The 65,758-nt window shown below is 46.5% G+C and overlaps 3 protein-coding genes and 1 pseudogene across 8 annotated transcripts; all 4 read right to left on the reverse strand.

The window, feature by feature from the left end:
• Positions 1 to 476: 476 nt before the first annotated feature.
• On the reverse strand, positions 477 to 15,787 carry PARP2 (poly(ADP-ribose) polymerase 2). Of its 4 annotated transcripts, none has more exons than XM_053360601.1 (19): positions 15,663 to 15,787; positions 13,785 to 13,993; positions 13,086 to 13,207; positions 12,084 to 12,296; positions 10,720 to 10,851; positions 10,296 to 10,366; positions 9,111 to 9,161; positions 8,425 to 8,521; positions 7,822 to 7,897; positions 7,621 to 7,723; positions 7,359 to 7,528; positions 6,602 to 6,730; positions 5,534 to 5,597; positions 4,880 to 5,014; positions 4,616 to 4,749; positions 3,903 to 4,002; positions 3,702 to 3,800; positions 2,119 to 2,243; positions 477 to 1,759 (listed from the first exon to the last, which is right to left on the reverse strand). In XM_053360601.1, the coding sequence occupies exons 2-19, from the start codon at positions 13,934 to 13,936 to the stop codon at positions 1,600 to 1,602; spliced, it is 2,133 nt and encodes a 710-aa protein (XP_053216576.1). In that variant the 5' UTR covers positions 13,937 to 13,993; positions 15,663 to 15,787; the 3' UTR covers positions 477 to 1,599. The 4 variants fall into 4 exon arrangements, with proteins under 4 accessions (XP_053216576.1, XP_053216577.1, XP_053216579.1 ...); XM_053360602.1 differs by lacking the exon at positions 15,663 to 15,787 and adding an exon at positions 15,136 to 15,375; XM_053360604.1 differs by lacking the exon at positions 4,880 to 5,014.
• Positions 15,788 to 17,027: 1,240 nt separating this feature from the next.
• On the reverse strand, positions 17,028 to 20,467 carry LOC128400279 (perforin-1-like; annotated as a pseudogene).
• Positions 20,468 to 30,054: 9,587 nt separating this feature from the next.
• LOC128400073 (perforin-1-like) lies at positions 30,055 to 35,131 on the reverse strand. Of its 3 annotated transcripts, none has more exons than XM_053362054.1 (3): positions 34,989 to 35,131; positions 32,655 to 33,272; positions 30,055 to 31,691 (listed from the first exon to the last, which is right to left on the reverse strand). In XM_053362054.1, exons 2-3 carry the CDS (start codon positions 33,248 to 33,250, stop codon positions 30,596 to 30,598), a joined length of 1,692 nt encoding a protein of 563 aa, XP_053218029.1. In that variant the 5' UTR covers positions 33,251 to 33,272; positions 34,989 to 35,131; the 3' UTR covers positions 30,055 to 30,595. The 3 variants fall into 3 exon arrangements, with proteins under 3 accessions (XP_053218029.1, XP_053218028.1, XP_053218027.1); XM_053362053.1 differs by lacking the exon at positions 34,989 to 35,131 and adding an exon at positions 34,546 to 34,698; XM_053362052.1 differs by lacking the exon at positions 34,989 to 35,131 and adding an exon at positions 34,362 to 34,463.
• A 4,461-nt stretch (positions 35,132 to 39,592) lies between these two features.
• Positions 39,593 to 43,380, reverse strand: LOC128399993 (perforin-1-like). The gene is made up of 2 exons (XM_053361909.1): positions 42,792 to 43,380; positions 39,593 to 41,463 (listed from the first exon to the last, which is right to left on the reverse strand). The coding sequence occupies exons 1-2, from the start codon at positions 43,352 to 43,354 to the stop codon at positions 40,368 to 40,370; spliced, it is 1,659 nt and encodes a 552-aa protein (XP_053217884.1). The 5' UTR covers positions 43,355 to 43,380; the 3' UTR covers positions 39,593 to 40,367.
• Between the last annotated feature and the right edge of the window lie 22,378 nt (positions 43,381 to 65,758).

Raw genomic sequence — 65,758 nt, forward strand, 5'->3', positions numbered from 1 at the left:
CATGGGCCAGTTTCACAGCTCCAGCCTTGGATCGATGCAGACTCCTCCCTTTTTCTCTACGCGGGTGACACTCTGGGCAACGTTTACTCCTTAGAGTGGGGCTCCGTCTCTGCTTGAGGGATGCGTCTTCCTGAGGGGAGCTCCTGCCAGCAGCCTCTTAAGCCTGGCACTTCTCCTTTCCAGACATGAATGCAGCTGTTTCGCTGCTACCTCCTCAGCCTTGCCCCAACCCTCAGCAGCTGGAATCTGCAGGTCCCGCATGGCTTCTGTAGGCCACAAAGATCAGATAACTGTGTGAGGAACCACCTTAGAAACCTGGCTGGAGTCTGGGTTTGAAGCCAGTCAAGCTTTGTAGCTCCCTTCTACCTAACCACAGAGTTGAAAAACAAGGGCTAAATCTATTGTGTGTACAGATTTCCCCTGCACCCCCTTTGCCTTCAAAATACTGTGATGACAAATTTGCAACCACTGATGCCTTCTGTATAGTGTTTTTATTTTGCTAATGCGCCTTCCCTTATTTTACAAGTCAATTAAGAAATAAAATGGAGCAATGTCAACCATTTTTGTGTTCCTCTGTGCTAAAGAACCTGTACTTAGTAAACAGTGAGGAGCAGCAGGGCTGAGAAATGGCAACGAGGGCTGGCGCTGCGCTTTGAAGCCCGGATATTGGGCCTTCAAGGCGCAGCAGAGGGGCATCTTTGAAAGTCCCTGTGCTTTGTGGCAAGACTTCAGAAGCTCCTTTTGGCTTGGCCAGGTTTTTTTTTTTTACTTGTCCCCCTGTGACATCCTATGCAGTTGATAAAAGCGTTTGTGTGACCAAAATTGCCTTTTGGGTGATAAGAGAGACCTCCTGGGCTGAAACTCTGCTTTAAGGCATGGAATAGGGAAGCTTTCTGAGACAAGAGGCCCCCATTCTTTCATTGCATGCCTTCCTGGGAGGAGGAAGAGAACATGCCAGTAGAGACTGAGACCACCACTCCACAACCAGTCTCTCACACCTTTCTTCACTATTGAAGAAGGGGGAATGGACATATAGCAAGAAGGGGAGTCCTGTACCCCCCTGACACTCAGCAAAGGAGGCACCTGTGCCTTTGCAATCCACTGTTTCAAGGGCCTTGAGGCATCACCTTCCTTCACCCTCTCCTTGTCTTGCTTTAAGGTGATTCCAGAGCACTTGGCAAGCATCAGAAGAGGCGTGTTACTACTGACCGATCTGCAGAAACAGCAGTTGTGGGCTTAGAAGGGTGAGGAAACGGGTGACGCACCTTAAACCCAAGGGTGGGAAGGGCTTTTGAAACGACTTGAGAAAGGCTTTGCAGGCCTACAGTCCACTGCTGCTCCAAGGCCTTAGTTGTTCCACAGTTTTCCTGACACAACAACATAGCCTGCTTACTACAAAAGGGGTGCCTTTGTCAACTCCCTTAACAAGGCCAGTGTATTAAATCAAGTTTTAATCAACTGCACTCTAGGAATAAAATTCTATGGAAGGAGGTCAAGTTCTCAAGTCTCTCAGCTTGAAGGCACTTGAGACGTCAGCTTGGAAAAAATGAGGCCTGTGGTTTTTCTGTTGCCATCCTCTTCTGCGTCGCCTGCTGAACTTCACCAGAGCTGGGTGAAATTGAAGCGCACCTTGAGGAGGTACTTCATGCGCACCTGCCGTGGGTCGTAGACAATGAACTCGTTGTAGTTCAGGGTGTAGCCGTTGGGGTTCACCACCCCGGTTTCTGCAGCAGGACCCAGGGGGACCAGAGCCCCATGGCTGCCAGGGAAGGAAAAAGAGAACACAGTGTTTAGAAATTCATGTTGCACACAAGCACCCATGTTCCTTGCCTGCGCCAGGAGTGTTTTTAATCAGAGATCTAGTTACAGGTAGGTAGCCATGTTGGTCTGCTGTAGTCGAAACAAAATAAAAAAATTCCTTCCGGTAGCACCTTAGAGACCAACTAAGTTTGTTATTGGTATGAGCTTTTGTGTGCAAACTTAGTTGGTCTCTAAGGTGCCACCGGAAGGAATTTTTTTATTTATTCAGAGATGCATGGAAACGCCCTGGTCCACAAATCTCTCTGCTGCCTTTGAATTTTCAGCCAGATAGGATTCCTCCCCCCACCCCAAACTCACAGTGTCGTGCTGTTGGCCGGGGACGGCGCCATCTTGCCAAGCCCTTTGGTGCAATGTTTGCTGGTCAGCAGTTTCTCCGCTTCGGGGTTTGCCTCCAACAGTTCGTTGCATTCGCCCAGAGCTACCTGCAGAGGAGGGAGAGCAGAACTTCAGCCCCAGCTCATGCATACATCACTTGAATATTTAAAACACTGTAGCTGAACTCCTGTAAATGGCCTCTAATCTGAGAAGCGAGCAGAGGAAGGAGGAATATGTGGCCGTGATGGGTTGTGGGGATACTGGTTTTACAAGGTTAAGCCCCAGGTCTGGCCCAGGCACATCTCCCCCTTTCCCTTGCACTTTTAAAAAGTTAAAATGTTTGGTGTGTTTTTTTAATGTAATATGCTCATTTGTCCTGTAAGCAATGTATGGGGTAGTGCCATCTCAGATCTCAGCTCACTGCCATCTTGTTTTAAGTTTTAATATTAGTTATCAATTCTTGCATTTGGATCCCAAAGAGCTCAGAGTGGGGGACATTGTTTTCCTTCATCTCACTTACTCCCCACAACAACCCTGTGAGGCAGGTTAGGCCGAGAGGCAGTGCCTTGGCCCAAGTGGGGATTTGAACCCTGGTCTCTCCCAGGTCCTAGTCAGATGCTCTAACCACTATGGATAATTTGTACTGAACCAGCAGTTCTTGCCAGTAAGTTAAAGGCTAGACAGAGGGTTCAATCCATCCACCGTCTACAGAGCCCATAACACCCCGCTGTCACTCCTCAACTCAGCAACAAGTCCTGCCAGCCAAAGTCTCTCTTCCCCTCCGAAAGTCAGCCTAAACTGGGCCTATACTCTGCAGGTCTGCCCCACCCCGAGTCTTTTATGTACTTATTTACACTCCAGGGAAGGCTAGAGCTGGGAGTAAGCAGTTGTTTTGGACTACAGTTCCCTTTATTTCCCCCCTTTTCTTTTAACATATTTTTATTAATTTTTACATAATATGTTGTATGTTTTTTGGAAACTTTTTCTTATCTTATACAATGTTTTGGACTTCCACCACATCTGAAGATTTTTCAGTCTTTATCACTTAATCTGCATTTCATTAGTTTCACTATTACTTTTAATAGTCCTTCACTAATAATTCTCTTCATGCTTTTCTCTGCAATATTTCGCATAGACCTCCCTACAAAACTTTTTGTAGTCCTACTAGCGTAATGTGCTGATTACAATTGCTTTTCAAATAATTCACATATTTACTCCAGTCCTCTGAGAATCTCTGATCCTGCAGGTTTCGAATCCTTCCTGTCATTTTATCTAATTCTGCATAGTCCGTTAATTTCGTCTGCCCTTCATTCCCTTTTTGTGTGTGCATATAAATTGTGATTTTTTTTATTACTTAGTTTTGATACTGCTTAGTATTAAAAGACCTCTAAGCAGTGCGCACACACACAAAAAAACCCCTGAAGAAACAACAGACAACTTAAAATGAAATATTACAAAAACACACAGTTACATATAAAACCCGGAGCTGATGGGAATTGTAGTCTACGTGTGCAGGCGCTCTTTGCCCCATGCCCCCTCCCCCCAAAATGGGATGCAGATCTCACCTCCGACAGCAACAACAGGCCGACGTCTTTCTCGCGGGTGGCAAAGCAGTAGTTGGCACTCTTGGAGGACATGTCGGCAAAGTAGATCCCTTTCCCAAACTGGAAGGGAGCGAAAGGAAGGTCAGTAAGTCAGCCCTGCCATGAGGTGAGCCAGGAGCAACAGGCCAAGAGCTCAGCAGAGGACAAAATGGGGAGACTCACCATGTAGCCAGTGACGGGGGCTTCCGGGGGGGCCACCCGCAACCCGTGACTCAATATCCCTGCCCAGTTGCCCAGGCGCGATCCGTGCCACAGCAGTGTCCTGAGAAAGGGGAAGAAGCCCAGAAGAGAGACAAATCACAATGGGGATCTCTAGGCTGAGAGCCAGCATGGTGCCTCAACTTGTAGTCCAGCAACATCTGGGGACCCACAGGTTGAGAAAGGCTGGATTAGAGGTTACAGTGCTGGGCTAGGATTTCAGGGGGGTTGGACTAGATGAGCCTTGGGAATCCCCTTCCAACTCTACAATTCTAGAATGATATGACTCATGAGAGCCAGGTTCAAATCCCCACTCGAGTCATGAAGCTCACTGCAAGACCTTGGGCCAGTTGCTCACTTTCGGGCTAACATACCTCGCAGGGTTGTTGTTGTGAGAAGAGAATAATAGGGCTGTAGAGTTGGAAGGGACCTTGAGGGTCATTTAAGTCCAATCCCCTGCAATGCAGGAATACGCAGCTGTCCCATACGGGGATCAAACCTGCAACCTTGGGGTTAGAAACACCATGCTCTAACTGACTGAGCTATCCAGGACGGATATGTAGGCCACACTTTTGAGCTTCTTGGGGGAAAGGTGGCCTATATAAATGCAATAAATAAATAAAAACAGGCTCAAGTGGGGTGTCTCTCTCTCCCCCCACCCCACTCCTTCCACTCACCGGTTGGGGAGGTCAGAGCGGAAGGTCGAGTCTGGATCGGAGCCCTCCTTGTTCAGCACAAAGGCCTCCAGCAGCGTCATGGTGTAATCTTGGTGCGTGGGAGCGTGAGTGGACAACAGGTAGCGCTCTAAGACCTGGGAAGGAGGAGGGAACTATCAGAGGAGAAGCAACAACTCCCCAAATATTTTTATTTTTTTAAAGCATGGGCAGAGTTTTCCTGGGACTCTCCCCCGCCCCCCGGCCCAGTCCCCTTCCCCCACATACTGGGAAGTCAGGGCTATCTCTCTCCAAAGGTCGAATCTCACAGCTGAGGCCGCGATAGTTCCGGTCCAGCGGGTGCTCCTTGTCCAGCTGCTCTGACCGCACCAGTTTAATGGCAGCACGGATCTCGCCAAGAGCCTTAAGGGGCAAAAGGAAAGCAGGCAGGAGTGGCAGGAGCATTTTCACAGGACAGCAGGACCACCAGCACTACCCAAATTTATCCATCCATGGTGGGCATCTTCTGTCTGTTGATTGATTGATTGATTGATTGATTGGGATAGTCTCAACCAGTTCCTTCTCCCACCCCCCATCTGGAATGAGGGGAGTTAGGAGCCTTGAGGACCAGTCACTTATTGCTCCAAATTTGCATGGGGCAGAAATTCAATTTCCTTTAAAAAGATATATTTACAATTTTATTGAGATTATTAGTAAATTAAATAAGAATGAAGAACAAAGAAAGAATATGTTATGTCATAGCCTTAATTATATCTTATGGGTTATTTTGTTATTGCTGTTCTTCTTTGCTTTAAAAGAAATTTTTAAAAAAAATGAAATTCCCTTTCCTAGCATGATCTTGGCATTCTGCTGGCCAGATACTCGGGACATCCCATTCACTCCCCCCACTCCAGTTGTGTGTTCGCATTCGAGCGCTCTTACCTCCAGCAGCTGGGCCTTCTCCTGCAGCTCCTCTTCTGTGCTGATCAGTGGAGGGGTCCTCAGTCTGCAAGAGGGGATCGGGGTGGGGGCACAGACTTCAGGAAAGGTTGCAGAAACGACGGGGAGGGGTATATACATGCATTGGGTTTTGCACTCCATAAACACTGTTCTGCACTTGCAAAGAACGAGTCCTTTCATGTGGCAGCAACTGCTCTCTGCAACTCCCCTGTTATGAAATATTAGGCAGGTACCTTCACTGTTGATGTTTTCAACAGCTGCTACAAACTTTAAGGAATGCCTATCCACGTTGGGAATTTTACCATATATAGGTAAAGGCAAAGGGACCCCTGACCATTAGGTCCAGTCGTGACCAACTCTGGGGTTGCGGCGCTCATCTCGCTTTACTGGCCGAGGGAGACGGCGTACAGCTTCCGGGTCATGTGGCCAGCATGAGTAAGCCGCTTCTGGCGAACCAGAGCAGCACACAGAAACCCCGTTTACCTTCCCGCTGGAGCGGTACCTATTTATCTACTTGCACTTCATGCTTTCCAACTGCTAGGTTGGCAGGAGCAGGGACCGAGCAACGGGAGCTCACCCTGTCACGGGGATTCAAACCGCCGACCTTCTGATTGGCAAGTCCTAGGCTCTGCGGTTTAACCGACAGCACCACCCGCATCCCTTGGTTTATATACTTGGTTTAAAACTGTTGAGTTTATCTATATTTTGGTACACGTTATTCTAGTTTCTAATGCTTGATTTGATCAATATTTTCTTATGTGCCTATGTAAAGCATGTAGAAGATTGTTGTTGACAACATAAAAAGAGCCTGGTGGATGAGGTGATTGGTCCTTCTGCATCCACACCGTGGCAGGAAGGTGTGTGTGGGGGGAGGCATATATTGCTTGATCACGAATGTCTTGGGAAATGGGCTGAGAAGCACCAAATATTTGTGGGAGGAGATGCACAACGCTGTACGGAGTTTTGAGTATAGGGAGACAACAGAGTCCCATCCCTGAGCCACTGGGAGCCCAAGGTAAGGAGGGTTACCCCTGGCCCATTAGCACTAACCCGAAATCATGGGGAATCCGTGTGTAGAATTCATTGCAGGCCTCCACCAGGGCATGGCCAGTCTGCTTCCGCTTGAGACACGCCTCTACCTTTTGCAGCGATTGGTACCCTGCGCTGATCTGTTCAGCTGTCAGCTTTCCTGGAGGGGACATGGGAGAGAGAGGAACTCAGCCCAAGGTGTTTCTGTCTGCCCCCCCAAAGTCACTGGGCTTTATGCTTAACTTGCCCAAGCATGCAGCCCATTTGAAATGAAATGGAAAGCAACAATTCTCCCAATGGTGTAGAGCACTGCAATTAAAACAGCAGCAGCAACAACTACTAGGGGCTCCCACCCCTGCACATGCCACTCACCTACATGACCCCTTTGCCCAAACCACAACTATTCACCACTCTCTTTACACTTTGCCGCTGCCACTATTGTGGGGGAAGGAGAAAGAAAGGGCAAAAGTCTACTGGCGGCCATAAGAACTGCAGCGTGATGACATCCTTAGGGTTTTATTATATAGTATAAGACATTTGTTTCCAGATTTCACTCCAAACGTAAGGACACAAGAAGAGCCTGCTGGATCAGGCCAATAGCCCATCCAATACACAGTAGTCAACCAGATGCCTATGGGAAACCTGCAAGCTGGATTTGAGCACAATAACCCTCTCCCCTCTTGTGGTTTCCAGATTTCTGTATTAAAAGATTTCCTCTTTGCCGCTCTTCTCTCTTTAGAGCTCCTGAACTAAGTTAGATATAAAAGTGACAAGTTAGGGCCACTTGCCTAGAGGAGCCTTCTTGGTGTCATACTTCATCTCCACCACCATTTCCTCCATGGTGCGGATGCTACAAATCAGCTCCACCAAGGCCTGAACTCGTGGGTCCAGCTGTGACACAGGCTTGGGGCACACGGCTGTCTTCTGCGAGGCAGCTTTCTCCTCATTCTGGAAAGAATGTAAAGCAAAAGATTATGAGGCAGAGCGTCCTTCAGCCACAAGACCTCCCCTCCCTGCTCTTTCCCTCCCTGTAGTCTCACTGCATCATTGGCTTCATAGTCCAGGTGGAGAATATCATATTTGCCCGGAACCTTCTGGAAGCTGCAACGCTTGGTCCACTCATTCTTGGTTTTGTCCAAAAACCTAAAAGAGGTAGAGGAAAGAAGACGCGAGACCAGTTCAAGGAGGGCAGGCATTGGATGGGATGGGGGAATACCTCCAAAATTCCCAACGTGACTCACTTTTTGGTGAAGATATCTTTGGCTTTAGCTAAATCTCCAGCACAACTCACAAGCGAGTGCTGACCCGGCTTACCAACTGAGAAGGAAAGAGACAAAGAGAGAATGGGGGAAGGCTAAGGGAAAAAAAGCATTGCAGAGTGTGGGACAGTGGAAGAGACGACGTGTTGCTTTCTGGAGCTCAGAAGAAAGTCCAAGAGCTGTGGCTCCAAGGGGTGGTTTCTACAGAGCCACAACCACATACTTTGGAATGGGGGAAGCAGGTAAGAACTGCTTTGCTATATGGCCTGCTTTTGCTATACAGGGCCAATCCAATGCTCTGTCTCCATCAGTGGTCAACCAGATTGCTGGGGCAAAGCTCACAAACAAGACTTGAAAGTGAGATTTCCCATCTTGTTGCAACCCATCATAAGCAACCAGAGGTTTAACTTTGAGCAGACCCTTTGAAATCAATGCAAGTAAGCGAGCCATGTCTATTGGCTTCCATGGGGCTGCTCTGAGTATGACTAACTTTGGATACAACTCCAAAAGTTATACAGCCTCTAGGGGCTCCATCCTCAGCGACTGTGTCATACGATCGCCCCCAAGTTCCCTGTCCCAACTCACCACGCCCCCAACGCATCCAGACGCTGTAGTTCCTGGCTCTGTCATCCTCCAACAACTGGATTAGGTAGTATTTGTTGTTGTTGAACTGGAGGTTTGTCTGGGAGGAACCAAGGAGAAGGAAGACGGTGAGAGCAGATCAGTGGCAGCAGCACCACATTTCTTGAATATCCCACCCTGGAAAAGTTCATCTGGTGCATATGTTATAGTCATGCCTAGCCCTGACCTGGCACGGGGTCCTTGGAGGACAAACCAGATACTCCACAGATTGAGGAACTTGAGGAGCAAGCAGGGTCCCCTAGAACCACAGCTGAAGGACCCTCAGTTGGGAATCTGCTGAAGAACACTTGTGGCTGTCAGAGGAAGAGGTGGAGCCACTTCCTGGTCTCAAATAACTCCAGAGCCCCCAAAGCTCCGGATCTGGGCTGTTATGCAATTTGAGAAAAGTGTCTCCTCATGAGCAAGTGGTGCCCTCCCTTCCCAAGCAAAGTATATATACCTCCCCTCCCCGCAACTGTTTAATCTTCACACCAACCCTGCAATGGTAGGTTAGGCAGAGAGACTGGCTCAAGGTTTATGGGATTTGAACACGAGTCCCCCCGTTTGCTTCCATCACCCTGCGCTATACAGGCATCAAGTTTAACTATCCATTAAAATACAGGCGAAAAGTAGCCTACAAGCCCACTCACCTGATTCAACATCACATCATAAACGTCGTCTCCCTCACAATAAACATGGGCCTTGTTTGGGAAGGAAGAGCAGCAGAAAAGAGAGAAGAAAAAAGATGGTTATTTTCAGAGTGAAATGATTAGAAAATAGCGTAAGGAGGGGTGGCTAACCTTTAATTTTTTTATTTTTTTTTAGCCCAGCAGCATGGAGTTACCGAGCTAGATTGACCAGCCAACTGTTGTGGCCCAACATGCCTGTTCTTAAGTCCTTGGTAAGCTTTGACTTCAGAATGGAGGTACTTGTCGTCGTCCCCCACCACGACCTTGTTGTTGGGCTCCAACTGCCAACAGTCCTGGGGCAATCTGAGGGAATTTGTAGACTGGAACATCTGAAAGGCCATAGGGAAGGCCTATCCCTGTTACTCAAAGAGTATTACAATACAGTGGTATCTTGGTTCTCATACATCTTGGAACCCGAACACTGCAAACCCAGAAGTAAGTGTTCTGGTTTGGGAACTTTTTCCAGAAGCTCAACCTGCTCTGTTTGAGTGTCATGCTTCTGTTTTGAGTGTTACACTGAGGTCTGTCTGTTTTTGCTATTTATTTTGCCTTTTGGTGGCTCTTTTTGGTTTGTTTGGTTTGGTTTGTTATTCTGACTGTGTAGAACCCAGTTCAGCTACACAGGTTGTACAATGACAATAAAGGTATTATTATTATTATTATTATTATTATTATTATTATTACTACTACTACTACTATTACTGATTGATTGATTGCGTGACTGCAGTACATTGTTTATTGCTTTCATTTTAGGGATCGATGGTCTTGTTAGACAGCAAAATTGATGTTAAATTGCTGTTTTAGGGGTTGTTTTTAAAAGTCTGGAACACAGTAATCCATTTTGCATTACTTTCTATGGGAAAGTGTGCCTTGGTTTTGGACCACTTTGGTTTTGGAACGGACTTCTGGAATGGAGTAAGTTTGAGAACCAAGCTACCGCTGTAAATTAAAAACCACCTCCCTTCTGTTTTTGAACGTGCGTTTTATATGTTTTCAGTCAGGAGGGGCTGCTATTATGAGGCTTAGCCAAGGTGGCGCTCGCCTCCAAATCCCTTCCGCCACAGACTGACAGGCCGAGGGTCAGGAATGGTAGTCTCAGCAAACTAGAGGCCAATGGTTTTCCATTCATGCCAGTAGGTGCCTTACATTGCCCAGCTTGGCAGAGCATTCTGGATCCACGGGTGCTTTCCCCTTCACTATCAGCGTCCTCACGGCCTCTGCGGGGGGAAAGGAGGAGGTGGGTTGGAGCACAGATGTGCTGATTAAATTCACCCTGATCCCTCACAAACTTGGCATCTACGACGCTACTAGCTAGCCTCTTAAGAACCTCGGCATTTCTTTAAAAATACACACGGTTCTAGTTCCTGAGAGTGTTAATCCTGAGCTTCTTAAAAGCAGGCAGTACGTTCCGGCAATAAACACAGCCAGCAGCCTCCTGGGAGAGGTGCTTCAGTTCATGCTATAAATCACCACCTGCTTATATCCCCAAGGTCTGAGCTGCTAGGCTCAAGTTGTTGGGGGATTTGGCTGACAGGCCGATCCACTAAGACCTGTTTCATTTGGCTGTTACCCTTGTTATCTGCGTCTCCTTGAGATGCTGCGGTATCCCCTCCGCCCCGGGCCTTCTTAGCAGGAACGGGGCTTTCAGTCCCTGAGAGGCTGTTGCTTGGCTGGGATCCTCCATCCTCAGTCTCTGCAGCATCTGAAAGAGAGAGAAAAGCCCAGGGTGGAGCAAGCCTGCTGGTGTAAGAGAGATTTTGGGAGGCTATGAACTGGTTCTACCTTGGCATAAATATATCCCCATCTATATATCTCCCAGGGACGTGGGTGGTGCTGTGGGTTAAACCACAGAGCCTAGGACTTGCCGATCAGAAGGCATTTTTATGAAGTTTCCAAAAATATTTCAAAACATTTATCATCATATACATTTTTAAACAAAGTTTCCTCTTGACTTCCCACCCCTCCTTTCCTCATTATTGATTTTTTTAAACTTCTTTTTATTAGCTGTTTTATAACACATACCGTATTTTTCGCCCTATAGGACGCACTTTCCCCCTCCAAAAATGAAGGGGAAATGTGTGTGCGTCCTATGGGGCGAATGCAGGCTTTCGCTGAAGTCTGGAGAGTGAGAGGGGTCAGTGTGCACCGACCCCTCTCGCTCTCCAGGCTTCAGGAAGCTATTGGCAAGCCTTGGGAGTTCCCACTGGGCTGCAGCCTGAAACCCAGGGAGCATAGCGCAGCGCGCCCTGGGCTTCAGGCAGCTCTCTGCAAGCCTGGGGAGCCCGGCAGGAGTTCCTGCCGGGCTCCCTAGGCTTGGGGATAGCAGCCTGTTCTGGGGGCTGGGGTCGGGAGAAACTTGGGCTTCCCCCGCCCCAGCCCCGCGCCTGGAGGGGAAATAATTTTTTTTCTTTATTCCCCCCCCCAAAAAAAACTAGGTGTGCCCTATGGGCCGGTACGCCCTATAGGGCAAAAAATACGGTATATTATTGTTGTCTAAACCCTGCTACCATTAATTCTTTCAGTAATCCACTGCTTATTTTTCAAATCCTGCCGGCGACTTCATATATGGGTGATAATTTGATGGATAATCCATCAGTTGTTTCCATTCTTCTTTAAACACTTTGTCCACATGTCCTCTTGATTCCGCTGTTAATTTTGCCACTTCAGCCCCGCCCCCTCTCCATTCTGCACCCAGGCAATGAAAAGGCATTATTGGGAGGGAAGGAAACATTTTGGCCTGGCAAAAACATTCAAGGCGGGTGCAAAGCAGGGCTGTGGCACAGGAAGAGTCCTAGGGGCATGCTAGCTAGGTCCACAGGCCTGAGATTCCCAACCTTTCTTGCTGGCCTTTCTTGCAACGCTGCTCTGAATCCTCAATGAGGACTGGAAGAATGCAAAGTAGTATCACTAACGTAAAACCCAACATCCTTGTACCTGACTCCCTGCGTTCCATCAGACGTTCAAACCCGGTCCGGCTGTTGGTCTGCACCATGCGGGCTGTGTCCAGCTTGTAGCGTGTCCGCCCAACTATCACTTCCACTGTGGGTTCTCCGTGGCCGTTCCTGGCTGCCTGCAGGGCCAGGCAGGTGTCCACAGGGTAAGGAAGCCACTCGCCTTCTTTGTCTCCTTGCCAGCACCAAACAAAATCTGGACCAGCACGGTGGCAGGGAGAGAGCAGGAGGAGAGAAGATATCTCAGTCAAAACCTGGTGAAGCAAATCCTAAGGGACTAGGAGGCATTTTCTAGCAATCCTTCAGTGGGGAGAAATGGGCAAATGAACATGAACTCTTGCCTTCAGGGCAAAGGGCACAATAGGGGTGGTTACATGGCCAGGAATGATGGACATTGTAGTCCAACACGGTCTGGAGGGCCACACATTCCCCATCCCTGCGCTAAGGGCCAAAACCTGCAGTGATGTCCCCTCACTGCCCAACAAGGCTTTGCCACCCAACATGGGCTGCATTTAACCTGCTGGCACACCCCTGTCTGCACTGAGCAGCAAACCTGTCTTGCATTTGGAGTGCGACGCTGTAGGTGGTACTGCAGCCAGGGAAAGCACCATGAAAAGCACTTTGCATTTTATTCCAGGACCTCATGGTGGAATCCATGGAGGTTCCCAGGCTGTCTTTCATCCATGCGCCGACCAGACAGACCGACCTGCTCAGCTTCCTCATGGCAGTTGCATCACTGCACGACTTCAGACCAGACCCCTGGAAGCTTTCAGCGTTTAAACTGCAAATGGGCTTCATAGCAAACCCCTTTGAAGGCGCTCACTGTGGCCCTTCTGAAGTTTTGCCTGATGTCATAAGGACATCAGGCGACTGAGAGGTTTGTGGTCTTGCTCATCTGTCAAAGTTGGCCCATGGGAAAGGAAAGACTCTTGGTCCGCTGGCGGGATCCACTAAGAAAATGCAAGAAAATTAAAAGTTTGCTCACAAGAATCCTGATCCCGCACAGCTGCAGCCACACGCGATTCCAGCCCCGTCTGTTTATTCTGTTGCAGCATCTTGCGCAGGTCCACACAGGACTCCCCGATGTCCGCAGAGAGCTTCCCGGCTCTGTAGGAAATGCAGAAGCCTCCAATGTCATCGCCCTGACTCAATTCGGCCTGCCTCCTCCAGGTGTGGGGGTCAACAATGGGAGCACCAATGTGGTGAAGGGGCCTGGCTCAGAGGGAGAGCATCTGCTCCACATGCTGAGAGTCCCAGATTCAATTCCTGGCATCTCCAAATAGAGATTTTTTGGGGGAAGGGGGACCCTTTCTGCCAGTCAATGAAAACAACACTGACTTAGATGGACCAATGGTCTGGCTTGGTATAAGGGAACTTCCCCGGTGAGGAATGATGGGAGTTGTCATCTAGTATCCAGAGCAGCCTTTCTCAACCACTGCCCCCTCCCAAATGTTGTAGGACTACAACTCCCATCATCCCTTGCTACTGGTCAGGGATGATGGGAGTTGTAGTCCAGCAGCATCTGGAGACCCAAGGTTGAGAAAGGTTGATCTGGAGTGCCACAATCCCCAGCATTACCAGATAGGGTTGGGGACCCTCAACCCCTGGAGAGATGCTGCCAGCCAATGTCTAGTGACCCAGTGATCCGACTCCCACAATTAAGCAGCTTCCTGCGCTAACTCACTGGGCTGCCTGGCTCAGGATCTCGCTCTGCTCAGGCAAGAACTGCTGCCACCTGTCGCCAGGGGTCTCCCACTCCCAGCGCAGCTCCGGCTCAGCCCCAGCAGTGCTGGGCTCCCCGTTCTGGCGCTCGGGGGCCTTGCGCTTCCGTCTCATCCCTGCAGCAGCGTCAGAGCATGCAAAGAAGGCTGAGTCGACACCTCACACAATCACCTAAACAAGGAAGGCAAAGTGTCACTGGGGATCATTGCAGATGACCTCTGCAGCAAGAAGCTGAGTTGGTTAGCGTGTGGTGCTGATAGCACCAAGGTTGCAGGTTTGATTCCTATATGAGACAGTTGCATTGCAGGGGTTGGGACTAGATGATCCTCAGGCTACCTTCCAACTTTACAAGTCTATGATTTACTTTACAAGTCTATGATTCTTCAAGCACAGGCTTCAGAACTACATGCCTCACTATGGCAAATACTTAATAAGAGTTTTGTGGCACCTTATATAGGTATAGACCAAAAAAATTATTGCAGCAGAAGCCATTGAGAGCCCACTTGGTCATATGTATGGAAAGTTGTAGCACCACTTCCTGCTTTTGGGGGGGGGGGCAGAGGGCGTTCAGGCCAGGCACAGCCAATGGGGCTGTTCTGTCTGAGTGGGCACATCTTTGTGCCACGGACTGCCTTTCTGCCAAGGCTTCCCAGGCAGGATGCAATTTTAAAATACTAAATCAAATGATGCAAAGTCCTCTCAGGTTGATGGCAGAAGCTCCCTGGCCTGGGCTTCCCCCCTCAGGTTTTAAGGAACCCCGGGGGAGCAGGGGGAGCTGCCCCAACAGATCTCTTAAGCCACTGGCAGTTCTGTCAGGAGCCGGTAGTATTTACTCCCTGGCTGTACTGGGTCAGGCCCTCCTTCTGCCTTCCCTTAGACCTTTATGAAGCCACAACAGGGAAGCCTGTGGCTGGTCCCCTCTCTCTGGGTCCATTCCCACCAGGGAGAGGACAAGGAAGAGGAGCAGAAAATTGGCAGGGGGACCCTTCCTGGGCTTGGCAGATGCCCAACAAGGCTGGCACCCAATTCTGCTCAGATATACATGCACAGGGACAGGAATTGTAAACATGGTGGCCAAAAGGTACCGAAATGAAACAAACACAATCATAGAATCATAGAATGTCACAAGCCGTAACTCTTGCACATCACTGCCTTTATGGCCCCGATGTTCACAATTCTTATGTACAAGCACACACAAGCAAACCATTGCTGTAATGTTCATACAAGAGGGCGTTTCATGCACCCAATGAAAAAGCTCCTGCTGCAATAATCACGCTGGTCTTTCTGCCGGGTTCCCCCTGTGCTTTACCTACCGAACTTCACCAACATTTATCTGGCCCGGAGGACTGTTTCAAATCAGCTGCGGTGAAATGCATTCGTCACATGCCCTCGAGACACCATTTCCGCCCCACTGTGGTCCCGCAGATAGAAACCCGGCTCCGGGGAAGTTCGGATTCCTCAGCCACCGTGGTGATGCCGACCCCCCAGCGTGACCAAACCTTGCTAATCGTAATATAAACTAAAGACATGGTGACAATCCGTCAATCAACCGGCGCGCATTATTTCCCAAGACCCACCCCTGGCTCTTCTGGGGCTGAGCTCTTGATCTGAATCGCCCTGCGCGACCGGGCCACTTAACCCCCTCCATCCCACTTCCCTAATTCCTTGATTCTGAACATCTGAGCCTGCAAGCAAGCTGGTGATCTGCCTCCCGCTTTCTATTATTTTCCAAAAAAAAAAATATCTACCGCTCTGTGCAATATTTTCCATCGATTTCCCTCTCTATTTTTATGCATTAACACCCCCCGCTTGAATAGGCTGACTCGCTTTTCCAACCAACCTGTTCCGCGTTGCCTTCTCTTTTTTTGCAGCTATTACGCGGCTCCAAACAGCGCCTTTTTCCTGCTCCCGGGGAACGTTCCACGGGCCAGCCCCTTTTTACTTCATTTGCATTCGTCTGTTTTGCATGGTACGCCTCCGGCGAATCGATAAAAAGCAACCTGCGCGCGCACGCGTAGGGGACCTCCAGCTTGTTAGACGCTTTCGCGCCATTGAGGAGGCAGGGAAATGCAAATTAAGAAGCATTGCATGATGGTCCCAGCCCACAGTTTAGCATTTCCCTCCCTGGTGTTTCTTTTTATTTCGCTATTATTATTATTATTTGTTACAGTTCCGAGATTGCGGCCAGGAAGGACCGGGCCAATATATGGATTCCAATATAATGGATTCTCCGCACCATGATCTAGTTGGAGACTAAATACCGGACACTATATATTGGAATAAGACTTCACTTCCCGTTGGCTGGGCGGAAGCTCTCCGAAGAGGCCACGTGCTGGGTGTCTGTCACCCTTGTTGCGCCTCTGGGAAGGTCTGAGAGAAGGGCCGAGCATCACCCTAGCAGGGTGCCGCCTCCTGGAGGTGGGTGAGTCCCCAGCGATACGGGTCCCGGCGAAGTCCGAGATTGGGCAGGAGAAGCTGGAAGCGGGGGAACTCCGCCCCCCTCCCGCGGATGCCCACGTGGCTCGCTTGGGATTTGGGAATGACTCACGGCCAGCAATCTTGAGTACAATGGGAAGAGGTGAAGCGTAAGCGAACAGCGGCTTCATAACCCAATTCAGACTAGTCTCCATCCAGCATTTTCCAGTTTCCAGCATCACTCGAGTAATTATTTTTATTTTTATAGATTAAAAATCTATATTTCTACAGTTCTTAAAACAAATTCACTTTGCTGTTCATTATCTATGGGCCTTTATCATGTCCTGCAGAAAGTAATCTCTTTAATTGGCCAGAACGGAGTGCGAGAGGAGGGAGGGGGCACTGAGTTTCACTGAGTCGAACAGGACGCTGCTGAAATATGAGAGCACAAAGTCCACCATGGATGAATAGATATTATTTATTTATTTATTTGTTATATACTGCCCTTAATCATAAGTCTGCAAGGGCAGTTCGCAGAATATTGGCTCCCTAGCAATATGTTTATTTTTCTAGAATACCACATTTCAAATCTGGAATATCCTTAACCAGTTAAGGATTTGCAAGGTTGAAAGCAGCACATATGTAAACACAAATATGTATTTGTAACATAGGAGTTGGAGAGAAAGAAACTGGTGGCTTTCCCTGTTTCAAAAAAACCCACAGCAAAGATAGGAAAGGAAGCAGGCTTGGATCTGATCTCTGAGTGATCCTGAGAGCCTGGCCTTTGCCAGTATTAGGTAAGATGAGCCAGTGGTCTAACTCTGTATAAAGATGCTTTGTATGATTATAAGAACCTTCGCAGGGTTGGGGGAGTTTGAACAATTATGTGGTTGCTGTCAAGGGGATCTCAAGAGCTAGAGCTCACCTGATAAAAGCATCTTTGCTCCTTGTGACCACCCGTGGACCAACTAGGCCCCAACCCCAGAACTGCCAGATTACGTCTGAATCTGTCTCAACAGGATCCGTCCCAACTCTGCCCTTTGATTTATCTCAGAGGAGGTAACCGGTGGCTTTTCAGCCATTGTTGGACGACTACAAATCCCATCACCACTAATCATAGGCCATACTGGCTGGGAGTGCTGGGAGCTGTAGTACAGCAAGAAACATCAGCTAGGCCACCGGATGCCCTGATCCTACTTTTCCATGCACCTGCCCCCACCTATTCAGCATAAGGTCCTCAAATATAGAAGGACATAGCACTGGTTTGGATGGGCGGATGGGAACACTAGTTAAAATAAGAAGTTGGCAGCTGGAGCGGGACATATTCTTGACAGGTGGGGCCACTCAACGTGTGGCCGCATTCCAGGAAGTAATAAAACTCAATGTATCCATATTGTGGAGAACATGTGTACCATTGAGCACCAGCCCTGGCCTCCAGATTGCCGGTACACCTCTGCAAAAGTTCATTACCACGCCAGCCATCATTGTCCCAGACTTCTATGTGAATGGGGTTTTCATGCTTCAGCATGACAGTCCCAAAGCCCAGGGTTTCATACCACCAGGGGTCGTTATCAGATGGGACGATGCTGGTCCTCAGCGCTCGACCTTGGAAGACAACTCTGACATAAGCATCGGTGGCTGTGAAGTGGTCGCCCCAAAGATTGGATCCTCTGATCACAACAAAGGTGAGGTGTGCCCTGCCCCGCTGTCGGGCACAGCACATGTTGTTGTTGAGGCGATCCTTCTGACAAAGGCAGGTGCATCGCTCAGCTGAGCTCTGGGAGCTCCAACGTGGACACCGCTGCGGACACTCCCTCTTCAGGGCCTTCCGGTTTATATGACTCGCAATGGCTTGCTTCAGCAAATCCCTCCTTGGGTCCTGGTGGTTCAGCAACATGTGCAAGGGTTGGACGGAATAGGAAACCAGTCCAGGCTGTGCTTTTGCACTGTTTTTCCATTCCGAGAAGAGTTGAGCTCCTCTGCCTTTTGAGAAGAGAATCTTGATCTGCTTATCTCCTCCCTCAACTTCAATTTGCTGCTTGGCATAGTTTTCATGCGAGACTCCATGACTGTAGAACTTCTGGATCGCTTCACACCTGGCATTTTGGGAAGTAGACCCAAATACCTCATTGTTTCCCAAAGAAAACTCCCACTTTAAGCAGTCCTCGATGCTGGAAGCTGTAACCCCCCACAAGGCCATCTTGCATGTCTGCACAGGCAGCAGGTGGCGAACTCAGCCCCCAAGGTCCACCTGGCTGATGTAGTGGGTGCCATAGCTGTCGATAAAATGCTGGTATTCCTCAGAATTGTTCTTTATTGGCAGTTCGGCCACATGCTGGGCAAAGTGAGAGGACAGCGGTGAGGGTCTATGGGGGAGTCTCAGCCTGCTCAAGAAGAGAAAAAGAGGAGCAGGATATTAGAAACAAAGTTTATCGTTTTGTCCACACCACCCACACCCATAATCCTCCATTTTTTGAGGGAAGGGAAGCCTGCAAAGTTTCAGGGATCTTCTTCCTCTCCAACATGTTATCCCTCCCCTGTAAAGGCCCCCAGAGCTTCCTGCGAATCAGAAGAGAGGAAGCGTACACATACAAGAGGACTTTAAACACAAATTTGCGCACCTTGAATTGGACCTGGAAATGAACTGGCAACCAATGCAGCTACTTTAAAATGTAGTGGGGTATGTTAGATCTAAACCAGGTATGTCCAACTTCTGTTTTGGGGGCCTAATCCGGCCCGCAGGTCGATTTAATCCGGCCCCTGTGGCAGTTTATCTACTGGGTAAAATCCTTTTTTTTAAAAAAAAACCCTTCAATCTTAAAAAAAGCTCAACAACCTCAACCCTTGGTCATCCCTCACGCGTGTTCACTTCATCAAATCTGGCCCTCTTTGAAAAAATCCCAGCCAGTAAGCTGGCTGCAGCATTTTGGACCAGCTGAAGTTTCTAAATGTTCTTCAAGGACAGCCCCATGTAGAATGCATTGCAGTAATCCAGTCTGGGAGTTACCAGAGCATGGAAGACAGTGGCCAAATGATTTCTCTCCAAAGGGGCCCATAACTGGTGAAGCAGGCAGTGCTGGAGCAAAATACTGCTAGCCATCAAGGTTACCTGAGCCTCCAGTGACAGTGTTGACTAAAGATATCGTGACAATCAGTCAATCAACGCATTATTTCCCAGGACCCACCCCGGCTCTTCTGGGACTGAGCTCTTGATCTGAATCACCTTGCCCGACCTGGCCACTTAACCCTTCCCAGCCCACTTCCCTAATTCCTGAACATCTGAGCCTGCAACCAAGCTGATGATCTGCCTCCTGCCTCCTATTACCCTTTCTTTCTGTTGGCTCTCCCCAGAGCAAGAAGAAAGCTTCCCTTCCTCCTTTGTTTGAGTCTTCAGTAACTCTATGTATGAGAGCTTTGTGGAGTTTTGTTGAATGCTATCTGAATTGAGAGAGAAGTCTAACAATGGAATAGTAAGAACGAATGAATAACTGAACCTTGTTGGGGCAGAACACAGTTCACTAGAAACCTCCGCTGGAATTGCTATATCTGTTTGATCCAACTTCCAGTTGAGGACGCCCACTCATCATTTACTTTGATTGTATCTCTAGAGGGCTACCGATGCTCACCTGTAGTGTGTGCAGTAGACCTCTTGCCTCACAAAGCTGTAACTGTCATGCTGGGATTTCTCATGTGCATAAATCGCCATCCGGGAGTGAGATCCAGCAAGAGCCATCCGCATTTTAGGCAGCTCCAGCCCTAATTTGCTCAGCACTGCGCCGAACCCCAGCTCCATGTCCAATCCCAAATCTGCTTTCCAGTCATTCTTCACCTCCGTGGCCATTGCATTGGCAACATCCACATCCATATTCTCCACAGAGTTGCTGACTTGCCGATGGCACGAGCGGACCACCTGCCAGTCCGCAACAGCTAAAGGAAGTTTCTGCAGCTGCCCGTTCATCAAGTGATTCCGACAGAGGATGCACGTCCCATTGGGGCCCTGCCATTGGCTGGTGTCCACCACAAACGCTCCCTTTCTCTCCAGAGTGGTGATGTCAACCCCCTGACCAATATAGGTGTGGCCAGGCACAAAGGTGTCCTGCTTCATGCAGATGGAGCTGGGGTGCCGATGGCAGTGGCTGGGAGTTGTTGGTGGAAGTTGGAAGAGAAATAGGAGGAAGGCTGCTAGGAAGAGGTGTTGTTTGGACATGATTGTTCTGCTATGATCCTCCCCCCCAGTGGGGCAGATGGCTTCAAATTATCATGGGAAATAAAACAGAGAAGACTTATTTGCACCATTCAGGCATTTCCCACATTTGAGAGTCCCTCTTTTCACATCACCTGTTGCTAACTGACCCTTTCTAACTGGAGGTACCAGGAACTGAACCTGTTGGCTTCTACAAAGTAGATGCTCTACCACTGGGCCATGGCTACTCCTAATGGTATATGCTAGGCCAGGTGTGGGGAACCTTAGGCCTTGCAGATGTTGCTGAGCTAAAGCTCTCACCAGCCCTAGCAACCATGGCTCAGTTGCAAGGAATGTAGGACCTATTGTTCAGCAACAGCCTGGAGGACCACAGGCTGGGTCATGGGTCACCAGCATGGAGCTAATAATAATAATAATAATAATACTAATAATAATACTAATAATTTATTTATACCCCCGTCCCGGTTCAGAAAACCGGGCTCAGGGCGGTTTAAAACACTTAAATTTAAAACACTTAATTGATGCAACAAAAACCAGCATAAAGTACAGTGTAAAACGTGAACAACAATAAATCCAGAATTCAAAAATCAATTTAGGGGGGAAATCCATCCAATAAACATTAGATGATCACCAGGGCTAGCTGGCTAAATTAGTCCTATTTGGGCCAGTGAGGAGACCAGGGGAGAATTAGCTGTGGGATCCCAGTGCGGCTAATCTTCATAAAAAGGGGAGGGGGAGGGAAGGAAGGGGAATAAAAGATCAGGCTAAGTTCAAATTGAAATCAGATGTTGCTGAACTCGCAACTCCCATCAACCCCAGCCAGGGCTGTCAATGGTCAGGGATGTTGCTTTAGTTGAGCAATGCCTGAACATTGGCTATTCCATAATTAGACTGAAGTTCTAATGATGGCCACCCAGTGAACTTCATGGCTGAGGAGGCGACTCAATGTACAGCAGGAACATAAATATGAAGAGGAAGCCTTGGGACTAACCATAGAAGTCCCGATTTCCATCTAAAAACAGGTATGTATAATCTGGGCACTAGCACTGTTGCCTTTTCTTTCCTAGCTTGGTGACAAGTAGAAGACCAACATATGTCACTTCCTCCAGGATTGAGCAAGGAGGAAAGCTTTAACTGTTGCATCTCTTCACATCTTTGGAACACAGAACATCAGTCTAGTGTAAGCCCAGATACATTCTGCATCTTAAATCTTTTATGCTGGGAGTGTCTGTGGGGTGGGGTGGGGCTTCCAGCTTGTGGGTATCATTAGTAGTACATGGTGGAATATAAACTCATTTACAATAATAAATAATGAATATAGTAGCAAGCTTACCCACTCTGTAATTTCCGAACTGCTTTGCCTTCTCAGTGTGGTACGTGGCACTACCACAGCTGCCTTTCGGTTTCTGTTCTCACCAACGAGCTAGTCTTCCAGTTCCCTCCCTTGCCAACCGATCTGCTTTGTCTTTTGCATGTCTCTAAACCAAGATTGGATTGGTGGACACTCACTCATCCCTCCACCCCTGAACGGACAGGACTGTTAGGATATTTCCGTTCCACCTTAAAAGGGAGCAGGATGTTTGTATAACAGCCTGCGTAAGTTCCTGTCTCACAGGATGTTTATGTTGTAAGTTCGTTTCGTTTTTGCCTGTTTTGCCTGAGCAGTCGGAGGAGACGGTCATGATTTCTTTGTTCTGACCAATGCCTAATAAACTGTAAATATGCATGTTCTGCTCTCTGCTTGTGCAACTTCCTGCTGTGTGAATTCTGCTGATATAGTGTGCACTAAGCCTGAGGCTTAGTGTCGCTGAATTGCTGATATTGCCTGACTACGGGAGGTCGATGGATCGTCCGGCACCGAGCTTGGGGGCATCAGATGGTCTTTATCTCCCTGGCAGTATCCCAACAACTGGTTTCGGGCCCAGATTCACAGCACTTGCAGGAGAGTAAGACTGCGACAGACTGCTGAAAGGTATGTTGGAAAAGCGAAAGCGGAGGCTTTTCTGTTTGCCGCGGAAGACGTCTTTGATGTCCGGCAAAACTAATTGGCCTGGGAGCCGAGCCAGAGGCATCGTGATTTATGGGTGCCAAGATAAGGAGTCTCTGAAGTGAAGAAGACTCACGGCTGGCGTTAAGAGGTGGAATGGAGTTTTTCCAAGCCTCTGAAGCTGCTGAGTGCCCAAAATTAAATCGGGACAATTATCAGGGCTGGGCAAAATGGTGTGAGAGTTTGCTGCGTCAGTTTGGAGTCTGGCATACTGTCTGTGAAGCCCCTCCAGTTCCTCTGACAGGGAGATGGCAGGCTCAGAATTCGAGAGCCATAGACGTAATAGTCTTGTCCGTCTCTCTGGAGGAAATAAAGACGCTTGCTGGAAATCTCACGGCACGTGACATGTGGGATGCTTTGAAAAAGGCCCACCAGCCAATAATCCCAGCCCAGTGTTTGAATGCATCGGAGGTCCTGGCTGTTTCCCAGAATGCTAGTGAATGCAGAGATGCCGAGGGCACCGGTTGCAAGCTGCAGGGGGAGCTGACTGTGATGTCATCCCAGGCAGCATTCCAGCCTCCAGAGGGAGCCAAGGAGTCGGCAGCTGAGAGCTCTGTTTCTCGTGAGAACCAAGGTCAGAGCCTTTGCAGAGGCCGGAAGACCAGACGTAAACAGAGCAAGATGCTTGCAGGTGGCCAGGAGCGGGGGGGCACGTTGCAACAGCCCACGCCAGTGGAAAACAAGGCTATGTTTGCTGGCACAGCTCCACCAAAGGCTAAAGGCACGTCTGATGGCCAGGAGCAGGGGGGCAAGTTGCAAAAGCCCACGCCAGTGGAAAACAAAGCTATGTTTGCTGGCACAGCTCCACCAAAGGCTAAAGGCAAGCTGCAAAAGCCCACGCTGGTGGAAAACAAGGTTTTGTTTGCCAGCAAATCTGCTTCGAAGGGGAAGGCCAGGTTTATTGTTGACTCTGCGGCCACGCGCCATCTCACCAAAGACCGCCATCTGTTTGTCTCCTTCACACCTCAAGATGGAGAGGTCCAGCTGGCTGATGGAAGGACTTTGCAAGCTACAGGAGTTGGGACTGTGAAACTTGAAAGTCTGCATACTACGATTAGTAATGTTCTTTTTGTTCCAGGAGCTGTGGACAATTTGATAAGCGTACCACAGCTGACTGGGCGTGGTTTTGAGGTATCCTTCAAGAAGACTATCTGTGTCATCAGAAAAGGCAAAGAGGACATGTGGCATGCAAAGTTGATGGATGGTTTGTTCTGTCTAACTTATGATGACAATGGTGTTGCTATGTCTAATGCTGATACTTGTTGTGTTGCACAAACTAACAAGGTTCTTCATGCAGGTTGCATTCATGATGCACATCGAAGGTTTTGTCACCTCTCTTGGCAAGCGCTAGCCAAGATGCCTGGGTTGGTTGAAGGTTTGGACATCAAACCTTGCAAATTTCACATGAAATGTGTATCTTGTGCAGAGAACAAGGTGAAGGTTGCTCCAAAAGGCAAGGAGTCTAGCAGGCAGGCTTCCAAACCCTACCAGCTAGTTCATGCAGACCTGGTAGGTCCTCTAGCGCCCTCTTTAGGAGGAGCAAGGTACTTCATGGTTCTAATTGATTCTTTTTCCAGGTACATTCATGTGTTTATGCTCGAGCAGAAATCGCAAGCATTTCCTAAGTTCAAGGCATTCTGTGCTTGGTTGGAGAATGCTCACGGTAAACGTATTGGCTGTCTGTTTACTGATCGAGGCGGGGAATTCACTTCTCAGCAGTTTGAAGCTTTCCTGACTGAGAAGGGAATCCAGCATGACTTGTCAACGCCTAGATCGCCATGGATGAATGGGCTTGCGGAGAGAGCAAATCAAACGTTGCTGCAAGGGATAAAAACCTTGTTGCATGATGCCAATCTCCCTGAGAAGTTTTGGGGGGAGGCTCTGGCGAATTTTGTTTATTCTTTTAACAGGAGACTGTCATCACCTATTGGCTGCACTCCCTATGAGAAGATGTATGGGAGGAAACCTAATGTCAAGCACTTGAGAATCTTTGGTTCTGACATGTGGGTGCACACCCCACAAAGCAACAAGCTTGGGAAGCGTGGGGCACATGGTTTGTTCATGGGGTACGAAAAAGGTGCATACAGGGTATGGATGACTAACTCTAAATCCATAAAGTTCACAAGGAGTGTTGAGTACAATCCTAAGTGGGGGGGAAATGTGGGAATTTTCCAGAGTTACCCAGAGGAGGATGAAGGTGATGTGAAGAAACCAGATCATGCTGAGAAAGCTGAGGAAACTGAGGATGAGGATGATGATGATGATGATGATCAGAGTTCGGATTCCAGTTCAGTGGGCGGCGCTGCTGCTGCTGTCAGTGACAGTGATGACACAGCAGACTACAAGAGCGCAAAGGCCTCAGTCAGACCATCTGATGAGTCTGACAATGAACTGGAAGAACCACTGTTCACCATTGGTCACTTTTCTCCTAAGAAGGAGGAGATGAGTCCAGAAGACTTGCGTCTGGTTCGCAGGTCTGAAAGGGCGACCAAAGGCAAACCTCCAAAGAGATTTGCTGATGAGTTTGCTAAGATGGCAACTGCTGTTCTTAGTAGCTCAGAGAAGGTGTGGGAACCTTCAAGCTTCAAAGAGGTCCAGGAGTTAACCTCTAAAGATGCTGAGCCTTGGCTTAATGCCATGAAGGCTGAAGTTGATTCCTTAAACAGGAACCAGACTTGGGAACTGGTACCGGTAGTCCCAGGAATGAGACTGGTTGGCAGCAAATGGGTCTTCAAGGCCAAGACAGACCAGAATGGCAAGGTTGTCAGACACAAAGCCAGATTGGTTGCCAGAGGTTTTTCACAGGTACCAGGGCAGGATTACCACGAGACCTACTCACCCACGGTCAAATATGAGAGCATTCGGCTGATGCTCAAGATCGCTGCGGAGGAGAAAATGCATGTTTCCCATCATGACATTAATACAGCTTTTTTGTACGGAATTTTGAACGAGCAGCTGTACATGCTTCCACCTGACGGGATGCAGATACAGAAGGGAATGGTCTGTAAACTGCGGAAATCCTTGTATGGTCTCAAGCAGAGTGCCAGGTGTTGGAACACAAAACTCACTGAAACGTTGCTTTCTCTAGGTTTTCACCAGGGCAAAGCTGATCCGTGTGTGTTTGTCAAGGAGGAGGGGCAAAACAAACTGTATTGTTTATGTTTTGTTGATGATCTTCTGATGTTTTGGAAGAATCAGGCTTTTTACCAAAGCACCCTAGCTCAGCTGAAGGAGCACTTTGACATGAAGGATCTTGGTGAGGTATCCAACTATCTTTCTCTGCAGGTGGAGAGGGACCAAGCAGGTAATTTTCTGGTACACCAAACACAGAAAATTGCTGATGTATTAACCAGGTTGAATTTGGTTGATGCAAACCCAGCAGACACACCGATGGTGACAGGTATCCAGGTAGACAGTACTGCTGAAGCGTTTTCTGACACAACGCTGTACAGATGCATTCTAGGCAAGTTGAATTTCATTGCTAGATGCTCAAGACCTGACATTGCTGTAAGCACTAACCTGCTTAGCAGACATGCTAACAATCCTACTGTTCAGGATTGGAAAGCTCTGAAGCGCATAGCCCGGTATTTGAAAGGGACTATGCACTACAGGCTGAGGTTCACCAGTCAGAAGACTGGAGGTCTTGAAATCTTTGCAGATGCAAGTTTTGGAAGTGACACCACGGATGGTACAAGCACTTCTGGAGTATGCTACATGTACAACCACTGCCTGTTTGATTGGTTGTGCAAAAAGCAGACGACAGTTAGCCTAAGTTCCTGTGAAGCAGAACTCAATGCTCTGTCATTTTCACTCATGGATTGTGAATGGTTGATGCAACTGTTTAAGGACATTGGGGTTTCTGTGAAATGTCCTATACAAGTGTATCAAGACAATAGATCTTGTTTGGCTTTGCTGAACTCGGAGAGTTGCAAGCAAAGGACCAAGTACTTGCAGATTAAACTACATCGTGCAAGAGAGTGTATTCAGAAAGGACTCATTCAGGTGTCCTACATGCCAGGAAATGAAATTCCTGCTGATCTGTTGTCTAAGGTTGTTAACAGAGAACAACTGAAGGTTTACGCACAAAGGTTGCAATTGGGTTGAACCACAGGTACTACAGGTTACACGGAAAGGGGGAGGATGTTAGGATATTTCCGTTCCACCTTAAAAGGGAGCAGGATGTTTGTATAACAGCCTGCGTAAGTTCCTGTCTCACAGGATGTTTATGTTGTAAGTTCGTTTCGTTTTTGCCTGTTTTGCCTGAGCAGTCGGAGGAGACGGTCATGATTTCTTTGTTCTGACCAATGCCTAATAAACTGTAAATATGCATGTTCTGCTCTCTGCTTGTGCAACTTCCTGCTGTGTGAATTCTGCTGATATAGTGTGCACTAAGCCTGAGGCTTAGTGTCGCTGAATTGCTGATATTGCCTGACTACGGGAGGTCGATGGATCGTCCGGCACCGAGCTTGGGGGCATCAGATGGTCTTTATCTCCCTGGCAGTATCCCAACAAGGACCGCACCCAGTCGCATTCTCAGAAAATTGGATTCTTCTCTTTCCCACTGTTTCAAATTCTTGTGTTAATGGTGTGAATTATAGGAGTCACAAACACCAGTGTATTTTTGTGTGTGAGAGAGAGAGAGGGGTGGTGGTGGTGGTGGTGGATGCAGGGGTTTCCTGATAGCTCCCTCTCTCTCTCTCTCTCTCTCTCTCTCTCTCTCTCTCTCTATATATATATATATATGGCAAGAAGAGGGATGAACCCCATCTCAAACCCTCTTATCACCCAATTCTTTATCCACTCCATACCTTTGTAAATACCAAAAGCATTACTGAGTGTTAAAATGTCATGGGTAAAGCATAACAGATTTGCAGCGTTAAATGATTGGATAAGAGGAAAGAAAGAGGTTAAAGAAAGGAATTAATAATAATTTGGATCAGGGGTTGCTGGAAAAAAAGTTTAAAATAGAGATGCAGAAAAGGGGGGCATGGGGAAGTCGCTGAAATTGGGTACATGAAAAAAATTATGAAATTATACATGTTTATATGTTTGTTTGTTTGTGTTTGTTTTTTGTACTGTTTTATATTATATGTGGAAAAACCAATAAAAAATTTTATTAAAAAAAAAATGTAAATACCAAAAGCAGTCTGCCATTCCAGTTTGTCATTCCCAGTTCATATCAGTGACTGCTACAGTCATGGAGCCAAGAAGGAAGGCCTTCCCTTGCACATAATAAATAAATAATTTTTTTGGAAGGATTGTCCTTTCTTACCTTTGGCAGAGAGCTCCAGTGGCAAGGAAAGATTCTGCAGGTTGGTGAGCCTGAGCGGACCGCTTCAGACTCCTTTCTTTTGAGGTTGAAAATTCAAGACAAAACTGAAACCATCATACCAGGATAGTGAGTGGCCACTAAACGGACCGTTTGCTTTTGTGAGGAAATTCCTTATAAGGAAGCCTTCCCCCCCCCCATGCAAAAAGTTTGGCAGAGGCCTCATAGAAGAAGTTCCAATTGTTCTAGGGAGTGGGGGAACATTTTTGCTCCACAGGCCAGATCCTTATTCTTATTAGATATAGCCTTGTGGGGCAAATGTGACAAAGGGGTGGGGACACCCATCTGTCAGTCACCACAATGATGTCAGGTGATTGGGTATGTTGGGACTTCAAAGCACCATGTAGAGCGATACTGGCAAAGCCTGCTTTCCACTGACCTTGGCTCAACTGATGGGCTGTGGACCCAACACCTGCTTTCTCTTGCCTCTGCATAATCAGGAACATACTATAATGTTCCCGATTATGCACTGGCAGTCATGTCTACCTGTCCCATAGATCAGCATCACATATATAGTGGGGGACTGGCATGTTAAGTACAATTGTTTAATTATTATGATGATTCTTATCAGCTCCAGCCAGCATGGCCAATGGCCTGGGATGCAGCCTAACAAATTATTATTGCCAGTTATAGTTTTCAGGTTAAATGTACATAGAGTGGTTCCTCGGGTTAAGTACTTAATTCGTTCTGGAGGTCTGTTCTTAACCTGAAACTGTTCTTAACCTGAAGCACCACTTTAGCTAATGGGGCCTCCCGCTGCCGCTGCACCGCCACTGCACGATTTCTGTTCTCATCCTGAAGCAAAGTTCTTAACCCGAGGTAATATTTATGGGTTAGCAGAGTCTGTAACCTGAAGCGTATGCAACCCGAGGTACCACTGTATTGGTTGGTTTATATCTACTGATTAGACAAGCTTTGTTCCTGGAGAAAACATGGTTGACTTGTTCCAAAGGGCACTCGAATGTGACACAGAATCTGACTTGGGGTTGTGGGGAATTGTCTCTCTAGACACATTCAGAGATTTTGACTATGTGGAGTGGGTGTTTCTGAAAAGGTGCTTTTTTAAAAAACAAAACAAAACACACCTAAATTTAGAAATGATTTTATCTTTAATTGATCTTGGGGTTGTCTGCAACAACAGCCACAAATGGATTCTCTTACCTGAGTGCACATCTTAAGACAGGACCTAAGTAGGACACCCTTTGTTCCCACTGATATTTGCATTGATCATTGAAACTTTGGAGAATAAAATTAGATTGTATTTATCCAGTAGGCATTCGGGGAGTGGAACACTCCATCAATTTATTTTCCCAACAACTTCCTTTTACGTCCAATCATAAAAGAAGCACTAGAATATGTGCAAAAGGTAAAGGGACCCCTGACCGTTAAGTCCAGTCACGGACGACTTGGGTTGTGGCGCTCATCTCGCTCATCTGGCCGAGGGAGCCGGCATTTGTCCTCAGACAGCTTGTAAAATGCTGTAAAACATCTGTAAAATGCTGGTGACTTTATAACATAATATGCTGCAAAGAAGAAGGAAATCAACTGAGGGTACTCATTCATCTCTTTCCCTACTCTGATCATTGTCACTTGCAAGCTGTTCCCCCTATCCAATTCCCACCCTCTCCCACAGACCTCCTTTCCTTTTGTATTGTTACACAGCACCCCAGTCTTTGAGCAGTGCAAAATTCCAGGGGTACCAAGCGTGCTTATCTGGTGTACCATATGGTGCTTACCAAAACATCCCAATTACAGGTGGGAAAACCACTAAGATGATTGCTAAGGACACAAGGCACAAAGAAAAGCGCATAAAACACCATAAACCATGCCCGGGGGAAGGCTGGAAGCAGGTCCTGAGCTCAATAGCCGTGTTCCCACCCCACCTCTGACAGTGGAGGTAGAATCTAGCCATCATGCCTAGTAGTCATTGATAACCTTCACCTCCATGAATTTATCTGATCCTCTTTCAAAGCCTCTTTTAAAAGCCATAGCTTCGTCTCTTGGGAGCAAATTGTTCCAGAAGAGGAGCAACTGGACCCAGCTGAGCCTGTGGTGTGGAATTCCACCTCTTCCTCTACAGGTCTAAAAACAAATTCACTTTTGTTACCCTGGGCATTTGTATCAGGAGAGGTGGGATAGACAGGTTTGTCTAGGGAGTTTGCTGTGGGCCTTTATCGTGTCCCACAGAAAGTAGTATTTTCATCACCACTATAATGAATAGAGCTCATTATATCTGCTCCCTTGCAACATATTTATTTTTTCAAAATACCAAATTTCTAATCCGGAATGTCTGTAATCCATGGAGGATTTTGCAGGGTGAGGTGCATAAAAGCAACGCATGTGTAAACATAAATATGTATTTGTAACGCAGGAGTTGGAGAGAAAGAAACTGGTGATTCAGCCACTCTTGTGGGGCTGGGAATCTCCAGGCGCTGACTCATAGCTGCAGGAAAACAGCAGAGATAGGAAACAGTCTTAGAGATGATCTCTGCCTGGGGATCCTGAGAGCCTGGCCTCTACCAGGCAGAGTATAAGGCCAGACAAACAAGTGGTCTCACTCTGCATAAAGATGCTTTGTATGTTTATAACAATGTGGACCAACTAGGCCCCAACCCCACATCTGCCAGATTTCTTCTGAATCTGTCTCAGTAGGGTCTGTCCCAACTTTGTCCTCAGTGGGTGGAGGAACCTGTGGCCTTCTAGCCATTGTTGGACTACAAATCCCATCGTCCTGAAATAAATGGAACAAGGAAAAAGCACTGAATTAGGAGGGGGTGATTAGTTGAAATGAGAAGTTGGCAGTCGTAAGGGGACATAATTTTGACAGCTAGGGCCACCCAACGTGCGGCCACATTCCAGCAAGTAATAATACTCGACGTATCCATGAGGCGCATAACATCTGTGCCGGATAGTCCCAGCCCCGGCCTCCAACCGGTGGAAACAGCCCTGCAGAAGGTCATCACGCCAGACGTCTTTGTCCCAGAGCTGAACCTCAAAAGAATTGTGGTCTGCCAATGTGACCGTCCCAAAGTCCAGGGTTTCCGACCACTGAGGGTTGTTGTCGTTTCTGACGACGCTGGTTCTCATTTCTTGACCTTGGAAGAAAATCCTGACATAAGCATCGGTGGCCGTGAAGTGATCGCCCCAAAGCTTGGACCCGTTGACCACAACAAACGTGAGGCGGGCCCTGCCTCGCTGCCAGGCACAGCACATGTCGTTGTTGAGGCCGTCCTGCTGGCACAGGCAGGTGCATTGCTCACCTGAGCTCTGGGAGCTCCAGCGTGGACACTGTTGTGGACAGTCCCTCTTGAGGGCTCTCTGGTTGATATGGCCCACAATGGCTTGCCTCAGCAAATCCCTCCTTGGGTCCCTTTGGTTCAACAAGGTGTGTAAGGGTAGGAGGGAGTAGGAAACCATCCCAGGCTTTGTTTTTGCACTCTCCATCCATGCGGAGAAGAGTTGGGCTTCTCCACCTTTGGAGAAGAGCATCTCCACCTGCTTATCTCCTCCCACAACTTCGACGTGCTGCTTGGCATCAGCGTCCTCGAGGATTCCCCGGGAGTAGGCCCTCTTGAGATCTTCACACTTGGAGCTCAGGGAAGCGGAGCCAAAGAGCCAGTCAACTCCTAGAGAAGCCCCCCAGTTCAAGCAGCGCTGGATGGTGGAAGCGGTAATCCCCCACAAGGCCATCTTGCAGGTTTGCACAGCCAGCAGGTGGCGCAGTCGCCCACCCAGTTGCACATGGCTGATATAGTGGGTGCCATAGATGTTGATAAAATGCTGGTATTCCTCGGAGTTATTATTCCTTGGCAGCCTGGCCACAGCGCGGGAGAAGTGTGAGGCCAGCAGCGAGGGTCTCTGGTGGAGTCTCAGCCTGCACAGGCAGAGAAAAAGTAGAGCAAAATCTTGTAAGCAAAGTTTATAGCAAGTTTATAGCATTCTGTACTGAAGGAGCAAAGATTGTTATTCTTTTATTGCCTGTTCTTCATCCTGGAATGGTTACAATTAAAACAGGATGCATAAAACAACAACCACAGAAACAAGGTGGGTCCTAAAAATGTACACAGCAAGTGTCAAAAGGCAGGGAAAGAAGAAAAAGAAGTCCCAGCGAAAGAAAAATGGATCCCAAAACTTATGGAATATGCAGAAATGGCGAAACTTGCTGGAAAAAATAAGAAATCAAGATAAACTTTTTATAACAGAATGAAAATGGTTTATGGAATATTTACAAATAAACTGTAAACAGATAAGAACATTGGCAGGATTCTTGTAATAACCTGCAGTTTTATAAGAGTATATATTTAAAGTAGAAGAATAAATGAGTAAATTGAGGTAATTTGGAATATGCAGAAATATATATATATATATATATAGGAACCGCAGAAAGAGGGGGAAGGAAGTCGAGTTTTGAAACGTTAAACTGATTGTAAAATCATTGAAATGTATAAAACTGGGGGGGAAATGAATGAATGAATGAATGAATGGCAGGGTAAAGAGGTGTGTCTTCAGCATTCACTGAAAGCTGAATCATGAAGATGCCAGACCCACCTCTGTGGGGAGGGATTCCACAGCGTAGGAACTGTCACAGAGAATGTTTTCTCCTAGGCCATGCTTGTGAGAGTGGCGGAGAAACCAAGAGGGTCCCCTCTGCTGCTTATAACACCAGAGGGTGTCTATGGGGAAGGAGGCAGTCTTTCAGGTACTTAGGTCCTGAATCACTTAGAACTTTAAACACTAATGTGAACACCTTAAATTGGGCCCAGAAACGAACTGTCAACCAGGGCAGTAGCTGTACCAGACTATGCAAGTCCCTCTTGAGAGGTCTACTGGTGCTCACCTGTAGTATGCGCAGGAAATCTCTTGCCTCACAAAGCTGTAACTGTCCTGACGGGATTTTTCATGCGCATAAATAGCCATCCGGGAGCGAGACCCAGCAAAAGCCATGCGGGCCTTAGGCAACCCCGGGTCTTCTTCTCTGTCGTTGTTCGTCTCCATCTCCAAACCCAGGTCTACTTTCCAGTCATTCTTCACCTCCGTGGCCATCGCGTTGGCGACATCCACATCCAAATTCTCCACGGAGCTGCTGACTTGCCGATGGCATGAGCGGACCACCTGCCAGTCCACGCCAGCCAAGGGGAGTTTCTGCAGCTGCCCGTTCATCAAGGGATTCCGGCAGAGTTTGCACGTCCCATTGGGGCCCTGCCATCGGCTGGTGTCCACCACATACGCTCCCTTTCTCTCCAGAGAGGTGATGTCCACCCCCTCGCCAATATAGTTATGGCCGGGCACAAAGGTGTCCTGCTTCATGCAGGCAGATCTGTGGAACGTCTGGCAGTGGCTGGAAGTTGTTGGTGCAAGTAGGAAGAGAAATGGGAGGAGGGCTGCTAGGAAGAGGTGTTGTTGGGACATGATTGCTCTGGTGGGATCCTTCATTCCAGGAGGCTTGTAAATAACCCTGCGGAACAAAACAGAGAGGGCTTCTTTGCACTGTCTAGGAATTTTCCACATCTGTGAGCCCCTCTTTTCAAACAAAACACTCAGCCTTGCTTAAATGAACTTTTATCTCATCGTACTGGGCGTCAGGGAGCTGTGTTTTACCAAGTCACACTATTTGTCTATCTAACCCAAGACTGTCCACTCTGGCAGAAGCTCTCCAGGATCTCATGCAGAGGGTGTTTCACATCACCTGTTCCTACCTGATCCTTCTGAACTAGAACTACCAGCAGGTGAGCCTGGGACATTATACATGCCAAGTAGGTCTCCCCCCCCCCGCAACCCATGGCCACTGCTAATGTACCTGAGGCTCAGTGTGGGGAACCTTTGGCCCTACACTTTGGTTCATGACAGCCCCCATTAGCCCTAGCAAGCATGTCCCAATGGCTAGGGATGATGGGAACCTGGAGGGCCACAGCTTATCCACATTGGTTTAAGGGCATGGATGACCAGCATAGTGCTCTTCGGATGTTGCTGGGCTCGCAATTCCCTTTAGCCCGAGCCAGCACCGTCAAGGGTCAGGGATGTAGCTGTAGTCTAGCAATGTCTGAAGAGCACCACATGGGCTATTCCCTCATTAGGATGAAGTTCAGCAACTTGCCCAAGGACTGACCGCCCAGTGAACTTCGTGGTTGAGGAGGCCACCGAATGTACAGCAGGAACGTAAACATTAAGAGGAAGCCCTGGAACTATGCATGGAAGTTACGACTGCAATCTAAAAACTGGCATGTACCACCTGGGCACCAGAAGCTCTTCCTGACCTGGCACCATCGCCTATCCTGCCCTCTAATAACTTGGTGACGGGCAGAAACCTAACAGATGTCACTTCCCATGCCATAGAGTTGCAACAAGGAGAAAAGCTTTAAGTGTTACATATCTTTTCATCTTCGGAATGAAGAACATCAATTCAGTGTAAACCCAAATATACTCTGCATGATATTCATTTGGGCAGGGGGGTAGGCTTCCAGCCTGTGGGTTTAATTAAGAGTATACGGTGCAATATAAACTCATTCATAATAAAAAAAAATAAGAATGCAGTGGCAAACCTTACCCATTCTGTCATTTCCCAACTGCTTTGCCCTTTCAGTGTATATTACATGGCGCTACAACAAATTGTCTTTCCATCTCTGTTCCCACCCGCAGGCTATTTTTCCAATTCCCTCCCTCTCCCACTGACCTACTTTCTCTTTCATATTCTTGCTAAACAGAGATTGGACGGGTATAAACTCACTCACCCCTCTGCCCCGAAAACAAACAGGACAGTTTCCAATCACCTTCTTAGCAAATAGGATGCTTCTTTGCCCTTCCCGCTTTCTTCCTTTGCAGCTGCTTCCAATTCTGGCACACATGTCTTGGATTATAGGAAAATAACAAAGGCCAGTGTGTTGTGTGTTTCTGTGTCTGTGTGAGAGGGAGGGGTTTCCTGGCGGCTTTCCTGAAAAGTGGTTTGTGGTGAGAGAGAGAGAGGAGGAGGAGGAGGAGAAGAAGAAGAAGGGTGAACCCCAATCTCAAACCCTCTTAACACCCCATATTTTCGTCTGTCCCACTTCTGCAAACACTAAAGGCCTCTTCCGGGTGTGATTTAATGTTTCCAGCCTGTCATTCAAGGATTGCTACAGTCACAAAGCTTTTGCACATTAAAAAAACAAGAGAGTTTCGAAGGGTGGTTCTTTCTTACCTTTGGCAGAGTCCAGTGGAAAGGAGAAGTTTTCTACATGGGTGAGCCTGAGAGAACCGCTTTAAACTCTTGTCTATTTGAGGTTTAAAATTTAAGACAAAACAGGAACAATCATACCAAGATAGTGAGCGGCCACTACTGGGGGAAAGGGACTGTTTATTTTTGTGAGGAAAAACCTTATAAGGAAGCTAATTTTTTTAAAAAAAAAACAAAACCCAAAATGTCTGGAGGGGACCTCATAAAAAGAGATGCAATGGTGCCAGGAAGTGGAGAAACCATTTGGCTCCAAGAGGCCATATCTTTATTTATCCTTATCACGGCTAGCCTCATGGGCCAAATATGACAAGTGGGCAAGTCTGTCAGTCACCACAATGCTGTCAAGTGATTGGGCGCCTTGAAGTCCCAAAGTCTGGACTTCAAAACACAATGCATAGCTGCATCGCCAAAGCCTGCTTTCTGCTGACCTTCACTCAACCACCCATCAATCCAGCAGCATGCATGATAAGAAGCCTAATGTAAGGCTCCTGATTATGCACTGGCAGCCACATCTCTGTCTGCCCCATACTGATATCACATATACAGTATAGAGTGGGACAGGTGTGTATGGCTTTGGGGGAATGGCCCTGCAGGCCAAATTTGAACCCCTGGTGACTCACATTTGACCCACAGGTCAGAGGGACCCCACCTGTTCTGCATGCAATGCAAACTAAAAAAATATAATTCCATGGTGAAGAGAGGGATTCAGGCTGGATGCTAAGCTTATCGTACCAGATATTTTTGTCCCAGACCTCTAGCTTGCCCTCATTGTAGCCTGTCAGCATTAAAGTCCCAAATCCAGACTTTCAAGGGTTGTCATTATATTCAATGAGTCTGGCCCTCCTTTCTTGACCTTGGAAGAAAATATTGACATAGCCATCAGTGCCACTCAAGATGTTACCCCTAAGGTCGTATCCTCTGTGCGCAATAAATTTGAGGGGTGCTTTGCCCCGCCCCCAGGCACAGTCCTTGTTTGATTTGATCCAGTGGTAAAATGTGGGCTTCTCCAAGGAGGTTGTATCTACTCTCATGTGCAAGCCATAGCTAGGTTACACACAATATATGGACAGCTAACCTCTAGTCGGGACGCAGGTGGCACTGTGGGTTAAACCACAGAGCCTAGGGCTTGCCACTCAGAAGGTTGGCGGTTCGAATCCCCGTGACGCGGTGAGCTCCCGTTGCTCAGTCCCTGCTCCTGCCAACCTAGCAGTTTGAAAGCACGTTAAAGTGCAAGTAGATGAATAGGTACTGCTCCGGTGGTAAGGTAAACGGCATTTCCGTACACTGCTCTGGTTCGCCAGAAGCGGCTTAGTCATGCTGGCCACATGACCTGGAAGTGCCGCAACCCCAGAGTTGGCCACAACTGGACCTAATGATCAGGGGTCCCTTTACCTTTACCTTAACCTCTACTGAGCATATTCTAAGGAGTTTCCTTAGCCAATGAATTGAAATGTGCCTTTTCAAGAGCAAAGGGAGAAACTAGAAAAAAATATTGTAGTTTCATCCTGCAGAGTAATTCAAATCCATCTTCTAGGGGAGTCCTTCAAACCCCTTATGGACTCACAAGGTAATTATTTATTTCAAAGGCAGCAAATCAGAAGTGCCAATTGCCCTTTTAAATGTTTCCACAAATAGGAGCCTCTATATCTTGCTCTGCTTTTCTTTGGACCATATCAGCAAGGCCGAGAGTGGAGCCCTGTCATCTGGGCATACACACTGCCCAGGCTTGCAGACTATTGAATATCACTTCAGTGCTGCTAACGCAGCAGTTTGACTTCACCCCCGGAAGCACACTCCATTGTCTCTTAAGACAGATGGATGCCGACAACCACAACCCCCTGCCCCTAGGGTGAAAAACATTTTGATCCTGAAATTCTAGCACCTTCATAGTGGAGGGGAAAAGCAGGGAAACTTCTCAGCTAGGAGATTATTCCCATACCTCTACCCAGTTCGCTCACCTCCATGTCTCTTTTGAGAACTGTCCAACCTCTCAACATAAACAATATTGGAACTTCTTAGATTCCTCACCACACATCTCACCCCTTAAGTCTCTAGAGGGAGGCAGAGATAATCTGAAGGTTTGAGGAAACTGCTTTGTTTTTTGTAACCCCTCAGGATGGAGAAAAAAACACCGGATGTTCTGATAAAGACATTCTCTCTGTGTGTGTGTGTGTGTCTCTCACTCTCTCACACACTGTAGCCATATTTCATTTTGGTGGTTTCAGCTACGAAAACAGAGCAGTTGTGAAACAGCAGAGAACTGGAATGTTTTCCCTTGTCCTTTATTATTTAAGCCAGGAATTTTCGTTTCATATCCAGAGAAACACATGACAAACCTGCTGAAGCAGGCTGTGTTGTGAACAGAGCTGAAACAGCCGGATATGCTCAGCAATTATTTGTAAACAAACCTTTTGGCTAAAAAGCCCAGCTATGCAATGACTTTATTCTGGATTTTGATAAAAGCTTCTAAATCTAATCACATTAGAAGCTAAAGGGGAAAAGGAGCACTTGCATCAGAGAGAGTACAGTCACAGGATTTGAGTCTGACCAAACTGCGGGAGGCAGTGGAAGACAGGAGTGCCTGGCGTGCTCTGGTCCATGGGGTCACGAAGAGTCGGACACGATTAAACGACTAAAAAACAACATCCCACCTCAGATGTTGGTGGGACACCCAAAACAGCCTCCATAGGAAATTACCATTCATGGACCATGTCTGTATGAATGAAGCTGCTTTTTTAGGTATCCTGGTCCAAAGCCATATATAGCCTTGGAAATCATAGCCAGCACTTCTGAGTTCCTCCCAGAAACTAAGGCATGTGTCACCGTGACCAGAACAATATTCTCAAGGAACAGGAGTAACTCTTGAACCATCCTCATTTGGGTGAAGGGCTCCCTTGACCATGGCTGTCCCCTACATATTCAGGTTCAAAGCCAGATTCAGCAACATAACCCTGTCCACCTATCAAATTTGGCCTGTGAGGTTCAAACTGATAAACATCTGCAGAGCCAAAAGGCCCTTCACCCCTGGCATGGAGCATTCACATTGAAACTCTTTTTATGAGACCGCCTCCAGATTTTAATTTTTTAACAATGGCTTCTTTATAAGGAATTCCTCACATAAACAAACGATTCCTTTTCTTCCTTCTGGGGGCCTTTATCCCTGTATGATTGTTCCTGTTTTCCTGGTTTGACTGTAATTTTCAAACCCCAAAAGAAAAGGGTTGGAAGCGATCCTCTCAGGCTTGCCAACTTGGCAAGTCTCTGTCCTTGCCACTGAGCTCTGCTACGGAGAACAAAGAACAAACTGCCCAAAAATCCATTTTGGAAAAAATGCAGAAAGGAAGGCCTTCTTGACGCTATGATTTTAGCAGTCCTTGTTCCAAACTGGGAATGGCAGAATGGGTAAGTTGCACCCAGATGCCTTCAGTGTTAGCAAAGTAGAATGGATAAGGATAGGGGGCTGACAGGGCTCAACATTGGGGTTCACCACTCTTCGTCTTGTCTTACACACACACACACACACACACACACACACACCGTTGTCAGAGAAGCTGCCAAGGAAGCCCTTCCTCCTCTTGCCACCACATCCAGCCTTTGTGACTCACTTATAATTCAAACCTTGTTTTCCAGAATTGAAAACCGCTGGAAAGGAGGCAAGTAATAAGGCAGAAGAATCTTAATCCTGTTTGATTAGGGGAACCATTGTCCCCGTTGTATCCCGTGTAACTATCAGAATTTTAGCTTGGGGTTTGAAACTGAAGATCTGTGCTAGACCTGCCTAGAGCTCATGATTTCCAGAAATCATGTAAAGGTAAAGGTACCCCTGCCCGTACGGGCCAGTCTTGACAGACTCTAGGGTTGTGCGCCCATCTCACTTAAGAGGCCAGGGGCCAGCGCTGTCCAGAGACACTTCCGGGTCACGTGGCCAGCGTGACAAAGCTGCATCTGGTGAGCCAGCACAGCACACGGAAACGCCGTTTACCTTCCCGCTGGTAAGCGGTCCCTATTTATCTACTTGCACCCGGGGGTGCTTTCAAACTGCTAGGTTGGCAGGTGCTGGGACCAAGCAACGGGAGCGCACCCCGCCGCGGGGATTTGAACCGCCGACCTTTCGATCGGCAAGCCCTAGGCACTGAGGCTTTTACCCACGTTCAGCCCAAAAATGATTTGCTCAAATCAAATCTGCCCTCCTTGCCATCTGTCCACCACCATTCATTCTTCCATATTGCATGAGGTCCATATTTGCTTCCGTTCTTGAATCAGTTTTTCAAAAATCCTTAATGCACTCTATCTTAAGCACTTTTGTAACCATGATAAATTAAAAGCCATATATACTGTCCTTTCTGTTGGGGATAATTCAGACTGAAATTCCCAGGTGTCAAAAAAGGTTGTTTATGTATGCTACTACTGCGGCTTGTGTTTTGTTAGCCCCCAAATGGAAAACGAGCAAGGTTCCAATTAAAGAAGAATGGCAACTTAAGTTGACAGAATATGTGCAGCTTGCAGACTTAACATATGGAATAAGAGAACAAGAAGAACATACGTTTATACAGTAGAAGACTGGAAAACGTTTATTGAATATATGGAAAATAATTGTGTACAGCTGAAAATGCTGGCAGCATTAAGACAAATTCAACAGTGTAAACAAGGTTTGATGGATGCAATAATGGTATAAGGTAAAGTAAAGGTACTCCTGCCCGTACGGGCCAGTCGTGACCGACTCTGGAGTTGCGCGCTCATCTCGCTCTATAGGCCGGGAGCCGGCGCCATCCGCAGACACTTCCGGGTCACATGGCCAGTGTGACATCGCTGCTCTGGCGATCCTGCACCAGCGCAGCACATGGAACGCTGTTTACCTTCCCGCTATAAAGTGGTACCTATTTATCTACTTGCACTTTAAGGGTGCTTTCGAACTGCTAGGTGGGCAGGAGCTGGGACCGAAAGATGGGAGCTCACGCCGCCGCGGGGATTCGAACCGCCGACCATACAATCGGCAAGTCCTAGGCACTGTGATTTTACCCACAGCGCCACCCGCGTCCCTTTAATAATGGTATAGTTTTTGTAAAATATGCAGGGATTTATTATCTGTAAAATGAACCATGGAAAGAAAAGAAGGGAAGTCATTGATATCTTAAGAATGTAAAATGAGTATTTTAAAGTGTAAAACAAAACAAAATTATACACATATTTACTGTTGTTCATCTTCACCACTGATTGCAGTAAGTTGCTATTAAATGCAGATAGGGTAGCTGTTAAGTAACTTTGGCTGATTTTTTAATGAACCTGCCTACTTCTTCAGCATAAGGTCCTGAAACATATGGAAAAGGATGGTTGGGGAGGGAACTAATTGAAATAAGAAGTGGGCAGCCGTAAGGGGACGTAATTATGACAGGAAGGGCCACTCAATGTATGACCACAAACCAGCGTGTAATAATAATCAAAGTGCCCATGTGTCGCAGGACATTTGTGCCAGACAGTACCAGCTCCAGCCTGCAGGCTATGGCCACAGTGGCCTAAAATACGATCGCCCCAGAGGTTTTTGTTCCAGAGCTGAATTTCAAAGACGTCGTGGCCTGACAGTGTGACAGCCCCAAAATCGATAGGTTCAGTCCACCAGGGGTTATTGTTATGTGGGATGACGATTGTCCTCCTTTCCTGACCGTGGAAGAAAATTTTGACATAACCATCAGTGATACCTAACCAGTTACCCCTAAGGTTGTATCCTCTGTGCACAATAAATTTGAGGTGTGCTCTGCCCCGCTCCCAGGCACAACACATACTGCTGTGGAAGCTGCCGTGATGACAGCGGCAGGTGCATTCCTCATCTGAGCTCTGAGAGCTCCAGCGTGGACACGGCTGTGAACAGTTCCTCTTCAGGGCCCTCTGGTTTATATAGTTCACGATGGATTGCTTCAGCAAATCCCTCCTTGGGTCCCTTTGGTTCAACAAGGTGTGCAAGGGTAGGAGAGAATAGGAAACCAACCCAGGCTTTGTTTTTGCACTCTCCATCCATGCGGAGAAGTTCTGGGCTTCTCCAGGTTTAGAGAAGAGAATCTCTGCACGCTTCTCTCCTCCCACAATTTCAGTGCGCTGCTTGGCATAAGCATCATGGAAGATTCCACGAGTGTAAGTCCTCCGGAGATCTTCACACTTAGAACTCAGGGAAGCAGACCCAAATAACCACTTGTGTCCCAGAGAAACCTCCCAGCCCAAACAGCTCTCAAAGCTGGAAGCGGTAATCCCCCACAGGGCCATCTTGCATGTCTGCACAGCCAGCAGGTGGCGCAATCGCCCGCCCACCTGCACATTGCTGATGTAGTGGGTGCCATAGACATTGATAAAATGCTGGTATTCCTCAGAGTTATTCCTCCTTGGCAGACTGGCCAGAGCGCGGGAGAAATGGGAGGCTAGGAGTGAGCGTCTATGGCGGAGTCTCAGCCTGCTCAAGAAGAGAAAAGGAGGAGCAGATAAGCAAAGATAAATAGTGTTACCCACAACCACATGCTTCCATCTATATGACAGAAGAGAAGCCTGAGGGGTCCATAATTTTTTTTATTCTAGCTCCCATCAGCCCAAGCCAGCATAGCCAATGGTCAGGGACGCAGCCTAATAAATTGTTATTGATCAGACAGGCTTTATTCCTAGACAGAACATTATTGACGTGATCCAAAGCGTAAAGATAAAGAATTTGGAAATTCTTTATCTCTCTAGACACATTCAAAGTTTGACAATGTGTAATGGGTGTTTCTGAAAATGTTATTTTAATTTTTTATTTTATTTCAGGAAATAATTTTATACTTAATTGACCAACAATACTTGGGGTTGTCATCAGAAACAGTCACAAATGGGTTCTCTACTTTAAGAGAAGTCAGGGCATCGTTTGTTCCCAGTGCTATTTGCATTTGTCATAGAAACTCTGGATAATAGAATTAGATCCACTTCTAATATCAAGGGGGTATGCATTCTGGGAGTAGAACATTCCATCGGTTCATTTGCAGATGACATCATTGTAATGTTGTCCAATCCCAAGCGAGCAATCTCTCCCCTTTGTGAAAATTTATATGGTTTTTATGCCATTGTTGGCCTTGAAATTAGTTGCTCCATATCTATTAAGCATTTCAATTTCCCCATATTAGAACAAAACATATATTTGCCAGTTCAGAGTTTCATCCTGAACATCCTGGGATTTGTTATTTATTAAGGGGGCTGGGAATTGTAGCTATGTGAGGGGAAAACTACAGTTCCCTGGCTACTTTAGGGGAAGTCAGGTGTTCTTCCTCCCCCCAAAGATACTTCTTCCCCTCGTAAAGGCTTCCTTGAAATTATTGCAACTCAGAAAACGAGAAGCACAAAAACACTGATTTTACCTAAAACACATGTATCAATTTTCTTCTGTCAAATGTTGGTAACTTTACAGCATATTGTGCTTCAACGAAGCGGGCTATCTCTATCAAGGACCCCTATAGAAGAGTTTGGGTTTGATATCCCGCTTTATCACTACCCGGAGGAGTCTCAAAGCGGCTAACAATCTTCTTTCCCTTCCTCCCCCACAACAAACACCCTGTGAGGTGTGTGGGGCTGAGAGACTTCAGACTTCAGAGAAGTGTGACTAGCCCAAGGTCACCCAGCAGCTGCATGTGGAGGAGCTGGGACGTGAACCCGGTTCACCAGATTACGAGTCCACCGCTCTTAACCACTACACCACACTGGCTCTTATCTTATTACTTTGACCAGCCAACTATGGCTCTGTAGGGCACTGGTGCTCACCTGTAGTATGCACAGGAGACCTCTTGCCTCACAAAAATATGGCTGTCCTGGTGGGATTTCTCATGTGCGTAAATTGCCATCCGGGAGTGAGATCCAGCAAAGGCCACCCGCATTTTAGGCAGCTCCAGCCCTGCTTTGCTCAGCACTGTGCCGAACCCCAGCTCTGCTTTCCAGTCGTTCTTCACCTCCTTGGCCATTGAATTTGCGACATCCACATCCAAATTCTCAATGGAACTGCTGACATCCTGATGACACGTATGAAGTACTCGCCAGTCCACGCCAGCCAAGGGGAGTTTCTGCAGCTTCCCCTTCATCAAGGGATTCCGGCAGAGGATGCATGTCCCGTTGGGGCCCTGCCATCGGCTGGTGTCCACCACATACGCTCCCTTTCTCTCCAGAGAGGTGATGTCCACCCCCTCGCCAATGAAGCTGTGGCCGGGCACAAAGCTGTCCTGCTTCATGCAGATGGATCTGTGGAATATTTGGCAGGGGCTGGGAGATGTTGGTGGAAGTTGGAGGAGAAGGAGGAGGAAGGCTGCTAGGAAGAGGTGCTGTTTGGACATGACTGCTCCAATCGAAAAGCTTGTAAATTACCCTAGGGAATAAAACAGAGAGGTCTTGTTTGCACTGTGTGGGCATTTCTCATCTTTTTCAGTTCAGCTCATGAGGGACTTTCAGCCTGTGGGTCTCATCAGGGGTATTTGGTGAGGTATACATTCATTCATAAACAGCAGCAACAGCAGCAGCAACAGTAGTGGAATTAGTGGCAGCTGCAGCAGTGATAATAATAATAATAATAATAATAATAATAATAATAATAATAATAGCAACCTTACCTCTTCCCTCTTTTCCAAATTGCTTCTCCCTCTCAGTGTATTACACCGCACTACAAGTACAAGTGGCTTTTATCCCATGTTCTTGTTGTTGTTCATGTTGTTGTTGTTTTCAGTTCCCAGCCTCTCCCACCGACCTTTCATATTCTCTATGAACCAGTACTGGATATGTGAACATTCGTTCACCCCTCCTCCTCTAAGCAAACAGGACATTCTCAAAAAATAAGATTCTTCTGCCTTGCTGCTTGTCTCCTTTCTAGCTGTTTCCAATTCTGGACAACAAGGAGTGAGAGAGTCAATGGCTGGATGTGGTGGTGAGAGGAAGGGCTTCCTTGGTGGCTTCTCTGAAAACGTGTGTGTGTGTGTAAGACAAGATGAAGAATGGTGAACCCCAATTTTGAGCCCCTCAGCACTCTTGTCCTTATCCATTCTACTATTGCACTAAAGGCATCTGGGTGCAATTTAATGCTTCCAGTGTGCCATTCCTGGTTCAAAAGAAGGACTGTGAAAATCATGGAGTCAAGAACACCTTCCTTTGCACATTAAAAAAACAAAACAAAAGATTTTGTAAGGGTATTCTTTGTTTGCCTTACCAGATCCCAGTGACTAGGAAAGATTCCTTGGGCTAGCAAGTCTGAGAGGACCACTTCAAATTCTTCTCTTTTGGGGTTTAAAATTTAAGAAAACAAAAACAATCATACTGAAATATAGAGAGGCCCCTGGTGTGAAAAAAATTCTTTTTGTGAGAAACTTCCTTATAAAGAAGCCATTGTTTTTGTTTGTTTTTAATGGTAGAGGTGTCATTTGCCTCATAAAAAGAGTGGCACTGCCAGTGCTCCATGCCAGGGTGTGGGGAACATTTTTTGGTTCCACAGGCTAAATTCTTATCAGATCTAACCTCGTGGGGGAAATTTGACAGGGCAGGGCTGAAAGGAGCACTTCCTTTGAAAATGTTGTTTCACAGTCTAGGGATGCTGCTGATCCTGGCTTGGAACCTGACTACTCAGGTGACAATCATGGTCAGGGGAGCCCTTCATCCAAAGTTTCTGGGAGGAACTAAAAAGTGCAGGTTATTATTTCCAAGGCCATATATAGCTTTGGACCAGAACACCTTCCTCCATATTGACATGTCCATGAATGGGTGATTTCCTATGGAGACCATTTTGTGTGTCCCACCAACATCTGTAGTGTGTTTGAGTCAAATACGGGTTGGGATGTTGTGCAGGACATTTCTTGTGACTGCACTCTCTCTGATGCAAGTTCTCCTTTTCCACTTCAACTTCTAATGTGATTAGATTTAGAAGCCTATATCACAATCTAGAATAAAATCATTGCACAGCTGAAAGGTTTGTTTACAAATAATTGTTGGGTGTATTCTGCTCTGTTTCAGCCATGTTCATAAAACTGCATAAACAGCACACAGCCTGCCTCAGCCGTATGGTTTGTCATGTGTTTCTGTGGACAATATGAAAGAGAAATTCCTGGCTTAAAAAATAAAAGACAGGAAGGCACATTCCAGTTCCCTGCTGATGCACAGTTGCTCTGTTTCCTTAGCCAAAATCAGCAAAATAAAAACTGCTACACACCAACCCACTATTAGGATTGTGGTTATCTGAACATCCAGGGTGTTCTGTCTGTGTTGGGGGGGTTACAAAGAGGTTCCTCTAAGCCTTCTGCCTGTCTACGTCTGTTCTCTCCTACTCAGGGACTTAAAGGGTGAGATGTGAGGAATCTAACAAGTTCCAGTGTTGTCTATGTGGAGAGATTATGGTTGCCATTATTTCAAAAAGTGAAAACGGTTGTTGAGCTTTTTTTGGCCAGGTTGTTGAGCATTTCCAGATGTATGGTAACCCTATTTCCTCAGAACAAACAGGGATGTGAGCAAACTGGGCAGAGACATTGGGACTGTACTTTAGTTGAGGAGCCTTTCCACTTTCCTCCTCCACTATGAAGGTACAAAAATTTCTGGATCAAAATGTTTCTCTCAACAAGAGAGCTGCTTCTCTCTCTCTCTCTCTCTTCCAAGACAACAGCCTCTAGAGGGCCACTGTCAAATAAAAGTAAAAACACTCATTTTTTCCCATGAGGCTTCAAAAGGTCTCCCCTCTCTTTTTTCACCCTAGGGGTATGTCCTAGGCCCCTATAGATGGAAGCATTTCCAAGGGCAATTGGTCCTTCTAAGTAGCTGCAGTTTGAAATAAATAAATATGATTACCTCATGAATCATGTAATAAGTTTGAAGATGGATTGGATTGACCAACTACAAGATAGGGTTGTCATTTTTCTAGTTTTGTGAAGCTTCTCCTTTAGCTTTTGTAAAGGTACAGTTGCTCCTCTTCCCTCAGGGTTTTCAATTCATTGGCTTAAATTCCTGGAATATGCTTGATAGAGGTTAGTTGTCTGTACAGTATGCTTAACTCTGCTATGGCTTACACATGGAAAACTTACTGGGGTGTTGTTGTTTTTTGACAGCTCAGTATTAAATTAAGCGTGCTTTTTAAATGTAAAATAATGTGTCTTCATTCCTTTCTTTGGCAGATAGTCCCCTTTGGAAATGTTTCTGATAGATTCAGGACAAGAAGATGGTTCTTTCTATATTGCCTGTTTCATAAGAACAGCAGCCCCCAAGCTTTATTAAAGGTAAAGGGACCCCTGACCATTAGGTCCAGTCATGACCGACTCTGGGGCTGTGGTGCTCATCTCGCTTTAGTGGCCGAGGGAGCTGGCGTACAGCTTCCAGGTCATGTGGCCAGCATGACAAAGCCACTTCTGGCGAACCAGAGCAGCGCACGGAAACACCATTTACTTTCAGTCTATTAGGTCTATTAGGTCTCTTTAAATGGTAGTTTGGGGATGGGGGTGGCTGGCGGTGCCCTGGTTCTTATGGTATGGCAAGATCTTGCCAATGCACAGAGATCTGAGAAGCTTCATCTAGAGGGAGAAGGTTCTTCCATATAGTTCTGGCTGATGCTAAAATGCTCAGGAGTATGGGTAGCTTCATGTACTGGGGTCCATTATGCATGTTCATTCTCTTGTGATGTCTCCTCAGGTGACAACATCTATAAGGCGATGTGGTATCAAGTGACAACCTGATCTGGTGGTTGTAGTTTTCACTCTCGGTCCCCTTCAGCAGCTCTGTTTGCATCCCAAATTCCCTTCCCAGGGAAGATGAGAATCCAGACCTGCAACGCAGTGAGCTGGAGCAGTGGTTCCTTCCTCAACACTTCTTTTGCCAAATGAGGATTCAAGGGCAACAGCAACACAAGTGGAGGGACATTCAGTGCTTTTATTAAATAGGCAGCACGACCAAAACAGTCTTTAAGCAAGATAACACACAGCACGAACAAGATAGGATACTTCCCCATTCATTTATCAGGCGCTCCAGGGATCAATAACAGAGAGACTTCAGTGGCTGGAGTCTGGGCCTACATCAAAGCACAAGGATCGGCGCCCATTTGAGAAATTTATCTTCCCTCATCCTGCTGCAACTGATCCCTGGAGCCCAAGCAGTAAATCCAATCCAAAAATGCTTGCCAGTTCCCAGGGTGCTAATAAGCAGGGAGGAAGATTAGGACAAACCAATACCTAACTCCTCGAGATACAAAAGTCTTCCTCATAGATTTCCCTATAATGGTGGTGCAGTGGATGGAGAGACCCCATATTACCGGTACTACTTATTTGTTTGTTTATTTTTTAGTAAAGTTTTTTTTTAATATAAATTTTATTTACAATTTTCAATATTACAATTTCCAAAACCACATTCACATGAAAATAAGCATTTTCCCCATTCATATCTTTCTTTAAAATGAAACAATTTATATACCGCTTGACTGCAGAAAAAGCCTCAAGGCAGTTTACGAAAAAGATAAAATACAGTGGTACCTCTGGTTACGTACTTAATTTGTTCCGGAGGTCCGTTCTTCACCTGAAACTGTTCTGAACCTGAAGCACCACTTTAGCTAATGGGGCCTCCTGCTGCCGCCGCACCGCCATTGCATGATTTCTGTTCTCATCCTGAAGCAAAGTTCTTAACCCGAGGTACTATTTCTGGGTTAGCAGAGTCTGTAACCTGAAGCATATGTAACCTGAAGTGTATGTAACCTGAGGTACCACTGTAATAAAATGTGCACTAAAGAATTTTCAACCATAATTTTAAACAGATAGTTAAGGCCACAATAAAATAGACTAAAACAGATTGCTCTTCCCTCCAAAATTAATAAATAAATGTTCTTGATTTGTTATCAAAGATGTGCAAACATAACAAAAAGAAAGGAAATGCAGAGTCAAAAGAATTAGAACATTAAAACACAAGAGTTTGGAAAAGCAAAAGTACCGTATTTTTCGCCCTATAGGATGCACTTTTCCCCCTCCAAAAATGAAGGGGAAATGTGTGTGCGTCCTATGGGGTGAATACAGGCTTTCGCTGAAGCCTGGAGAGCGAGAGGGGTCGGTGCGCAACAACCCCTCTCGCTCTCCAGGCTTCAGGAAGCTCTGCGCAGCCCTCCGGAGCCCGGGGCGGCTCCGGCATCGCTCTGGCTCCCGTTCTGGGGCTGGGGTCGGGGGAAGCTTGGGCTTCCTCAGCCCCGTGCCTGTGTGTGTGGGGGGGGGAAAATAAATTTTTCCCCCTTTATTTCCCCCCAAAAAATCTAGGTGCGTCCTATGGGCCGGTGCGTCCTATAGGGTGAAAAATACGGTACAATGCAGCTCCAAAGGGATGACAAAGTAGTAACACATACAAAATTTGCTTTGCAAATAGGAAAATCAGCCCAGGCTTTGTTTTTGCACTTTCCCTCCATGCTGAGAAGTTCTGGGTTTTGAAAAGAGCATTTCCACCTGATTATCTCCTCCCACAACTTCAGTGCGCTGCTTCGCATAAGCCTCATGGAAGATTCCAAGGAGGTAGTTCCTCTGGTATTCCGGGGAGTACCCTCAAATAACCAGGTGTTTCCCAGAGAAACCTCCAAGCTCAGGCAGCTCTCTAATTTAGAAGCTGCAACCCACCCCCCACCCCCATCTTGCATGTCTGCACAGCCAGCAGGTGGCGCACTCAGCTGCACATTGCTGATGTAGTGGGTGTCATAAATGTTGATAAAATGCTGCTATTACTCAAAAAAAATTCTTCCTTGGCAGTCTGGCTACATCCCAGGAAAAGTGGGAGGCCAGAAGAGAATGCCTCTTGCAAAGTGGCAGCCTGCTCAATAAGAGAAAAAAGGGCAGAAGAATATTATAAGCAAAGACTGTAAGTGTTAATCAAACCACTGACACTCACAAACCTCCATGATTATAAGGGAAGGGAAGCCTGCAAAATCCACATGCTGTTGGACACTTAATTCCCATCAAACTCAGGCAGCATGGTCAATAGTCAGGGATGCAGACCCACAAACTGTTAGTGGCTGTTATAGTTTGCAGGTTAAATGTATTGGTCAGCTTATATCTATTGATCAGACAGGAACTAAGCTGGGCATCCTTTGTTTTCACTGCTATTTGTATCGGTCACTGGAACTCTGGAGGATAAAACTAGATCCAGTTGTCATAAAAAGCAGGTAGGCATTCAGGGAGCGGAACATTCCATCAATTCACTTGCTGATGAGATGGTTTTTATGTTGTCTAATCTCAGGAAAGCAATTCCTCCACTTTGTGAAACTTTAATTGCTTATGCAGTTGCCAGACTTGATTTTAATTTCTTCGAGTCTATTTTGTGCTTCAGTCTTCCCAAACTAATATTTGCTAATTCAGGGTTTCAGTCTGAAGAATTTTGGAAATTATAGCTTATTAAGGGTGCTGGGAATTGTATTATAGAGAGGCAGAAACAATAGTTCCCAGGATTCTTTGGGTGAAATCATGTGCTTTAAATGTATAGTGTGTACGTAGCTCAGGGCACTTCCTCCTCCCAGAGATACTTGCTCCCCCCGTAAAGACCTCCCTGAACTTCCTGCTACATTGAAAATGGGAAGGACAAAATACATGGAGACCCCCGATTTAACATGTCACATAGAACATGTGCATTAATTTTTTTGCTGTCCGATACTGGTAACCATCAAAATACTAGCTGCCATTCTAACCAGAGTTCTTGACAGCTTGATTGCATTAGTGTTGGATTCCACCCTTTGTGTTTTATAAACTGTGTGTGTGGAAGGTGTTGTAAATAAAAATTGCCCTTTTCCCTTATAGGGTATCCAAGAGCCCATATAGAGTCCTTACATAGGTTCCCTATTGGTAGGAGAGAATAACAGAGGCCAACCAGAGAATATTGAGAAGCAAAGCAGCTAGTAAGCTTGATCTTTATTGATCTGTTGCAACAGGGTGCTCCCCTCACCCGCAGGAGAGGAGGAGGAACCCAGAAAAATGGTACGCAAGGCCTTATAAAGACTTTTGTAATTCCCATCCTGTAGATCAGGACCACCCCCAGAAACATCATACATACATCACAGAAGGGGTGTAACCTAAGACCACCCCTCAGATACATCATACCTACATCACAAAAAAGGCAGTCTAAAACAGAAATTTTAATGTTGTTTTTCTCCTGTCGTTTATCTCCTGTCTGGCAGGTTACTTGATTGGATTGCCTGGGTAGCCTGGCCAGTCTTTTGTAATGATAAATACTTAGTTCCTGGGCATGTCACAGGCTCACACCCTATTCATATCTTAAATGTGCCCTTAAGACAGTATTTGTGAGGAAAGAGACAATGGGGAGGTTTCCCACTTTGACCTTGTAGAGAAAACATTTACTCAGTTTAGGAATCAAAATGGTTCCAGGTTGGTCTTCCTGTGCTGATCTATGTACGTGCTTGGTTGGTACACTTACGAACATTACCATATATCTGAGACCATAAAATTCCTACCACAAAGGCATGCCCAGAAAGGCAGATTGAAATGAATACACAACAAACACGACAACACCCACATGCTGCCCGTACATGGAGGGAAGCCAGTGAACATTGGTGGGGGACCTGCCACTCAGGACAGCCTCCTGTCTCCTTACACAACAACATACATAATGCAGCTACAGCAGACATCTACAGCCCACTCCTGCACGAACTCCTGGGGCACAGGCAGCAAAGACCCCAGCACTACAAGACCTCGGGGATCTCATCAGGGTTCAAATACTTGCAGCTCATGATAAGTGGCAAAAGGAGGAAAGCAGATACCATGCAGATCAGCACCCACATCTCTCTCTCGGAAGATGGTCTTCAGAGAAGACACATAGCCCGTCCTGGGACTAGACATGGGGGAATCTGTCAATTTTCAGGCTCTTTTCAGGTACTCATAAACATGCATAATGAATGTGGTTGGCTCAGAGCATCTTGGCGGCAGGCTCCATCCCTCTCATAGACGCATGGAATTGTAGACTTGAAAGGGACCCATGTTGTTGTTGTTTAGTCGTTTAGTCGTATCCGACTCTTCGTGACCCCATGGACCAGAGCACGCCAGGCACTCCTGTCTTCCACTGCCTCCCACAGTTTGGTCAAACTCATGTTGGTAGCTTCCAGAACACTATCCAACCATCTCGTCCTATGTTGTCCCCTTCTCCTTGTGCCCTCCCCCCATCTTTCCCAACATCAGGGTCTTTTCCAGGGAGTCTTCTCTTCTCATGAGGTGGCCAAAGTATTGGAGCCTCAGCTTCACGATCTGTCCTTCCAGTGAGCACTCAGGGCTGATTTCCTTAAGAATGGATAGGTTTGATCTTCTTGCAGTCCATGGGACTCTCAAGAGTCTCCTCCAGACCATAATTCAAAATGAAAGGGACCCATAGGGTCATCCCACACCCTGTAATGCACTCTGTCTTTGGTGTCTGGCTACATGAGTGTTATGAGAAAAAAAGTGCTCCTTTTCCCTTATGGGGTACCCAAGAGCCCATATAGAGTCCTTCTGTAGGTTCTCTATCGGTTGGAGAAAATAACAGAGACCAACCAGAGAATATTGAGAAGCAAAGCAGCTAGTAAGCCTGATCTTTATTAAAGCTGTTGCAACAGGGTGCTCCCCTCACATGCAGGAAAGGAGGAGGACCCTGAACAAAGGTGTGCCCACCCTTAGATAGATTTTTTTAAATTGCCCACCCTCAAACTCCAGACCACCCCCAGAAACATCATACATACATCACAGAAGGGGAAGACTACAACAGAAATCTAAGTGCGTTCCCCCCCCCTCTTGTCTGCTAGGTTGCTTGATTGGATTACCTGGGCATCCTGGCCACTCTTTTGTTACTCAATTCCTGAATACAGGTCACAGGCTCACACCCTATTCATATCTTAAATGTGCCCTTAAGACAGGATTTGTGAAAGAGACAATGAGGAGATTTCCCATTTCCTTCGACCTTGCAGAGAAATGTTTGAGGTCATTTTGGGAGAAAGAAAATGGTTTCAAGACTTTTCTGTGGGTTTCAGACATGTGGTTTACATATTTGTATGTGTTTGCTTGGTACATTTATGAACATCTATTTTATATATCCAGTAGTGATGTATGGAAGTGAGAGCTGGACCATAAAGAAGGCTGATCGCCAAAGAATTGATGCTTTTGAATTATGGTCTGGAGGAGACTCTTGAGAGTTCCATGGATGCAAGAAGATCAAACCTATCCATTCTTAAGGAAATCAGCCCTGAGTGCTCACTGGAAGGGCAGATCCTGAAGCTGAGGCTCCAATACTTTGGCCACCTCATGAGAAGAGAAGACTCCCTGGAAAAGACCCTGATGTTGGAATATATTGAGGGCACAAGGAGAAGGGGACAACAGAGGACGAGATGGTTGGACAGTGTTCTCAAAGCTACAAACATGAGTCTGACCAAACTGCGGGAGGCAGTGGAAGACAGGCGTGCCTGGCGTGCTCTGGTCCATGGGGTCACGAAGAGTCGGACACCACTAAACGACTAAACAACAACAACAACATTATATATATATAAGACCTTAAAATTCTTATAACATGAGTGTCTGCAGGTTAGGAGCAGAGCCTACTTCAAGGAGACCACCCCTCATATTCCTGTTAATAGCCCACATCTAGAATACCCCAAAAGAGCATCGGTGGCGTGTTCAGCTATGCTAGGCTTAGGGCATGATGACTCAGGCTGGGTGATGCGCTTTGTTGTTGTCATTTGGACTGTCCTCTCAACTTTCCATTCAGCAGCAGAAACAAACAGTACAAACTGTCTGTCTTCATTTGCAAAGCTGGCAGAACTGCATCGCAAGTGGTGGGCAGCATGAGGCATGACTGATCCCGGTGACTGCGATCATATCCGTGCATGCAAATTCGTCATGCACATGAATCTCTTGCATAAGTCAGGAAATGAAATTAAGAAAAGGCATTCAGAGCTGATCAAATGCAGGCGGGAAACACAGAAAGCAACACCCGCCTAAGACATTTTGCTACCTGATGCAGAATAGCATATGGACACCCCACCCCCACCATTTCAAACACAGGTTACCCAGGACTGGCCATGTTACTGTGGCACCTGAAACAATATCCCACAAGCACCTCTCCCTTGGAGGAAAATAATAATAATAATAATAATAATAATAATAATAATAATAATACTACTACAGTGGTACCTCAGGTTAAGTACTTAATTCGTTTCGGAGGTCCGTTCTTAACCTGAAACTGTTCTTAACTTGAAGCACCACATTAGCTAATGGGGCCTCCTGCTGCCGCCGTGCCGCTAGAGCACAATTTCTGTTCTCATCCTGAAGCAAAGTTCTTAACCCGAGGCACTATTCTGGGTTAGCAGAGTCTGTAACCTGAAGCGTCTGTAACCTGAAGCATATGTAATCCGAGGTACCACTGTAATAATAATAATAATAATAATAATAATAATAATAATAATAATAATAATAATAGAAGCAAGCATTAAATTTCCTAATACTCAGAATGAGTTGTCAGAGGTGGCCTCCTCCCTTTACCTAATGGTAGGACCGTTCCTTCCCTGTTTTTAAGGTTACTGTATTGCAAGTAACAGAAATGTATTCCTTCAAATATATTGTTATGAGTTGGGGGGGGGGCAGATCCCACTAAATTTCAGGGTCTAATTAAAGTTAGACCCCAAATCGAAATTTGGGGCATTGAAAATACAAGACCAGCCAAACCAGTTTTTCCAGTCCAGGAATCTGCCTGGCAGAGGAACCATTAAGGAGAACAAAGCCTGCTGATCGTGCATTAAAGATGAGTCATTAGCTGGGACAATGGAGGGTCTCTGTGCCAGAGGGCAAATGGAAGAGCCTCCCTCCTTCAACAGCTGGTTAGTTAGAAAGGAAAAAAGGCCAGGAGGGAGGGTCTGAACTGCGGTGGTTGCAGATGCAAGCAGAAGAGGGGAAGTAGCTGCATTTTGCAAGAGAGAGCCAGGGAGGGGGTTGGATCACCATGGGGGCTGGCAGCTTTAGATCCAACTTGGCACCATGAGAGAGACAGGACCTGCTTGGGGCATAATGCTGGAAGCCCTTCCACTGTAGATCCAGGTTGTTGTTGTTGTTGTTTAGTCGTTTAGTCGTGTCCGACTCTTCGTGACCCCATGGACCAGAGCACACCAGGCACTCCTGTCTTCCACTGCTTCCTGCAGTTTGGTCAAACTCATGCTGGTAGCTTCGAGAACACTGTCCAACCATCTTGTCCTCTGCCGTCCCCTTCTCCTTGTGCCCTCAATATATTCCAACATCAGGGTCTTTTCCAGGGAGTCTTCTCTTCTCATGAGGTGGCCAAAGTATTGAAGCCTCAGTTTCAGGATCTGTCCTTCCAGTGAGCACTCCGGGCTGATTTCCTTCAGAATGCAGAGGTTGGATCTTCTTGCAGTCCATGGGACTCTCAAGAGTCTCCTCCAACACCATAATTCAAAAGCATCAATTCTTTGGCCATCAGCCTTCTTTGCGATCCAGCTCTCACTTCCATACATCACTACTGGGAAAACCATAGCTTTAACTATATGGGCGTTTGTTGGCAAGGTGATGTCTCTGCTTTTTGAGATGCTGTCTAGGTTTATCATTGCTTTTCTCCCAAGAAGCAGGCGTCTTTTAATTTCGTGGCTGCTGTCACCATCTGCAGTGATCATGGAGCCCAAGAAAGTAAAATCTCTCACTGCCTCCATTTCTTCCCCTTCTATTTGCCAGGAGGTGATGGGCCCAGTTGCCATGATCTTCGTTTTTTTGATGTTGAGCTTCAGACCATATTTTGCGCTCTCCTCTTTCACCCTCAATAAAAGGTTCTTTAATTCCTCCTCATTTTCTGCCATCAAGGTTGTGTCATTTGCATATCTGAGGTTGTTGATATTTCTTCCGGCAATCTTAATTCCGGCTAGGGATTCATCCAGCCCAGCCTTTCGCATGATGAATTCTGCATATAAGTTAAATAAGCAGGGAAACAATATACAGCCTTGTCGTACTCCTTTCCCAATTTTGAACCAATCAGTTGTTCCGTATCCAGTTCTAACTGTAGCTTCTTGTCCCACATAGAGATTTCTCAGGAGACAGATGAGGTGATCAGGCACTCCCATTTCTTTAAGAACTTTCCATAGTTTGCTGTGGTCGACACAGTCAAAGGCTTTTGCATAGTCAGTGAAGCAGAAGTAAATGTCTTTCTGGAACTCTCTAGCTTTCTCCATAATCCAGCGCATGTTTGCAATTTGGTCTCTGGTTCCTCTGCCTCTTCTAAATCCAGCTTGCACTTCTGGGAGTTCTCGGTCCACACACTGCTTGAGCCTTCCTTGTAGAATTTTAAGCATAACCTTGCTAGTGTGTGAAATGAGTGCAATTGTGTGGTAGTTGGAGCATTCTTTGGCACTGCCCTTCTTTGGGATTGGGATGTAGGCTGATCTTCTCTAATCCTCTGGCCACTGCTGAGTTTTCCAAACTTGCTGGCATATTGAGTGTAGCACCTTAACAGCATCATCTTTTAAAATTTTAAATATTTCAGCTGGAATACCATCATTTCCACTGGCCAGGTTACATATGTGTAAATAAACCATACATCATAAACACACCACCATTTCCACTGTGCCTAATTTCCAAAGGACACATGGACCCTCAATAAGTGCCTGCAACTCCCTGGAGGTTGCAGGTGGCATGTAACACTATAAGTGGTTGAACTACTCAACAGCTTTATATGGAAGGACCTTCTCCACAGATGCTCCTGGACTCTGGTTCTCCCTCCTTGCTGTCCTTCTGCTGGCAGGTATAGCCCAGCAGGCTTGTGGGAACTGCCTGCTTTTAATCAAAGGGCTGGTGCCATGGTGTTTTCCCATAAAATTTTATTAAACTTTTTTTCATAATACAATACAATCAAAAACAAATTAATCTAAATAAAAACAGAGAAAGAAATGACAATGCAGAGTCCTCTTTCAAAGTTAGCTCTTAACCCTTATATCACACAGAAAGTATGCATTAAACAGATTTTTTTTATTTGTATGTTTTAAACAAAATTTATATATCTAAAAAGTTTAAATTTCATCGGTGTGTATTCCCCCCCCCCATTATTGTTTTCCCCCCCTTGTTTTTATCTGGAAGCTGTCTTGAGTCCTGCCAGGGACAGAATAAATGTCACACAGGAAGAACAATGATACAGTATGAGATCTTCACTTGTAGTCTTGTAAATCATTTAAAGTGTCAACACTTATAAATATTGCAGTTTATAATATAAGGGATTATTATCATGACTGGAATGTAATTTAAATCAATAAGATTTTGGAACGCAGAAATAAAGAAAATCATCAAAACAATCAATTCCAGCATGTGGGGGCCCCATCTTTTCCTAAATTATATAATTTTCTACTTGAATGATTGATATTAGTAATTGTATTTTAAATTGGCATTGTTATAATGAGGCTATCATTGGATTATGATTGGAAAACTAATAAAAATTATTATATTTTTTAAAAAGAAGTGCATCTGTGTGCATTTCAAGTAGTGTAGTGGGATGCTGGAACTGAAGTTTCTGGGATCTATCATCAGCCTTGAAAATTCGGCAGGGTCAACACCCTTAGCAGAATTCCTGCATGCAGAAACCAAAGAGACGACATAAAACTGACCCCTGACAGTATACCAGCTCTATAAAGGCAAGGCAGGGAGAGGGGGGACGCGACTCTAGAATAGGATCTTTTAAACATGTTAATCTGAAGTATGTCTCTCTTCTAGGTGGAAGATTAAATCACTAACTGCTATAGGTAAGATCATGCAATAACTGTTGCCTCAACAGTGGGATTCAACATTCACTTACAGGTAGCTTCTTATGTCTATGAGCCATCTAAGGGCAGGGGACGCAGGTGGCGCTGTGGGTTAAACCACCGAGCCTAGGACCTGCCGATCAGAAGGTCGGCGATTCGAATCCCCGATGGGTGAGCTCCAGTTGCTTGGTCCCTGCTCCTGCCAACCCAGCAGTCCGAAAGCATGTCAAAGTGCAAGTAGATAAATAGGTACCGCTCCGGCGGGAAGGTAAACGGCGTTTCCATGCGCTGCTCTGGTTCGCCAGAAGCGGCTTAGTCATGCTGGCCACATGACCCGGAAGCTGTACGCTGACTCCCTCGGCCAATAAAGCGAGATGAGCGCCGCAACCCCAGAGTCGGCCACGACTGGACCTAATGGTCAGGGGTCCCTTTGCTTTTACCTTAAGTGCAGGTTGCTCTTACTACATTTGTACAGATGTAGGAGACTTAATATGCAAGGAAGAAGGAGGGGGAAAACCAGCAAGATATACAACCCATGGTTTCTGATGGCTAATATACCAGCCTTCCCCAACCTGGTGCCCTCCAGATATTTTGGACTACAATGCCCATGTTTCCTGACCATTGCCTATGCTGCCTGGGGCTGATAGGAATTGTAATATGGAAAGGTTGGAGGATGCTGCTCCCCTTGCACAGTGGACGAGAAAGGATTGGGAAGGTGGGTTAGTGGTCCACTGTGCATAGCCAGTTTATGCTGATACCACACAGAGCACATGTCCTCTGAGCTTAATCCACACTAGAAAATGGAATGTTGCAGTAATAAATGCTCCCATATTAGGATCATTCCTCAAACTGTATGTTTGCACAGAGTCAAAACTTTTTGTCTGCCTCCAGCCTAAAATGCATAGAGATTATGACAACATTTATCCACTAAGCGTCAGTGTAGGCACATTTGTTGGCTCTTAGTTGCACAGCTTGCAGAAAGGGCGAAGACTTGATTTGGGGAGAGGGAGCTCTTCTGTTTGCCAACGAGACTTCCAGGTTATACGTAACTGTCAGGGGCTCAGGAGCAGAAGCACAGGGGAGAGAGGAAATGGAGAGCAAAGGGGAGGAATCCGAGGGCAGCGTAGGGGAGTATGACAGTGACCCGAGAGATTCCATGAGCTTCTCCAGCGAATCAGAAGATTCCCAGAAGGGGGCGCTGATGGTCAGGGCAAGGGGGGTCCCAGGGGGGACGCACCAGAAACAAGGGGCCAGCGGGGGACTCCCAAAGCAGCAGCGGGGGATCAGGACCAGCTTCCCCACCAGAGCGTAGTGGGGGGGAAGAGTCACATGTGTCAGGACCAGCGTCTCCTCCAGCAGGGAGAGAAGATGAGTCAGGGCTGACCACGCCTCCATCGGAGAGTGGGGAAACGGAGGGGAGGTCAGTTACAGCTAGCCTCCCCGAAGGGGGAAGCAGTGACAGCAGCAGTGAAACGGTCAGGAGGAAGGTTGCCGGCTGGGCGCGCGCGCCAAGTTCAAATGTACAGGCGCGCGGGACAGCAGGAGACCCGGATTGGGAACCAGGTCCTAAAGCCCGCCGGAGGGAGGGGGAAGACTCAGGGGACTCAGCGTCAGAAGAGTCTAGGAAGTGCGAGACCCCGACGGACAGGCGGAACCAGAGGAGGAAAGAGCAAAGGAAGAGGTGGAGCAAGGCTAGAGTCTTAAACTGGTGTCTGGGGGGAGGAGATTCAGACGGAGCTTCAACGGTCTAGAGTTTGAGACGTAGAGCTGCACGCTGCGGCTGCGGCTGCGAAAGTGAAACTGAACTTCAATAAAGACTTTCGTACTTAACAACGAAACGGCGTTGGTCCTTTGTGAGCTGGGACCTCGGGCAGCTCTGACAGTAACATTTTGGCTGTCTCTGATTAGACTGGTTAGAGTTATGCAGAAATCCACTGCAACCATATTGTTATATTATTTGGCAGCCTCTCCCCATCCTAGAAAAGTAGACATGCTCTTTTGAATTTAGTCCATCTTGTGTGAGGGGTTCCCCACCCCCCAAAAGGTTTCCTCTCCGCTTTTTGGTTTTAATGTTCACAACATTAAAAAATTGCCTGACAGCACAATATCTTGAAGGTTTTCTTTTTTATTTCCGTACTGCAAATGTGTGGAGGTTGAGGCTGAAAGAAGTTATGCCCATGTTTCAGTAGGTAAGGCTGAGGGGGAAAAGTGGCTTGCAATAATTCTGCAATGTACGGTAGTTTATATCCTTACATTGAAGATTTGGGGTGAAGGGAATCTGAGACAAGGGTAGAGTGGCTTGCAACACCCGTGTAACGAGTCTTTATGCTGGATCAGGAAGTCAGCTAGGTTAGTGCTGCCAGTTCTGATGAGCAGCGATTCTCAAAGATCTAGGGCAGAGCTGCCAGAAACTGAACTGACAGCCCTCATGTAAAAGTATGGGTTGTGTCCAACTAAGTTATACCGTACTTAGACCCACTGAAATTAATGGGCCTAAGTTAGGCATATGCAGAATAGAGCCATTGGAATAAATACTGGACACAACCCTATGTGTTGAACGACAAGCTACAGCCCTTTCTCCTTTCCCAACTCCTAAAGCTCAGCATCCATGAACAATACACTGGCAAAAATTGTTAAGTTGTGGGTGAACATATGAGACAACACAGCGATTCTTCAAACAGCTCTTGTTTATTCACAGGCCCAGAACAGAACTGGGCTGAAGGGTTCAGCCAACCTGCTTATATAGAGCTCAACTACAAAAGCAACAGTAACAACTTTCTGTAACTATCCAATCACTGAATGTTACTTTCAATTCCTTATTTGCATATGTGGACCTAAGTGAAAACTATCTACAGAATCCCCCTGCTGGCCCAGGGTGAGAACATAACAAAAATGAACACAGAAATCTGACCCCTTTTGTGTTAACATAGTACAACATAGCCTACTCATTAAATCATTTTCTCCCTCTAGAGGCAGTGGGTTTATGTTGTCTGGAGGAGGAGTGGGGATGAAAAAATAGTGTTGCCACCTATGAAGTTATAAGACTTTTAAGGTCTTATATATATATAACAGATGTTCAGAAATGTATCAAGCAAACACATACAAATACGTAAACTACATGTCTGAAACCCACAGAAAAGTCCTGAAACCATTTTCTCTCTTCCAAATTGACTTCAAATATTTCTCTGCAAGGTGGAAGGAAATGGGTAGCCTCCCCATTCTTTCTTTGCTCACAAATCCTGTCTCAAGGGCACTTTTAAGAGATGAATAGGGTGAGCCTGTGACCTGTGACCTGGATTCAGGAACTGAGTAGTTATAATAATGAAAGAGTGGCCAGGATGCCCAGGTAATCCAATCAAGTAACCTAGCAGACAGGAGAAAAAACAACACACTCAGATTTCTGTTGTAGTCTGCCCCTTCTCTGATGTATTAAGGGGGTGGTGTTGGGCTACACCTCTTCTGTGATGTAGGTATGATGTATCTGTGGGGTGGTCTTGAGCTACAGGGTGGGCAATTTCAAAGTCTATATAAGGGCTTGCACACCTTTGTCTGGGGTCCTCCTCCTCTCTCCTGTGTGCGTGGGGAAGCACCCTGTTGCAACAGCTTTAATAAAGATCGAATATAGACCGAATGGAGCAAACAGCACGCAGACCTAGTGGTGGGAGGAAAAAATCCTTAAATAAGAGACACGGGGGAATGATTAATGGACTTCAATGTCTGTACACTAATGCGCAAAGCATGGGAAATAAACAAGATGAGCTTGAGCTCTTGGTACAGCAAACTAAATATGACATAATAGGCATCACTGAAACCTGGTGGGATAAGTCCCACGATTGGAATGTAATAATGGAGGGATACAATCTATTTCAGAGAAACAGACCAGACAAGAAAGGAGGAGGAGTGGCGTTATATGTCAGGGATGTGTATACCTGTGAAGAGATCCAAGATTTAGAACCTCAAAGCCAAAGTGAGAGCATTTGGGTCAAAATTAAGGGAGAGAAGAATAACAGTGACCTCATTGTGGGAGTTTACTATAGATCCCCAAGCCAAACAGAGGACATAGATGATGCCTTCCTGGAACAGATGGCCAAGCATGCAAAAGGAAGGGAGATAGTAGTAATGGGGGACTTCAATTACCTGGATATTTGTTGGATGTCAAACTCAGCCAAGAGCATAAGGTCAAACAGATTCCTCACTGGCCTTGCAGACAACTTCATTGTCCAGAAAGTGGGAGAAGCAACAAGAGGAACAGCCATTTTAGATCTGGTCCTAACCAATGTTGATGACCTGGTTAGTGGGGTAGAAGTGGAAGGATCATTAGGCGCGAGTGATCATGCTCTTCTGAAGTGTACTATACAGCGGAAAGGAGCAGCCAAGCATACTAGGACTCAATTTCTTGACTTTAAGAAAGCCGACTTCATAAAACTTAGGGAAGTGCTGGGTGAGATCCCATGGACAGTAATACTAAAAGGAAAGGGAGTTCATGATGGCTGGGAGTTTGTTAAGAGGGAGATAGTAAAAGCACAACTTCAGGCAATACCAATGAGACGGAAACATGGAAGGTGCCTAAAGAAGCCAGGGTGGCTATCTAAAGAACTTTTAACTGAGTTAAGATTAAAAAAGGATGTGTACAAAAAATGGAAAAGGGGGGAAACCACCAAAGAGGAATTCAAATAGCCAGCACGTGCAGACACAAAGTCAGAAAAGCTAAAGCACAGAATGAACTCAGGCTTGCTAGAGAGGTTAAAAGCAACAAAAAAGGCTTTCATGGGTATGTTCGTAGCAAAAGGAAGAACAAAGAAACAGTGGGGTCACTCAGAGGAGAAGATGGTGAAATGCAAACAGGGAACACAGAAAGGGCTGAACTCCTCAATGCCTTCTTTGCCTCAGTCTTCTCCGATAAAGAAAACAATGCCCGACCTGAAGAATTTGGAGCAAATGATTCAGCAGAGGAAACACAGCCCAGAATAACCAAGTACAAGAATACTTGGCTAGTCTAGATATATTCAAGTCTCCAGGGCCAGATGAACTGCATCCAAGAGTATTAAAAGAACTGGCAGATGTGATCTCAGAACCACTGGCAGTCATCTTTGAGAATTCCTGGAGAACAGACGAAGTCCCGACAGACTGGAAGAGGGCAAATGTTGTCCCTATTTTCAAAAAGGGGAAAAGAGAGGCCCCAAATAATTACCACCCAGTCAGTCTGACATCAATACCAGGGAAGATTCTGGAGCAAATCATTAAGCAAACAGTCTGTGAGCACCTAGAAAGGAATGCTGTGATCACCAATAGTCAGCATGGATTTCTGAAAAATAAGTCATGTCAGACTAACCTGATCTCGTTTTTTGACAGAATTACAAGCCTGGTAGATGAAGGGAACGCAGTGGATGTAGCCTACCTTGATTTCAGCAAGGCATTTGACAAGGTGCCCCATGATATTCTTGTAAAGAAGCTGGTAAAATGCGGTCTTGACTATGCTACCACTCAGTGGATTTGTAACTGGCTGACTGACCGAACCCAAAGGGTGCTCATCAATGGTTCCTCTTCATCCTGGAGAAGAGTGACTAGTGGGGTGCCACAGGGTTCTGTCTTGGGCCCGGTCTTATTCAACATCTTTATCAATGACTTGGATGATGGACTCAAGGGCATCCTGATCAAATTTGCAGATGACACCAAACTGGGAGGGGTGGCTAACACCCCAGAGGACAGGATCACACTTCAAAACGACCTTGACAGATTAGAGAACTGGGCCAAAACAAACAAGATGAATTTTAACAGGGAGAAATGTAAAGTACTGCACTTGGGCAAAAAAAATGAGAGGCACAAATACAAGATGGGTGACACCTGGCTTGAGAGCAGTACATGTGAAAAGGATCTAGGAGTCTTGGTGGACCACAAACTTGACATGAGCCAACAGTGTGATGCGGCAGCTAAAAAAACCAATGCAATTCTGGGCTGCATCAATAGGAGTATAGCATCTAGGTCAAGGGAAGTAATAGTGTCACTGTATTCTGCTCTGGTCAGACCTCACCTGGAGTACTGTGTCCAGTTCTGGGCACCACAGTTCAAGAAGGACACTGACAAACTGGAACGTGTCCAGAGGAGGGCAACCAAAATGGTCAAAGGCCTGGAAACGATGCCTTATGAGGAACGGCTAAGGGAGCTGGGCATGTTTAGCCTGGAGAAGAGGAGGTTAAGGGGTGATATGATAGCCATGTTCAAATATATAAAAGGATGTCACATAGAGGAGGGAGAAAGGTTGTTTTCTGCTGCTCCAGAGAAGCGGACACGGAGCAATGGATCCAAACTACAAGAAAGAAGATTCCACCTAAACATTAGGAAGAACTTCCTGACAGTAAGAGCTGTTCGACAGTGGAATTTGCTGCCAAGGAGTGTGGTGGAGTCTCCTTCTTTGGAGGTCTTTAAGCAGAGGCTTGACAACCATATGTCAGGAGTGCTCTGATGGTGTTTCCTGCTTGGCAGGGGGTTGGACTCGATGGCCCTTGTGGTCTCTTCCAACTCTATGATTCTATGATTCTAAGATCAGGCTTATAGCTGCTTTGCTTTTGTATATCCTGGTCTGGTCTCTGTTCATTTCCCGATCAGTTTGAGAATTTAAAGATACGCTCTCTCCGAAGATCCAGTCTTCCTTAAGAAGCTGAATCCCTTGAAGGGATCCCTCAATATTCTTATTTCGGAAGCAAAGGGGAAGAAGCTGATACAACCCTTTGTTCCCAGCCAGTCAGTTGTCTTGTGGTATATTTTTGATGACCATGCATACCCTGAATACCTTCTGTGGACCAGCATCTTGATGGGACAAAAATACAATTTTGTAGTGAACTTAGGGGTTTGAAAAGATGTTTGAATTCCAGGCTAGAACTGGGAGAGATTCCTTTCGTGTTTTGCTCCATGAGGATAAAAATGATGCAAAAACGTGAGGGTCACCGGCTGTATATCAGCATGGATTTATTTTCAGAGCTCCCAACTCCTCCATACGCTCCAGACAAAGCTTCTGGGAAAGGAAAAAAGTAGTTGTGTCTTCCGGAAAAAATATGTTCTAAATCATGTTGTCACAAATATGAAATGCAGATCAGCACAGATGTTTAAGCCATTTATTAATATATATTTTTTTATTTAAACCCCCGCCCATCTGGTTGGGTTTCCCCAGCTACTCTTCATTTAATTTGATTTGTATTACAATAGTGTGACCTGGACCATAAAGAAGGCTGATCGCCAAAGAATTGATGCTTTTGAATTATGGTGCTGGAGGAGACTCTTGAGAGTCCCATGGGCTGCAAGAAGATCAAACGTATCCATTCTTAAGGAAATCAGACCCGAGTGTTCACTGGAAGGACAGATTGTGAAGCTGAGGCTCCAATACTCTGGCCACCTCATGAGAAGAGAAGACTCCCTGGAAAAGACCCTGATGTATGCTCTCAGCATAGCTTAGTAATAAAGCATAGCAATGTAGCCATACCTGCCTCATCCTTTCGTTGTGGACTCTGGGTGTTTTATACTCTGCTGGGCTCAAGCAAAGATGAGCTGTATCAGCTCGGAGGACCGGAGCTGAATTTAACTAACAAGCACAGCGTTCCAAGCTGTGTTTTGTGACATGTAAGTGTGTCAGCTGCAATGTGTAGGTGAGTTGCACGAATGCTCCCCATGCTCCTCCTGGGGCTGGAAAGAGGTTAGTTTAACCTCTGGTTTGCTAGTAAAACTGAATTACTGTGGCGCGAAATGATGCATGTCTAATAAATGTGTCGCCAACATGAAAAGTTTGGAAAGCTCTGCTCCAAAGTGGAAAGTAGTCATTCTTCCCTCCTCCCAGTGTCCCTCCAAGTCTTACCTGTAATCACGTAGAGTAGGGTTAGCAGACATCCCTGTTTCCTTGGAATAGTCCCCGGATTTGCAAATAAATCCCTGGACAAATTCCATCCTGGAATGTCCCCAGATTTTATCTCATGTCCCCGGGAAACGCAGCAGCGGCAGTCTCAGCAGCCTGGAGCAGTTGGCTCTGACTGGCTTCAGGAGCTGCTCGGAAGTCCTCATATGATGGTGATGCAGCGGCTCTAAGTTGCAGCTTCCAGGCTGCCTCCACCTTCCCTGACCCCAAACAACTAAGCTGTGAAGGGAGGCTTCATGCTGCCTATCAGAGCAGCCTCCCAACTTCTACCCCACCAGCTCCACCACCACCAAAGATCAACAACTCAGGGGCTGCCCAGGCTCATGGAGAAAGGAGATAGAAGCCTCGGAGGAAAGGGAAACGAGAACGTGGAGTATTGATTGATTGATAAGTGTCCCAGGATTCATTGAAAAATATCTGGTAACTTTAGCATAGAGGGCCTTGAAACAGATGACAGCAGGGTCTGTTGGTTCAGAATACCATCTCCCTTCCAACCGTGGAAGATGGCAAAAGGTTGTATCTCCCTGTGGGAGAATGACATGGGCCGATGGAGATTTCACCTCATGCAGAGAGGTGTTGATAGGTTATGTAGGCTGGCTCCACCCAGCTCCACCCTGCTGTGTGAGAATTGCTCATATAATCTTTCTGTGTGTCCAAAAGTTGTTTTGAAATGCAGAACTGTCTGAAGTATGCACCAGAGAGAAGAGCTGGAGAGGGTGGAATATTATGAAACAATCCATTTCTTTTACCACAACACTAGAAAATTGTATATATTCCAAGTTCTGCTGATGCAATATTTTTGTTCCTGGCAAACTCTGCATTCAGGGGAGTGGGAGGGTTTTCTTGTGGTTGTTCTTTCCGTACATTGTATGAAAAAAATAAATAAATTGTGTATTTGGTTCCAATGTAGGTGGAGCAGTGTGTAGTTTCTCCTTAATCCGTAGCCTCTTCTATCCTATTTAAACAGCCCTCTTCTTTATTTGGCCTTGGGGGGGGTGTGTAGTGAGTGCCTGCCTATTTTAGGTCAAGCTGAAGCTTTTCCATGGTGTTTGGTTTATTTCAGGTTAGCTGGCAAACGCCAGTAACCCTTAGTCCACT

The sequence above is a fragment of the Podarcis raffonei genome, chromosome 13, assembly GCF_027172205.1.
Source record: "Podarcis raffonei isolate rPodRaf1 chromosome 13, rPodRaf1.pri, whole genome shotgun sequence".
Taxonomy (NCBI): Eukaryota; Metazoa; Chordata; class Lepidosauria; order Squamata; family Lacertidae; genus Podarcis; species Podarcis raffonei.

Bases quoted from the DNA above. Each gene is read 5' to 3' on its own strand.
- PARP2 (XM_053360601.1), bottom strand. From the start codon at position 13,936: ATGAGACGGAAGCGCAAGGCCCCCGAGCGCCAGAACGGGGAGCCCAGC. The intron at 9,162-10,295 runs GTAAGGCACCTA...TTCCCAAACAAG, and splicing joins GCTCTGCCAAGCTGGGCAAT to GCCCATGTTTATTGTGAGGG. The intron at 1,760-2,118 runs GTGAGTTTGGGG...CTTCCCTGGCAG, and splicing joins CCGGCCAACAGCACGACACT to CCATGGGGCTCTGGTCCCCC.
- LOC128400073 (XM_053362054.1), bottom strand. From the start codon at position 33,250: ATGAAGGATCCCACCAGAGCAATCATGTCCCAACAACACCTCTTCCTA. The intron at 31,692-32,654 runs GTGAGCACCAGT...CTGCCTGTGCAG, and splicing joins ATTTCCTGCGCATACTACAG to GCTGAGACTCCACCAGAGAC.
- LOC128399993 (XM_053361909.1), bottom strand. From the start codon at position 43,354: ATGTCCAAACAGCACCTCTTCCTAGCAGCCTTCCTCCTCCTTCTCCTC. The intron at 41,464-42,791 runs GTGAGCACCAGT...CTTCTTGAGCAG, and splicing joins GTCTCCTGTGCATACTACAG to GCTGAGACTCCGCCATAGAC.